Source organism: Populus alba, chromosome 11 (assembly GCF_005239225.2).
Source record: "Populus alba chromosome 11, ASM523922v2, whole genome shotgun sequence".
Taxonomy (NCBI): domain Eukaryota; kingdom Viridiplantae; phylum Streptophyta; class Magnoliopsida; order Malpighiales; family Salicaceae; genus Populus; species Populus alba.
Genome location: NC_133294.1, coordinates 7,282,404 through 7,354,492, shown reverse-complemented (window position 1 = coordinate 7,354,492; position 72,089 = coordinate 7,282,404). Strand labels below are relative to the sequence as shown.

Here is a 72,089-nt window from a genome sequence, read left to right as displayed (position 1 = left end):
TGAGCCCATGGATGCCAGGCACGTGCATGTGGCACCACACTTAATAATTTATTTTTGCTTCGTGGTGAAGCCTTCTCAAATCCCAATCAGATCTCTTTCCAAGAAAAGCAGCTGCACATCGGAAAATATAAAAGAAACCAATTACAATACTTTAAACAAGGGCCCAGTTTGAAAACTTTTCAATTATTCTAACTACAATTATTTTCTTAAATAATATTTGAATACATGAGGGCAGTTTGGTAACAAAAAGGGTGTATATCTATCTATCTATTTATCTATCTTGAGCAAATAGAGGAGCATCCAATACACAAATTCTAGATTTTTCATCTCTTGTTCTCATCTATAGCCGCCATCAATGGAAGCAACAGAAGCACTCGAGCTCTTTGATTCATACTGGTTTGGGATGGAAACATTCAAGAAACAACCGATTTTACCTAAATCATCAAGTTTAGAAGCAAACCTAGATCATGAAAATCAAGAAAAGGCTCTTAAACCAGAGATTTCAAGACTCCCAGCGACCATTACAAGGTCTATGAGTGAAGATTTATGCTCCAATACAACCTTCAGTTTTGGCTTTTCTTTCTATTCAGATTCAGTCCTCCACGCACCAAAGCTCCACACCATCTTTTCAGGCGAAGGCTTCACAGAAGAAGAGTATTCAACACCAACGGAGAAGGTACATGTCCTGGAATCACATAAAAAGAAAGTTACGAGGAGAAGAGGAAAGAAAGTTAAAAGCAAGAGCCTGTCAGAATTGGAATATGAAGAGCTAAAAGGGTTTACGGATTTGGGGTTTGTCTTCTCAGAAGAAGATAAAGATTCAAAGTTGGCTTCAATAATCCAGGATTGCAAAAGACTTGGTAAGCAACATGAGGATGAAACCGTTCTTGATGAGCCTACAGTTTCTAGGCCTTATTTATCTGAAGCATGGGAAGTTCAGGAACAGAGAATGAAAGAGGAGCCATTGATGAAATTGGGCAATTCCTGCTTTGAGGCAATGAGAATTGACATGAAAGATAATCTTTAGATGGTGGGCTCATACAGTTGCTTCTGCTGCTATATATAATGCAAATTTTCAGATAAAACGGTTCATAATATATATATATATATATATATATATATATATATATATATATATATTATCATTTTTGTATTTTGTAATGTGCTGCGTTATGTTTTTTATTATTATAATATAGGATAATTATAATTATAATTATCTTTATTTGTAAATAAGATGAACTTGAAACCGACTAATTTTATCTAATATTATCCTAGGTTTATTATGAGAAAGATCTCAGAGATCATATCCATGAATGGTGGTTAGGAAAACAAGATGAAATTATGTGATAAAATACCAAATTTTACATTTCTTGCTCACCCAGAAATCACGTATTGAAATTTCTAAACTTAAAAGAAGTTACCACCAAGGATCTTACGCAGTTCATGTGAGTTAGACAAAATTTTGTTTGTAAGGCAAACGTAACAATTGAAAACTAATATATATATATATTATATTATATATTATATATTATATATATATATATATAAAGGAATAATATGAGTAAAGTTAACTTCGGATTTTAGTGTAAAAGTTTTTATTATCTATTTTTATATTATTCATCGTAACTTTTAACTCGGATATTAGATCAAGCTAATATTTTTACAAGTTCTAGACATATTATTTTACATTGGATTAAAATTTAAGTTCAATTAGAGTTTAGAAAGTGATTATTTTAAAGGTTCAAAATTATTAGATGAATCTTGTTAAATCTGTTTGTTTAGACCTTCATCTATTATTTAGAATATATTTAGAACTATTGAAGAAATTATGCTAAGATCCCAATAGGGTTAGAAGATAGGCATTCATATTTTTCCAACAATATATGATAGGCTACTAATTCCAAAACAGAAAAGAGAGATCAACGTGTTTAAAGTCAACAACTTAAATCTACTAGGAATATGTGAAAATTAGAGAAACATTGTCCCATTATATTTTATGAATTCTAATCAATACAAAAATTCCTTAATGCTTTTGGACATGGGTGGCACCTATTGGCTTACATATTTTACAAGGATTTCATGTCAAACAATAAAATATTTATAGCAGTAATTATTATCCATAGTTTGCAAAATTTTCATATCCATTATGAAATGGATGTTGTTAGCAAAGGAGGCTTAGGGTTTTTTGTTTTTGTTTTTTTTTTTCTTATTTTGCAGGATTTTCTTATTCAAAAAAGAGATTATGAGAGGCTATTCAAGAAGATATTTCAACCACTCTTATTTCTATTTTGTAGGGCATACTTTCGACTAAATAAGGGGAAAAAACTTTAGCATTCAAGACAACATCTTTCAAGTAAGGAAAGAGGACTAATGGACAAAAACAAAAGGACATTGTTTCTTTTACATTTTTTAGATTGGTTCCAAGGGATCCAATGTAAGGAGATACGGTTTTGGGGTTGTTTTGATACTTGTATTAACTAAATATTTTTTAAAGTTTATTTATTGTTTTTTAATTAATATTTTAGGATAATAATATTTTAGTTTTTAGGAATTTTTATTTATGTTGAGTTTGTTTTGGCCCAAAAAATCAATGTTCAAGCTAGTTTTCAGGCATTAACTTGTGCTTAGTTGAGTTTTAGTTAAGGCCATTGGTTTTTAGGTCCTCATATATGAGACCGTTAGGGTTATTATCTTAGGACTATATTATATTTTGTTTTGGTGCAAGTTTGGGCAACCTTTAGACATCAATGAAATTCGGTTTGTTTAAGCAAATTTCTTTCTTTTTTTTCTTTTTTTTTTCCTGTTGGGATAAAGAATAAATCCAACTTATTAAAGTATAACTAACCTTATAACATCATTCGCAGTCACTCAATACCTCTAGGTTTTAGTTACAGGTTAACTCTGAATCAAGGTTCAACTAAACCTAAATTATTGAGCTTTTTTAGATAAGTTATCATCTTAATTATATAGGTGAGTAACCATATGATCACGAAGTTTAATATTAAATATTTCATGTGATTTATAGCTAGTAGTGATTGTAATTACTAATTATGAATAGAAATGTTATATTTTAATCACATATATTTTTCTTCTCATGAATGCAATAGTTTGGGTCATTCATAAATCACATTGCATGAGATTGTTAGGTGTGAAGTGAATGAAGCTCGTACAAACCAGAGGCATGTTTTTAGTCATCAAATTAGATTATTAATTTGTAGCATTGGCAATCTTCCCTAAATTTATAAAAACTTAAGAGATAAAAATGTTTTTATATGTGATAAATTTCTATTAAGGACTAGTTGTTAAACATTTAATTGTACTAATTTAAATCTTATATGATGATTCATTCTGTATTCATAATATTTTTGTATTCAAACTGATATACTTTGGCATTTATTTCGACATAAGTTTTATGCAAATCCTAAATGATGCAATTACACTTATCCAAATTGCCAATATATGACAAAGTCTATGACCATTAAGATTTGTGGTACTTAAAGTAGGATCCTCCAACTAAACTTTATCCTTATTTCTAAAGTATCGTATGTATATATATATCTCATTTTTTATCACCAAACTAATTAATCTTAATAAAGTAGAAAGATTAAAAAACAAAATAAATTTTGAATACGCCTTCCTACTCTTTAACAAAATCCCAACACTATTTACAAAAGAACATATTCTTTTCCTTTTTTAATGAGAATTCTTTACCAAAAATAACCATGTTTTTTCTTTCAATAAATTTAATCTCTTTGTTTTCCGTTTCATTTTATATTGATCAATTTAGTCGCTCATGATATATGGCCAAATACACTTGAAATGACCACTATATATCCACTCGATCGGTTGTAATATGTGGCAATTTAATTGTACAAGAAAAAAGACACCGAAACTTAAATTAGGCTTTGCTTAAAGCTTGCCTTGGCTATAAGTAACTATCATCCTTATATAAATTTCTATAAAAACTAAACCAATCAATTATCATGATTACTAACAAGTCAAAATGTAAAATTTGTATTCCTCGTGTCAAATTGTCATTGTTTGCTTATATAAGTCAAATGTGTATCTCAATTAATTAGCTCTTGATACTTAGTTATAAATAGTCATAAAATCACACATAAAAACAAATTAGGAGAATTATAAAGTATTATGATCTTTAGAACCTAAACAATGTTAAGCCCAAATACTTTGAAAACAAATAAAACTCATCCATTAATCAAGATATATGTTTTCCTCAACCAAATATACTATCAAATTTAATAATTTTGCTGACCGAAATTTTTGTCAGTATTTATACTAGCAATCCGTTGATACGTATTTTATCGACAAACTTACAGACAAAAATAATCTATCAGAAAAACTCTTATTGGTAATTTATGGACTGTTGGTGAGTTTGTTGATAATAAATATACCGAAGGATTTACAGATAGACAAAGCGCGCTAAAAAAATTTTACTCGTTTTATTTTGTCGGTATATCTATTAGCAAATATAACATATCACCGATATAATATTATCTGTAATTTTATCGATGCGTTAATAGTAATAGTGACATTTGCAGTAATTCTTTTCAAACTCTCTGTAATATAACAACAATCTAGTTATGTCGATAACCCCATCAATAATAGTGGTATTTTTAGTAATTTTTTTTAACTCTCTTGAATATATCGACGGAGTTGTGATGTTGGTAACCTCATCAAGTAATATTTTTAAAAATATTTTTGTAAAACAAATATATTGAATGGAAGTAGAAAAATAATTAAAATAAAATAAATTAGTATAAAAATCAAATATTTATTACAAATTTCAACATTTGTACATTCAAATACAATAAATATAAAATAGAGGCGGCGCTAGAGGAGGAGGAGGCTGGTCATCGTCGGGACCGTGTGGCCGATTAAAGGATGCACATGAATCACTCATTTGTGATCTTATCTCTATTACCAATCGACAGAATTCTTCATAATTAGCAGTGAGTCATTCATATCTATTATTAAGATGGGTCGTCCAATTTTATACCCGTTGGTCTAACATCGTCGCAAACTTCGGAGTTTGAATGCTCGGAATTGATTATGAGCATCCAATGGTCGAAGCACTATGAGTTGTTTATAAATTCTTGGTTGTAGTATTAGAGAGTTTTTGTACAACCAATTTCTATCAGGTTGACCGGACAATTCTGCTTTCAACCATAAATTCAGATTGATATACGGATGGGTCGAAGGATCGTCGCTATATATCTGCTTCAACCGACTGTTATATATATCTTGGATAAAAAATTCATCAAATTCAAGGAAAAAATAACTTATTATCTATCTCGATATAATAATTTATAAAATTAATATCTCTCAACAAATCATCAAGTTGTTTTCAAAGGATTAATAGAAGCAACTGCATATTAATATCAAATAATAATTTTTAATGTCACCAAAGGAGACATAAGGAAGGGCAAGCTAATTAGGATTACCTTCATTATTTTCAAAGGAATTGTTCAAGACAGGGCCAGAGTTCACTTCTTCTAGGAGATGCCTACATCGTCTCCATGGATTTAAGTTGTTTTTTTTATTCATCCTTTTATATATATATATATATATATATATATATATATATATATATTATTTGGAATTATCCATTTAAATATGATTGTGATTTTTAGCTCAGCTATGACTATATATATATATATATAGTCATAGCTGAGCTAAAAATCACAACTTTAAATGGATAATTCCAATATATATATATATATATTGGAATTATCCATTTAAATGTGGTTTGTGATTTTTAGCTCAGCTATGACTATAATTTTTGAAGTATTTGGTAATGTTTTAAAAACTAATTCAGTAGCCTCTTCTATATATTTTCAAGAATTACAATTTATAATTTTTAAAAACAATAATTTTTGTTTCTACTTTTTAAAAATATTTTTAAAAAATTTAAACTTTTTTAATTTTTATAAAAATTTAAATTAATATATTTTTAATATTTTTCAATTTTTTTAATTTACTGATATAAAAATAATTTTAAAAATAAAAAATATTATTAATATATATTTTAACTCAAAAAATTATTTAAAAAACAATTATAATTCCACTGACAAATAATCTCTAAAAACATCTAAAAGCAACAACCACCGCGGCTAAAAACCCATTTCTGTAGCTACAGAGCACTGACTGGCAGCTTCCATGCACGTTGTTTAAGACCGTTGGGTGAAACTTTTTTTTTTTTTTTTTTCCCATCTCACCAGTGCCCTCGCACATGCCTATACCGCCCCCTGGCTTTTTGAGTTGCTGCTTTTATACCAATGTACCAAATCACCCCTCCCCTCGTATAATTAAATTAAATTAACGTCGACTCTCCACTGCTCATTCTAAATTACAAAACGATAACGTCGTTGTCACATTATCTAAACAGTGTGAAAAACACTATCTAATTCCACAGTGTTTTTCCTTATTTTCCCCTTATATTATGTATTATATATATTGCTTATTATTTATAATGTAAAGCGAGTGAATACTACGCAGCTGTATTCATCTCTCATATTTTACTGTGTATATATTATTTATTTATTTTTTATATAAATTTTAAAAATATATATATGATGTAAACATTATATACAGCCGAATTAATCACCTTCTCTTATCTACCATGGATGACAATATTTACTCTCTTTTTTAGGTTTGCTATAAATATATAAATATTAGAGGAAAAACGATTATAATCTTATAAATTTTACTATAGACAGCTTTGTTTATTTTTTAAAATATTTTTTTGTTTTTATGTTTTAAAATTAATCTTAGTTTTATTTTTATTTAGATAACAAGTATTTTTATATTAGTTATAAGTATTTTTTATATTTCAGTTTATGAAAAGCAATTGTGTTTTTTCATAAATTTTATTTATCTATTTTAAAAAAACATAATATTTATTTTATTTATCTAATTTTAAAAAAATTAATCTTAATATCTTTTATAAATTTTTTTTATTGAGAAAAAAACATATCTAACCCGTGATAAAACATAGATAAAAATATCTAGTTTCTTTAATTAAAAGGAGTGTTTGTTATTGAGTTTTGATTTGTTTTTTTATTAGAATTTTATTTTTTTAATTAATTTTTTCTTAATATTTTAGATTTTTAAAAAATATAAAAATATATTTTTAAATAAAATATTAAAAAAAAAACCAAATAGAATCTTTAAATCCGACCAAACCATAAAAATAAATAAATAAATAGCAAAGCTCTTATCTTCTCTTCGCTTTAATAAATAAATGAATTCCCTTTGTTTTATGTTGTGAAAGTGGGTTTGGTCTTTGCTCTTTGGTTTTGTTTCTCATGACCATGGACTGTTCTCGGCTTATACAGAGCTTAGAATCTCTATGGTTCTTCACCAATGTGGTCTCATCAAGAACTCCACATGCTGGAAACGGGACCAAAGAAGAATCAACACAACCCACGAGCTCAATTCTCCAAACTAGCCTACAAAATCACGATGAGCACTCACCAAAACATGAGTTTTTGATCCCAAAATGCGCCAAATGTGGTGACTTTGCAGATGCTGGAAACGGGATCAAAGAAGAATCAACACAACCCACAAGCTCAATTCTCCAAACAAGCCTACAAAATCACGATGAGCACCCACCGAAACATGAGTTTTTGACCCCAAAATGCGCCAAATGTGGTGACTTTGCAGCTGAAATTGAAGAGCATGATGGGGATATTAAGCCAATTGTCACCACTGAAGAGGTGGAAATCCGGAAGCCAACAAAGAGAGAAGAGAAGAGAAAGAGAAGGCCAAGGAGGAAGAGAAGCAAGAGAAAGATACTGGGGGAGCTTGACTTGGGCTTTGACAGGAGTCGCCATTGTTACAGATTTGATAATGGGTTTGGGGTGTTTGATGACAGGGAAACATGGCGGTATGGGATGTTCGGAAGACAGCTACAACATCAGGTGAAGATGCCGCCGTTAAATGATGGTATGGCCATGAAAGAGCATCTCAAGTCTTGGGCTTATGCTGTTGCCTGCACTGTCAGGTGAAAGAATTGCCTCGAGGTGGGGTCTTTGATCCAGCTAACTCGTCGTAGCAATGTCTCTAATTTTATCGGCTTCTTTTTCAATGTACATTTTAATGGGGAAGTTGCTAGAGAAGTGTGGTGGTCATGGGAAGTCCGTCGTCTGTGTATGATCCGTTTGGCTCTTGCAGGCTTCGAGTTGTTGATGTTCAAAATCTTCTCTTTCCTTGCCCTTTTTATTTTCTTGGTTTTGAAAATGGTAATGGCGGAAAGAGCTTTAGAAGATTAATGGTCGTGGAATCATGATTTTTGCCTCTTAAATCTGTGAATTTGGATTGATGGATGACAAGACATAGTTCAAGCATTTGAGCAACCATAGAATTCAAACACGCTGAAGTAATAAAAGGTCTTCTTAGTTATTAATCCAAAGGTATTAATTCGTGAGGTTTTTTTTTTTTTTTTAATCCAACAAAATATAAATGTGATTTATAAACAAATTTAAGGATAGACTTTACTTGCACAAAGATAGATATTAGATTCTAGACTTTAGGATTCTTTCTTTTTTGCTTTAAACCTAATATATACAAAACGTTTTTTTTTTTTTTTTTTTTTTGTGTGTGTTTAAAGAAAAAAATTACTTTGACATGTTAGAATTATATGCAATGGTGGAGGCATATTAAAGGCTACGATGAGCTGTAGCTCTGATCAATATTTTATCAATATTTTTTTTGTTAGTTTTATATAAAATAAATTTATGATTCTTGATTGAATTATTAAAAAATTCTGAAAATCTACATGAAGCCTTCTAATATGATATTTTAGCTTGGCTTAAAATTTCAGAATTTTTGAAAAAATTTAGAAATTTGATGAAAAATCACAATTTGACCAGGTTTACATTATTGGACGCAATTTTTAATCTGACCATCAGATTGAACTAAACTCTTACAAAGGATCTTAAAATATTAAATATAATCTAGTTAAAATTTTAGGATAAACGGAGCTTGGTAGTGCTAACAAAAAAATACTGTCAAATAAAAATAAGGCGACTCATTAAGGGTAAAATGGTTATTTTGCCATTAAAAAATAAAACAAATCAGTTCTTCCTTCCTTTATACGTTGTCAACTTGACAGAAGCAGAATAGAAAAAGAAAGAAAAGAAAAGGTGAGAGAGAAGGGAAAAAACATAAAAAAAAATCCAAGAAAAAAAAATAAAGAAATAACCTTGCAAAGTTACAAAGTCCAACTTACAAAACACTAATTTAAAAAAGAATCAAGTGAAGGAAGAAGAAATTGAGAGAGGGAAAAAAAAATTAATTACTTTATTTTTCAATGGACATGAGATTGTTATTTTATCCCGATTGAAGGAGTTTTTTTTTTAAATAAAAACTTAGAAAACTATCATAACCCTCTTATAGTTTAGTTGTTTTATATATATTTTTATTAAAAATATATATAGTTTACATCCTAAAAAATTAACAAAATAGCTCAAAATATTTATAAAATTATTATTATATTTTAAATAATGCCTACAAGCCTTCATTTTGCTAAAATAACAAAATTATCATTAAATTACTTATTAGGAAAAAAAACTATCAAAAACTTTCTTCATTTTAAAATAAATTTCTAGCCACTGGTATTTATTTTATTGATCAATCTTCCAACATCACTGCCATCCTTGCTACCATAACCACTATGGGCTACTAAATTTATGTTTGAAAGTATGGTTATAATTATTTTTTAAGTATTTTTTATTTAAAAATATATCAAAATAATATTTTTTTTATTATATTTTAAAATTTATTTTTTCACATTAACATGTTAAACAATACAAAAAAATAAAAAAATAATTTTAAATAAAAAAAATAAAATTTTCACAAACCTCTATTTTAGCTGCATTTTCTAAACAAGATTTAATTCCACACACACGACAATGTGTTCTTCTTAGAACGAGGATTTGACCCGAAGAAACCGCAATTTCGATTATTTCAACGATTATGGACTAATGAAGATGAAATTCAACTAATTCAAGGGTTTTTAGATTACACCACCAGCAAGAGTCACTGCTAATCATCACAATAACGACACCGCTTTATGTCAGATCAAATTATTTAAAGGAAAAAGGATTAAAAAATCATCGATTCAACTTTAAAAAAAAAAATACAGGGGAGAAAAGTTAATGAGAATAGGAATTATTTAATTTAGGAAAAGAGAAAATTGAAGAAAAAGGAGTCTCCTTTTACGCGCGCTCTCTCCACTAGAGTCTAGAATGCAGATCTATAGCAAATATTCTTTCACTTCGTACACGTGTTTTTCTTTTATCTTGTTTTTTCAACATTAATTATTAATTATTGATTGTTAATGTTTAGAGAGGAGGTTTGGAATAACACTACATTAATTTTTGATCCAACTCCAGTATATCCGGTTCAAGATGAACTGGGTGGAAGACAAAATTATAAATAGGATCTTTTAAAATATTTAAAAAATATTTTTATTTTTATTTTTTATGTACGTCTATAATAGTGATTTTGAACATTGTTTATTTTGTACTTGAAACTCTTTGTTAAGGGGAGACAATTTTTATTTCATAAAATATAATTAATAAATATATTTTATTTATTTATATATAGAGTTTTTTTTTTTGTTAAATAAGGACCTTACAACATTGCTCAAGTGGCTCTCGATCTAAGTTGTGTTCATCACGAGAAAAGAGAAATATTTTGTCTCAAGATAAAATTTTTCATCTAGGTAGATTTGTTTTTTCATTAAAATTTAAAAATTACTTCAACTCCTGATGTAAATTATAATTTTTAAAAAATAAAGAAAAAATATAAAAGCAATTAATCTACATGAGGGTTAGGATAATATTTTTTCATAAAAAATAATTAATCAATGCACTACTAACAATTATACTTATTAAATCCAGCTTATCTAACTTGCCAATTTAATTTGAAAAATTCATGATTCAAAATAAAATTTAATAAACTTAATTAATATAGCTGGATTTTTAATAATTTAATTAACCTAATCAAACCTCTCTAAACTCGATTGGCTCACAGTAAAAAAATTATTTTGTAATTTTTAATAAAAAAAAGTAACGGTGACTCGCATTTTGAATTATATTTTCTAATAATCTTTTTTTTTTTTTAGCTAATTAATATGAGAAGGACAAGAAGACAAGTTGATGCATGCATGCCTAGGGCTAAGAAATTTCGTGTGAATCTTCGTGAAGTTTCAAGTGTTGTTTTCAATTGTCCCGTGACATGCTTGTCGAACCATCTCCGAAACTTCCTGCTATGACCAAAATTCTCATCTACACAGATCTCTTTTCATTCTAATCAGAATCAAGAAAAACACTTAGAGTTGAATGTTTTTATGTTTTAAAAATAATTTTTTTTATTTTTTTTATTTTAAATTAATATTTTTATAGTATTTTTCGATCATTTTGATGTCGCTAATGTCAAAATAATTTTTTAAAAATATATTTTTAATGTTCTTTCAAATAAATAACACTTTGATAAATAATTACAGCCACACCATATTTAAAATTTTTTTATTTGTCAAAGCAAATGGAATCTATATGTTATTAAAGAACTATTTAGAAGTTTTAACCAATTTTTTTGTTAAAATTTGATTTTTTTTATTTTAAATTAATTTTTTAAATTATTTTAATATACTAATATTAAAAATAAATTTTAAAAAATAATAAATAATAAATTTTTAATAAAAATATTTTAAAAAAAAACAACTATTATAGTAAATATCAATCACTCTCTAACTTTAACTTAGATGGAGTTACCGTTACTCGTTAAGATAGGATTATGCACGGCCTCTCTAATTCAACTGTGATCTTTCTTGGATATGGAAACATGATTCGAAAAGTCAAAAGAGATAACACCTTTTTTTTCGGTTAAATCAAATCACAAGGTACCACATTCAAAAGGAAGCATTTAGGCTTTGTTTTTTTTTTTTTTTTTTTTCAAGTCTAGCCAAATTTAGGTCACATGCAAAAGTTTCACTTAATGACAAAAAAAAAAAATAATGGGAAATTAAATTAACAAAAAAAAAAAGAGTAAAAAAAGCGAGGTAATCCATTGTTTCTTTTACAGTGCATCCATTCACACTTCTACGTCGTGTATACTAATAAATCATCAATGATTTACTTAGTATTAAAAAAATGTTGTGATAATTTTTATAATCAATTTAATGAGTTGACATGAATTAACTAGAGTCCATTAAATATATTACTAACCTTCATATTTAAAAAAATATAATATTTTTTTAAAATCAAATTATATTTTTACTTGTCATCTAGATTATTTTTTAATATATCAAATTAACCAGGTTATGTCGAAACATCTTTTATTTATTTAATTTGAAGTTTGGTTTAAATAAGAAATCAGGTAAGAAGGTTTTAAAGAGTTCCCTCAAGTTTCATATTCTTTTTTTTTTTTAATGTTAAAAAACATTATCTTTTAATTTTTTTAAAAGATAAAACAAACAATCTATAACATTATCTTAAAAGATTTTAGTTTAGTGAAGTTTTCACCGGATAACTTTAGTATATTATAAATTTATATATATTATTTAAAATAAATATGCTCATATAAATATTACTTAACATCTCGAGTCTATATCTACGAACATGGACAACAAAACTAGTCTCAAATAAATACTAAAGTCTATATATTAATTCTCAATTACATCTTAAATTTGACAAGTATCAGGGTTTATTCCCCTTTAATTATATATATATTATATATTTTTTAATGTTTCAATAAACCCCTATTAAATAGGATGGCTTGTTCTTCTGTTTAATTATTTTCTTTTTACATATTACCATGCCTCTGTTAATCGTGGGCTGTAATTTCTACATTTTGTTAATTCTTGTAAGGCTATATATTAGCCAAAGTTCTTATTCAATAAATTAAGTCATTCTCACTAGTTTTGTTGTGTTTCTTTCTATTACAGTTTTTTTGATTCATAACATTCTGGTATCAGAGCCTACACTGGGCTTGAAGAAAACAAAGCAGCAATCTTTGTAATTTGCAGCAGCAAAGAGATGACGAGTAAAGGGAATTTCATTCAGCCAACCATTCCTCGCTTCAATGGTCACTACGATCATTGGAGCATGTTGATGGAAAATTTCTTGAGATCTAAGAAGTACTAGAGTCTAGTTAAGACTGGTTATGTTAAACTAGAAGATGATGCATCATTGACAGAATGCCCAACAAAGAAATTTGAAGAAGAAAAGCTGAAAAGATTTGAAGGTGAAAAATTATATGTATCAAGCTATATATCGAACCATTCTGGAAACTATCCTTTAGAAAGACATTTATAAGAAAATTTAGGACTCTATGAGAAGGAAGCATGAGGGCAATGAAAGGGTGAAACAATCAATCCTTCAAGCTCTTCGCAAAGAGTTTGAAACTCTTGAGATGAAATCTGGAGAAGATGTCTCTGACTACTTCTCAAGAGTGATGTCTGTTGCCAATAAAATGAGGATCTATGATGAATAGATGAGAGATGTTACAATAGTAAAGAAGATACTTCGATCCCTGAACGATAAATTCAATTACATTGTTTGCTCTATTGAGGAATTGAAGGATATTGATCTTTTATCAATTGATGAACTACAAAGTTCTTTGGTTGTTAATGAGCAAAAGTTTCATAGATATAATAGAGAAGAGCAAGCACTGAAAGTGATTTTTAAAGACAGAGCAAAAGGTGGAGGTCGTGGTCGTGGCCGTGGATTCTTTCGAGGAAGAGGCAGAGGCAGAAGACGTTAATCTTTCAATAAAGCTCTTGTTGAGTGCTACAAGTGTTCATAAACTAGGAACTTCAATATGAATGTTTGAGTTGGGATAAATAGGCAAATTATACCAAGCTTGGAGAAGAAGATGAGATGTTGTTAATGTCATATGTAGAGATGAATGAAGCAAAAAGAGAAGACGTGTGGTTCTTGGATTCAAGATGCAGTAATCATATGTATGGAGATAAAAATTCTTTCTGTGAACTAAATGAGAATTTCAGATAGATGGTGAAGCTAGGGAATAACTCAAGGATGACAGTAATGGGGAAGGGTAATGTAAGACTAAAAGTGAATGGATTAACTCATATGGTGACTGAAGTGTTTTTTGTTCCTGATTTAAAGAATAATTTGTTGAGCATCGGGTAGTTGCAGGAAAAAAGCTTAAAATTCTTATTAAGCATGATTTATGTAAAATTTATCATCTTATGAAAGGTTTATTCATTCAAACTACGATGTTTGCCAACAACATGTTTATCCTGTTGGCTGCGTCACAACTGCATAAACCAACTTGTTTTTACACAGCTACACAAGACTTGTCACACCTCTGGTACTGCAGACATAGGCACTTGAGCCACAAAGACTTGGGAACTCTTCAGTTTAAGAAAATGGTGTATGGACTACCATAATTAAAAGCTTCAATAACTATATGTACTGATGGCATGATTGAAAATAACACCGAGATCCAATCCCAAAGAGAAGTACTTGGAGAGCATCACAAAAGCTTCAACTAATCCATGCTGATATATGTGGTCCTATCTCGCTTACGTCAAATAGCAAGAAAAGGTATCTAATCTGCTTCATTGATGATTTTAGTAAAAAGTCATGGGTGTATTTTTTTGTTGAAAAATCTAAAGTATTAGTTACTTTCAAGTACTTAAAAAAATCTGTTAAGAAAAAGATGGATGCTTATATTAAATGCTTATGTATTGATCGTGGAGGTGAATTTACCTCACAAGATTTCAATGATTTTTGCAAAGAAAATGGAATCAAATGACAGTTGACATCAGCCTATACTCCACAACAGAAAGGAGTTGTGGAAAGAAAGAATCAGACCATTATGAACTTGGTACGAAGCATGCTCTAAAAAAAAAGATACCACAAACATTTTGGCTAGAAGCAATGAATTGAACAGTATATATTCTGAACCAAAGTCCCACTTTGGCAATAAAAAATATAACTCTAAAGGAGGCTTGGAGTGGGATAAAACCTTCGGTTGAACATTTTTGAGTGTTTGGTTGCCTTGAACATGTCCATGAACCTGATGCCAAGAGAACCAAGTTGGAGGATAAAAGTATTGCTTGTGTGTTGTTGGGGGTCAGTGAGGAGTCTAAAGCATATAGGCTTTATAATCCAATAGCTAAGAAAATCATTACCAGCAGAGATGTAGTTTTTAAAGAAAACAAATCTTAGGATTGGGACAAGGAACATGTGGTGGCTGTATTGGAGTGGGGAGACAATGAAGAAGAAGCTACTATAAGTGATGAAATTGAAAGTGAAGATGATGATATTGCAGAAAAGATTGAGAATGTTTCTCCAGATACAGTGGATGAAGGAATTGCAGAAGAGGTTGAGAATGTTTCTCCAGATACAGTGGATGAAGGAAGGCTTCGAAGGCAACATGTTTGGATGACTAATTATGATACTAGAGAAGGACTGTTTGAAGAAGAAAATGAAGCTAATATGACTTTGTTTACTTCTAATTATCATTTTTATTTTGAAGAGGCTGTGAAAAGTTCAAAATAAAGAGATGTGATGGATTCTGAGATAAAAACCATCGAAAATAATAAAACATAGGTGCTAACAAATTTACCTGCAGGTGCAAAGACGATAGGAGTAAAATGGGTTTACAAAACAAAGCTTAATGAGCATGGTGAAATTGATAAATACAAGGCTCGTCTTGTAGCTAAAGGGTACGTGCAACAACATGAGATTGATTACATATAATTTTTTGCTCTTATAACAAGGTTGGACACAATTCAGTTGATTGCTGCATTTGCATTTACAAAGGGCTGGATAGTTTATCAGCTTGACATAAAATCAGCTTTTCTACATGGAGAACTAAGCGAGGAGGTGTACGTTGAGCAACCAAGAAGCTATGGGCTGCACGAAAATCCACACAAAGTCTACAAGCTGAAGAAAGCTTTATACAGACTTAAACAAGCTCCATGAGCTTGGTTCAATCGTATAAAAGCTTATTTTTTTACCGAAGGGTTTGAGAAGTTTCATAATGAGCATACATTGTTTGTTAAAACAAGCAAAGAATGTAAAATTCTAATTGTTAGCTTGTGTGTTGATGATCTAATTTTTACTGGAAATGATTATGCAATGTTTAATGAGTTCAAGAGGTTAATGGTACGTGAGTTTCATATGACAGATTTGGAAAAAATAAGGTACTTTATTGGAATTGAAGTTTTGCAAATGACTGATGGAATCTACATTAGTCAAAAGAAATATTCTTTGGGTTAAAAAGGTTTGGGATGGAGGAGAGTAATTTTGTTAAAAACCCGATAGTTCCTAATGTTCAATTTTTCAAAGATAAAGATGGTGTGAAGGTTGATACAACATTCTTTAAGCAAGTGGTAGGGATTCTCATGTATCTCACAGCAATGAAACTCTTCTTGATGTTTATGGTTAGTTTAGTCAATAAATATGCAAGACAACTAACAGAACTTCATCTGCAAGCTGCAAAATGAGTGTTGAGGTAGTTGAAAGGCGCAACAAATCTTAAGATATTCTACAAAAAGAGAGGGAGTGATGAACTAATTATATTTACTGACAGTGATTATGCCGGTGATTTGGAGGATAGAAAAAACACTTCAGGATATGTTTTCATGTTGAGTTCTGGTGCAATGTCATGGTGCTCTAAAAACAACATGTTGTCACACTCTTAACGACTAAAGTTGAGTTTGTAGCCGCTGCATCCTGTGCATGCCAAGTTGTATGAATGAGAAGAATTTTGGAGAAACTTGGTCATACACACTGTAAAAGTACTATAATTTTTTTTTTTTTTTGATAATAGTTCTACAATTAAATTGTCAAAGAATTCAGTGATGTATAGACGAAGCAAGCACATAGATGTGTGGTTTTATTTTCTGCGTGATCTTACTAAGGAGGGAACTGTACACATTGTAAAAGTACTACAATTTTTTGTGATAATAGTTCTACAATTAAATTGTCAAAGAATTCAGTAATGCATGGACGTAGCAAACACATAGATGTATGGTTTCATTTTCTGCGTGATCTTACTAAGGAGGGAACTGTGGAGCTGATTTATTGTGGAATACAAGATCAAGCTTTAAATGTGATGACTAAGCCATTAAAGCTTGAATCTTTCCTAAAGATGAGAGAACTACTTGGTGTTCGAGAAGTTTCTGCTGTAAACTAATTGATATTTGCATTAGTTTAAGGAAGGGAATGACAAGTACCGGGGTTTATTCCCCTGCTGATTATGTTTGTTTTTTCTATTTCAAATAAACTCCTATTAAATAGGATGACTTGTTCTTTTGTTTAACTATTTTCTTTTTGCTCGTTACCATGTCTCTATTAATCGTGGGCTGTAATTTCTACATTTTGTTATTTCTTGTAAGGCTATATACTAGCCAAAAATCTTATTCAATACATTAAGTCATTCTCCCAGTTTTATTGTGTTTCTCTCTATCATAATTTTTGATTCATAACAAAATCTATAAATTTTATTAGTTATATTTTGAATGTTTCCAACATCTTGTAAATAATAGGTCCTTCATTTCTTTTTTAATATTTTTAAGTTTAATATATGTATTTCATACAATAAAAAGAATTTGATTTGAAAACTTTTGACAAAGAAATTAATCAACATTAATATTTTCAGTCCAGTATACATATTTTATATATTAAAATGATGTCATTTTGATACAAATTTAAAGAAAACATTGGTCTAACTTTAATAATAAAAGAAGAAAAAGATAGATTGAGAAGTTTTTTAAAAACATTTGAGATCAAAATGATAAAATTTACAAAACATTTAAAATGAACTAGTTTGTATTCTCGCGTTATACCGTGGGAGGATTCAAATTTGTTTTAAACATAAAAAAGATTCAAGGCCTTAGAAATTTATTTGGTATTGTTATTAAACTTCAAAATACAAATTTTTTGAGCTTTTTTTTTTTCATAAAGATAAATTTTCCTTCTAATGCATCTCTTGTTTATCTCCAACACAATATTTTTTTTTTAAAAAAAAACATTGTATAATTGTTAAATGAAGTTTACATAAAATATCAAAATAATATGCCTATGTTTTATGTAATTGAAAGCTAAAAATATCATAAATATAATAAAATCATTTTTAAAATCTATTTAAACATTTAAGTAAAAAAAAACTTCTATACAAAATTCATAAACAATTTATTATTAGTATTATTATTTTCAAATAAGATATATAATAATTTAAAAAAATTATTAAAATTTAGAATATAAAAAAACAAAAAAGAAGAAAAAGAAGAAAAACTCAGTAATCAAGCCACGCTCACCCCCAACCCAGCATAGCAGGCTGGACGCATGACCCTATCTTTTATTATTATTAAGGGGGTGGACAACATTTTTTTTTCCCTTTATTTAAAAAAAAAAAAAAAACAAAATGTGTCAGATAACTTGTAGTTTATAACATTTTAAAAAACAAATGTGCATCTCAATACTTTGTGATTTTTAGGTTTTCACACGTGTTAATTGACTTATCTATGATATAAATTTGTTATAAAACAATTAAAAAATATTAAAAAATGTTTCATTGTTTATATAAACAATAAAGCATAAAAAAAATTGCAATTCTTTTTGAAAATGTATATAAACAACAAAGCAGTATAAATAACCTTAATTCTTTTAGAATGTTTATGCAATATATACATTAGATACTAAATTTAGTTTACCTCTTAAATAATGTCCTAGTATCTATCATCTTTTTTATTTTATTTTATTATTATTAATATAAGTGTTCGGACCAGTTTACATGCATCTTAATTAATTTCACAGATCTTAAAATTAACAACTATATAAATCTTCAATAATTTAAACTAATTACCTCTTCAACTTAAGAAAAGAAGTTATCCCTGTTGAATTGTGATCTTCTAACAAGTACTAGTCTTGTCAATCGTGTAAGGACTTTGCATTAATCTTGAACGTAAGAGAAGAAGTTGTCCATGTTGGTATATGATTTTTTAATTGAATAATAAAAAATATATTGATTACATCTAATAAAATATAAATATAAATATAAATATAAATAAATTAATAAAAAAAAATATTAATACTAATTAAATACTAAAAATAGAAAGATAATATTTCTCATAAAAATAAAAGATAAACGTATATATAAATATTTAATCTACATTATTTATTTTTATTTATATTTTCTTAGGAGTAAAATATTAAAATAGAAAGACAATCTTTTTAATAAAATTAAAAGGTAGATGTATATACAAATATTTATCCCCGCTTGTCTTTTTATTTTACATATTTTTATATTTATTTTTTCTTAGAGGTTAATTTTGGTTGCTAAGAACAAATAATTTTATTTTTATAAATACTTCATGCAAATACAATTTATTTATATAAAATATAAAAGGAGAAAAATTAAAGACAAATCACAATACTATTTAAAAACATTTAACTAAAAAATTCAAAATAAAATAAAATAAGAGAGGGTATGAATTAAAATATAAATAAAAAATAATGTAAAGTAAAATAAATAAATAAATAAATGAGAAACATTGTATTAAATAAAATTTAATAGAAGACTAATAAAAAGAGATGAGACGCTATTGAGGCTTATTTATGGATCCAAATAGTTCTAGAAGGCTGGGTCCGAGGCTGTGTTTGTTTTTTTTAAATAATATAATCTGTTTTTTTTTTTTTTAAATAAATGATAAGTCATTTATGCTTATCTATGAATCCAAATAGTTCTATAAGTTTGGGTTTGTGGCTGTATTTATTTATTTTTTTTTAAAAAATAAACGAAAATCAAGTCATTTACAGTTTTCTCTGCATTATTTTCTGGTCACCTATATTAAAGATAAATTAATTTGGATAATAATTGATATAATAATAATAATAATAATAATAATAATAATAATAATAAACCACAGTTTGACCAAAAGGTATATAAGCACGCAATTAAGCGAAAACAAGCCGCAAGTCCGAATCCCTTATAGGGCCAGACTGGGTCTCACAATAAGCCCACATTTCTGGCCCTTAAGTCTGACTTCGAGGACAGATCGAAAACCCGGTTCATTGTTGGTAAATTATTCGGTAAACATCTTCTGACCCGGATTCAGTTGTAACCAGGCGGAGCTAAAGCAAAGCAGCACCGCACAGCGCAGCACATAAATGACCCTTAGCGGCAAAAAAGAAAGGAGAAGAGGTAAGAGAGGGAGAGAGAGATAGAGAGAGAGATTCATGACAGAGCCAAGAAGATTGAGAGGTCACAAAGCCACTGCCACGTGCTGCATCGCCTCACGTGACCGTTCTGGTGTCGTCGCCACCGCCGGGGAGGATGGTTGCATCTGCTTGTTTGATATGAGATGCAAAGACGCGCAGCATATAGCTGAAGTTGCACAGGAACCTATTTCTTCCTTGTCTTTCAAGCCTGGTAAACTCCCAATGCTATGTAGAGTTATCTTTGGTGAAAAATAAAGTTGAAAATTGAATGATGGTGGTATGATGATGAGTCAGGGAATGAAGATATCATGTATGTTTCCTGTGGAAATGCAGTAAAGTGTTTTGATTTGCATAATATGGTAAGCAGCTTCATTGTTAATTCTTTTCCTCTTTATGTTGATGATGAGTTTTGGAGATTAATATTTTGTTTTTTTTTTTTTTTTTTTGGTATTTGAAGGCTAGTCCGTGGACGCCATTGAAGAGTTATACCTATAACAAGGAGGAAATAAATCAGGTGAACTATTATTGTAAAGTTAATCATCATATGATTTAATGCGTCATTTTGTTTCATGGAATGATGATGAAGCTAGTCCTTTTGTTCTGTGCTGAAGTTAACATTTTATGCGAAAATTATCAACCTTTATCGAGTTACCTCGAAAGCATCATTGTTGATATCTCTATAGTTTGGACCCATGATCATCTGTTTTTTTATGTGGGAAAGAAATAGAGACTTCTGCTAACATTAGTAACCTAGAACATTTAAAAACAAAAGTCAGTGTACCTTAAATGATGAGGTTAATGTTAATTATTCCATGTACTATTTACCCATTCTCCAAAACAAATAGTTGTAGAAACCAGAATGGATAATCTCAAGCTACTGCAAAATAGTTGATATTTGAACTGAAGCTCATGCTTCATTATGCAATGTTAATTGTTTTGCTAGAGAATCTTCAAGTTCCTTAAAAGACTGAGAATTTAGTGTTGTGCTTTTAATATCCTGCTAGATATATTAGATCTTTTTGCAATTGATGGCTGTGAAGCTGTTTAACAATGAGCTTGTATCTAATCAATGCAGATTTCATGCAACTCCAAGGCAAATTTTCTTGCTTCTACAGATGATGGTGGTGATGTTAAGGTCTTGTATGTTTCTTAATTTCTGTTCATGGAACATGCATTTGTGACTGTTCTGTCTTACTTCTTGGAGATTAAGTCAGATCTTGGCATGTTCATAAACATATATCCTGTCTCCTAGGGCATGTAATTAATATTGTAGTTGTTGTTGGAGAAGAATCTTCATAGTCTTGACTAGAGAGCAAGTACAAATGCAGAGTCCAGGAACACATTCTTTTTTACCTATTATGTCTGGATAAGCCTCCATGGTGGTTTATAATGAAATAATAATGGCCAAACTTTATGGAGAGGAAAGCTTCACATTAGTTGGTTCACGCCATCTTGCCAACTGATGTGCCTTACTGCTACAATTGAGTGTCTTTTTCTGAGCAAGGAGTGGAATATTTGTCTAGTTCCATTTATTATGGTTATGCCAAAATGTCTTGTTTGATTTTCTCCCTTCAATGAGAATTTGTAGATGAATCAATAAATGCATTGAAGAACTGAAGAGAGATATGGTACTTGCCTTGGTTGATAGTGGATGCTTTCTTTTCTCTTTTTAGAGATAATCTTGTGACAGGTAGCTCACAGAAAAAAAGAGCAAGATGGTTTCTGTTTCTGGGCATCCTTTGACTAGTTATTGAACTGAAGATTATATGATTTCAAATTTTTGTTATTATTTCTAAAATTATTTTTATTCTAGTTGTCGTGGCCTATATTATTGAGTGCCATGCATCTTTTTAGAATTTTAGATAGTCAACCCTCTTGCATTTACTTAAATTAAATTAGCTGAACTATCTATTTGCAGTGCTTCAAGAATCTGCCCCCATCTCTCTCCTTGCCTCCACCCACACTCATTTAAGATTTTTTTTCCCTGTTGCTCTGCAGTTTTGAAGGTTTAAATGCTAATAATGATATATTTCTGGCAGATTATTGACATTCGCCAGCATTGCCTTTATAAAACTCTGAGATCTGGCCATTCAAGTGTATCCTTCCTTGTTATTTGGAATTTACCTTTTCATTAGCTTCGAGTGTCTTTTCAAGTGTGAAATATACATGGTTGTCAACAAAGTTTAGCTGTGTGCATTTGTTTGACATGAATTTACTTTTGAATATTTAATCTTTTCTGTTAATTGATATCTGAGTAATTTTCCCATTAGTTTGTGGCAAGTCGTCTCTCTTGTAATGGTTGCAGGCTTGTCAACAGTCAAGGCTGAAGGTGTCCAAGCTTTTTCCAAATTTCCATTTAAGTCTTAAACTTTTTCTCATCCCTTGACTGTATTATAGATTTGCAGCAGTGTACAATTCATTCCATGGAGATCTTGGGAAGGTATTGTTTCTTTTTTTTTGAAACCTCTCTTTCTCTCTCTCTGACACTCACCCACAGCACATGCACTTTTGTGAATGTTGATGACTGCATGGATGATGGGATCTGATATTAGGTGCTTTAGCAAGTAGAAAATTTGATGTACATTCATATGTTGGTAATCTAACAGTTACTTCCATACTTTGTCCTTCCATCTGAAGCCTCTAGAAACATGTAAAGGGGCTGCTTATCTGCTGAGTTGGTTTGTGATATTATTGAGTGAAGTACCAGTCAGTGAATGGATGCTGATAGGCATAGGAGAGTGGTGTTCCTGAAGGGAAATATTCATTAAATTTTCTGAAGGTTTTTGGAGTTGGTATTCATTATTGTCTAGACAGTTGGAAGTGTAATTAGCTATAATGTGAAAGAAAGTACCATTAGCTATCACTTTTATTTGGCATTTGACTGCCTTATGAATTTTGGGAAGAATGATGTAATTCTAGCTTTTATATTGAGCTTCTATGTTTCAACTTTCAAACTATATTTATCATTAACACGAATTTTGACAGTCATTACTGGAGGTCTTGACTCAAAGCTTGTCATGTGGGACTTCTCCAAAGGGCGCCCGGTCAAAATTGTGGATTTTGGTATGTATATCTCTTATCTCGTATGTCTTAACAGGTTTTACTGGTATTAAATTTGTTATCTTCCATTGATGGGCTGTAGGAAAGTTAACTTTTAGATCATAAGCCCTCCAATTTATTCGTGTGTTATCCTAACAACATACCATAAACTGATTCACCATCTCCAGCGTTCGACATTAGAAAGTATAGTCTAAATATGGTCCTTAAGCTTGTATTATTCTGCTGACCTGTAAGATTTACCAGTAGAACCTTTTCTTGAATACAGGTTTGCCTGACATAAAGAACGGTAGCAATGGGGCACAATGTTTGAATCCTGCATTTGTTCATGCAATAGCAGTTCCAGATGTTGATATGTTGGATAAGTCTGATAAAATATGTGTTGTGGCTAGGGGTGATGGCATTGTTGATGTAATAAATATTGAATCAGAGCTTGCAGTTATTAGATCAAAAACTTCCGCAAAAGTACGGAAAGGATCTTCATCAACATCTAAAGATGGTGTTCCAGCTGCAGGTACAGGAACTCTTGATGAAAATGCAAGAAAAAGGTTACATTTGGATTACTCTGTGGGCGGCCATGCTGCTGCTGTATCCTGTGTCACATTTTCACTGTTTGGGGAGAAGGGGAAGTTGATAATATCAGGTGGGAATGACAAGTCTGTGAAAGTCTGGGATTGCTCCAAATATGATGATGCAGTGCAGACTGGTGGCAACAGTGATGTTCTTCGTCTTAACATTAATTTGAGCAAAAAGGTCAGTTTTCATTGTCTTTTTGCACAATATCTTGGTTTTCAGCTTCTTGTTCTTTTGTATCACTCGTGTTGGAATCTTTTCATCTCATACTTTCCATTTTGGCAGGTCAATTGGCTCTGTACCACTCCGACTGACTCAGAAAACCTTGTTGTTTGTGACACAACAAAAGTAGTAAAGGTCTATTCTGTTGCTTAGTTTACAGCTACAACATCAAAGACTCCTGGAGAGCATGCCTTAATTCTGTTGCAGGAGAAGATTGTTTCCTGTTTGTCTCAGTGTCGCGTCAATTGCTTGGTTATCCAAGGGCTGCCTTTTACAGTTTCATCATTTTGACCGAGGTAAAGTGCATGATACACCAGCCATCCCTTTCAAGGCACACCGGCAAACCCCATGATTTTTAGAGTTTTAAGCTTGTATAAGTTGAGATTGACTGCTCCATTCTGGTCACAGGTTGATGAACAGCTGTACAAAATGGAATTATTATGGTTCATAGGAATTTCTTCGCTGTTATATTTCCCAGAATGATTATCAAACTGAACGGATATCGTTGGCTAAATTTCTGCAACAAGTCTCTTTACAGTTTTGCTGGTTTCTTTGAGTCGGAGCAAAACTTGCATGATGTGAATTGGCTTGTGATTTATCAAATTAGAAAGAGTATGTATCAAGGGGAATTTATGAATTTAATATTCATGACCAAACTTTACTTCCCCCATCCCCAGAAAATACAAACATGGCTGAATAAGCAATGCTTCTGTTGTTATCGTCCAATTTTAATTTTCATCGAATAAATTCAGTCAGGCACCAAAAAGAACAAGTCACTCGATTCTTTCATGAAATGCCTTTCTTTTTAAAACCATTTTTTTGATGTCTTTTTTATGGTTCGTTGAATGGCTCTATTTGCATCTGGTGTTGCAATTTCCCATGTAGATTTAACAGGAAAATGGACTCTTTAGTCACTTGCATCTTCATCAAAAGCAAGGATCTAAGATCTACGAAAATGGATACCCATCATCTGTTCTTGGGGATAACACTGATGTGAAGTTGCAAAGAATAAATGGTCAATCTGCTACCATTACTGGACCAACCAGATATATGGTCTCAGCGACATAAAAAGAGATGTGCTTTATTTTTCATTTTTTTCTTTTCCTTGAGAGACTTGCCCTGATACATCGATATGATGATTATCAGAACCAAGCCGATGGGAGACGCCGGAACACTGTTCGGATGCAGCCAGTTTTCGGTCTACATGGCGGCCCAGCCCCGGATCTTGTGTTTATATTCAAGAGAGGGGACTTGCATTGAAAGTAAGTTTGTTAAAGATGTGCTCTGCCTAACAGACACCTTCCTTAAACTTCCCGCAAAAATTTCAAAACTTTTCTCTTTCACCCCAAAAATTAGACGTTGCTTCTCATCTCTCTCTCTCTGTAAACACATGCCACCAACTCCTCAACCGCCATGCCCCACCAACCTCAACCCTCTCTTCTGCATTAAAAAATGTCAGCACCACCCTCTGAGAGACAACCAAGACACCCTAGCTTTGGTTAGGGTCTTTGATATAAAAACCAGGCCAAAACAAAAGATTGAGAAGAAGAGGGAAGCACTCTTGAAAGAACTGAGGAATTGGGGGTGTAAAGAGCCGGTGAAGTGGTAATCAGCAAAATGATGGAATCAGGGGCTCCTTTATGCCATACCTGTGGTGAACAGGTGGGACATGATGCAAATGGAGACCTGTTTGTGGCTTGCCATGAGTGTAACTATCACATTTGTAAGTCTTGTTTCGAGTATGAGATCAAGGAGGGGCGGAAAGTTTGCTTGCGATGTGGTTCACCATATGATGGTACTGCCCTATCTTGAAGTTCCCTTTTGCAGATTTTTGGTCTGGTAAATCGATGTGTGTCAGAAATATTTTCTCTCATATTATCTGGTGTAATTAAGTTTTTCAACGTTTGAAAATTTTCATCACGCATGGTTCAAATGGTTGAAAACCCTTTTATTACTATGTTACTAACTTTTTTATTTAATTTTATATGCTTATTTACGCTTGCAATCTCCAGAGAACTTGCTGGACGATGTAGAAAAGAAGGGGTCTGGCAATCAATCCACAATGGCATCTCACCTCAACAATTCTCAGGTATGACTATACTTTTTAAAATGTTAATGATTTAATGATGCATAAGAGGGCTCGTGATATTTAGATCTAAATAAATTCAAGAAGAACTAGCAATTTTTTTCTGGAACAATGAGTTCCTAAGCTTGCCTACATGTAATGTTTTCAAATGCTGGGATTCTGACATCATTCTTCCATTAACCTTGGTTTGTACAGGATGTAGGAATTCATGCTAGACATATCAGTAGCGTTTCCACAGTGGATAGTGGTTAGTCAACTTGATTTTTCTGAAGATCATATTTATTTTAATTCTCTTCTTAAATATTTTTTTTTATATAATCTTCTCTCTATGTTTTTGTGAAGAAATGAATGATGAATATGGGAATCCAATTTGGAAGAATCGGGTGGAGAGTTGGAAGGATAAAAAGAACAAGAAGAAAAAGTCTAATACTAAGCCTGAAACGGAACCAGCTCAAGTTCCGCCGGAACAGCAGATGGAAGAGAAACCGTAAGTACAACAGTAAGGCTTATATGATTTTGAAACACTGCATAAGAAGAAGAATAAGATTGAAGAGTTTAAACTGAAAAGAATAAAAGAATAGCCTTTCCAAATTAATCATGTTGTAAGGTCTTGTAAGTCACTCGAAGCTTTTATAAACTGTTGGAGGTTGACTGTTTGATCCAACAGCTATTCCTTAAAGTTCTTCCTTGATGGTTCCTTTTCAATTTGCAGGTCTGCTGAGGCTTCGGAGCCGCTTTCAATTGTTTATCCAATTCCACGCAACAAACTCACACCATACAGAGCTGTGATCATTATGCGACTGATCATTCTGGGCCTTTTCTTCCACTACAGAATAACAAATCCCGTTGATAGTGCCTTCGGCCTGTGGCTTACTTCTGTCATATGTGAGATCTGGTTTGCGTTTTCTTGGGTGTTGGATCAATTTCCCAAGTGGAAACCTGTCAACAGAGAGACATTTATCGAAAGGCTATCTGCAAGGTACGGTGCCTGGGACTCAAAAGATTTTCATGTTAGTGAAGCCATTAAAACTGAAGTTTATGATTCGATGCAGACTCACAATGATCTGGATATTCACTATGCTGCATTATAATCACTATCATCTGCATGATTCACCATTCCCTTTTCTAGTCGAAGATTTAACACTGAACCTGGCTTACAAACATTAGCTGTATGAAGCATACAACCTTCCCTTCTGTCTAAGTCCTTACAACAAATAAAACTGTTAGGTTTTACCTTTATGCTTACTGTTTTTTCATTTCCTCATTTCAAGGTTAGTAGGATGAGTTTGCTGTGTCTTTTAATAACAACAAATAAATGGTATGACTTACTCAATTCCATGCCAGGTATGAAAGAGAGGGTGAGCCTTCTCAGCTTGCTGCTGTGGATTTTTTCGTGAGTACTGTTGATCCACTGAAAGAGCCTCCATTGATCACTGCCAATACAGTCCTTTCCATCCTTGCTGTGGACTATCCCGTGGATAAAGTTTCCTGCTATGTGTCTGATGATGGTGCTGCTATGCTTACATTTGAATCTCTTGTAGAAACAGCTGAGTTTGCAAGGAAGTGGGTTCCATTCTGCAAAAAATTCTCAATTGAACCAAGAGCACCAGAGTTTTACTTCTCACAGAAAATTGATTACTTGAAAGATAAGGTTCAGCCTTCTTTCGTGAAAGAACGCAGAGCGATGAAAGTAAGTTCTAGGCTCTTATTACACCACTCTTAAATACTGGTCCTTTCTGATAAATCCATTATGTATTTGGTTTTGCTTAAAAGTCATTTATCATTTCCTTTTATTTTCTTTCAGAGGGACTATGAAGAGTACAAAGTCCGAGTTAATGCCTTGGTAGCAAAGGCACAGAAAACACCTGACGAGGGATGGACTATGCAAGACGGAACACCTTGGCCAGGAAATAACACACGTGATCACCCTGGCATGATTCAGGTTGAAATTTTCGTTGGTTCTTGTAGATTGCAAGATTTATGCTAGTAATTGGTAGAAATTCCATTCCTCGGTGGTGCAACAAAGCTATTTAACTTTTAAAAGATAACGAGATAAACACGAAATCTTTAACATCCCCAGCTTCTCTGGAAACATCCATCCACAGAGATAGAGGATCTGCCCTAATTTTTCAAAGTTCATCTCGAGATACAGCTAAGATATGAGAACTCTGTGGCGTAAAGCTTCAATTAACATAGAAAATTCCTGAAGCATTTAGTAATCTAAGAGGATAGTGGTTTGTTTGGAATTTATGAAATAATTGAAGTATATTTTAGAATTACCCTTAAAATTTCAGAATGTTCAAGAACATTAAGGTCTTGGGTTTTCAATAAAAAGCCTTTGGCATCATTTTTGAATTTCTTTTTTGAACTAGATATTGATCTTTCATGTGATCCTGAGACTCTGGTCTGTTCGACACATCTATAGAATTTTTCCATAAAAAACGCTCTATATTGTCTGAAGATTCAATAACCATATGAGGCCATTTTCTTGACAGGTATTCCTTGGAAACACCGGAGCTCGTGACATAGAGGGAAATGAACTACCTCGACTGGTATATGTTTCCAGGGAGAAGAGACCTGGCTACCAACACCACAAGAAAGCTGGTGCTGAAAATGCTCTGGTGTGTATAAATAATTTAAGAATGGTAAGGCTTGGCATTATCATAAGAACTTCATGTTGGACTAATAATTTCATGAATGGCTTTATACAGGTGAGAGTGTCTGCAGTTCTCACAAATGCTCCATACATCCTCAATCTTGATTGTGATCACTATGTAAACAATAGCAAGGCTGTTCGAGAGGCAATGTGCATCCTGATGGATCCACAAGTAGGTCGAGATGTATGCTATGTGCAGTTCCCTCAGAGGTTTGATGGCATAGATAGGAGTGATCGCTATGCCAATCGTAACATAGTTTTCTTTGATGTAAGACTAAATCTAACTTAATCTTCTCATAATCTTAATTCTGGTGTCGAGCATACAGTGGTAGGGAGATCTAGATTATAATGCTCAAGAGGAAAATAAAGCTAGAGTAACAGAAACATTTTATTTCATTTCATTTTAATTTTTTATTAAGAAAGTTTTTAAATAGCTTGGTTAATTGATGGGAAGTTGGTCTTTTCAGGCCATGCAAATATGTAAGTTCCGAAAAATTTCTACTTTCTAAATGACAGAATTAATGATGTTCAAACTCATCTGAATTTAATCTAAAATGAAGTTCAGCTAGATGTATGGCTCTTCAAATCCTCTTGATCATTGTTCTTTTGCACTCCCAATTCCTATCAACAAACAGATATGTATTACATATTTTTCTCAGTGTAGAAAAGTGAAAAATGAGGCAATAATTTACTGACTGTAGAAATAATATAACATTGCCATAATATCTTCGCTTCTGTAGTTTATGGATAAATAAGAGCTTTTTTTGAATTTTGACAATTCTTTCCATTCTATTTTCAGGTTAACATGAAAGGATTGGATGGCATTCAAGGACCAATGTATGTGGGAACTGGTTGTGTTTTCAATAGGCAAGCACTTTACGGATATGGGCCTCCTTCTATGCCCCGCTTACGCAAGGGCAAGGAGTCTTCATCCTGCTTCTCATGTTGCTGCCCCACAAAGAAGAAGCCTGCTCAGGATCCAGCTGAGGTTTACAGAGATGCAAAACGAGAGGATCTCAATGCTGCCATATTCAATCTTACAGAGATTGATAGTAAGTTTAAATTTTGTAAGATAGTTGGGTTAGATGATTGGCTAACAGAATTTGGAATCGCCAAGTTATGTTGGGGTTTTTTCACTTGCAGATTATGATGAGTATGAGAGATCAATGCTGATCTCCCAGTTGAGCTTTGAGAAAACTTTTGGCTTATCTTCTGTCTTCATTGAGTCTACACTAATGGAGAATGGAGGAGTACCTGAGTCTGCCAATTCATCAACACTCATCAAGGAAGCTATTCATGTCATCGGCTGTGGCTTTGAAGAGAAGACTGAATGGGGAAAAGAGGTTAAGCTTCCATCCCTTGCTCCAAACCGATAGTTCAGAGCTTTTTTTCAACAAGAAAAGAAAATTTCTTTCAACAGAATTTATATTCTCTTCATCGAATACCTAGTATGGTTAATCAGATTCCACTATCATCATTTCTGAATTATCTTTTGTTACTTCACTAGCAAGCCAGAGCCAATGTGGGCTTTCATGACATTTTCTACTCTAGTTTGTCATTTCAACCATACATTCTCGGTTGCATAGTTGGAACTTTCTTTGACCTTTTCTATTTCATTAGCATCTGAGTATGAATTATGCTCTGTTGAGATAAAAATTGATCAGTTTGAACCTATTTGACATATTTAGATTGTCAATATTAAACCTTTTTATGTGTCCTCTCAGATTGGTTGGATTTATGGGTCGGTCACTGAGGATATCTTAAGTGGATTCAAGATGCACTGCCGAGGATGGAGATCAATATACTGCATGCCCGTAAGGCCAGCATTCAAAGGATCTGCACCCATCAATCTGTCTGATAGATTGCACCAGGTTCTCCGATGGGCTCTTGGATCTGTGGAAATTTTCTTTAGTAGACATTGTCCCTTCTGGTACGGGTATGGAGGAGGCCGTCTTAAATGGCTCCAAAGGCTTGCATATATAAACACCATTGTTTATCCATTTACATCCCTCCCTCTCATTGCTTACTGCACAATTCCTGCAGTTTGTCTGCTGACTGGAAAATTCATCATACCAACGGTAACTTCTATTGTCTTCCTTTTCACATCCTAACATGAAAAATGATTGCAACGTCATGGCTTTTACTTATCAATTATTATGAGGAAAAATTTAACAGCTTTTGCTTGGTAGACAGTGCTTCTCAAGCAATTGAACTCTGTATTACTAGGCTAGTCAACATTTTTCTATTTAATATTAGAAATCAGAATTTTCCAAATTCATCATTTCCGGTTTTGGTTCCGGTTATCATGTCGATAAAGGGATTGACTTTGTATCATACCTTGTCATTGATCCAGCTCTCAAACCTGGCAAGCATGCTGTTTCTTGGCCTCTTTATCTCTATCATTGTAACTGCAGTGCTTGAGCTAAGATGGAGCGGTGTCAGCATTGAAGATTTGTGGCGTAATGAACAGTTCTGGGTGATCGGAGGTGTTTCAGCCCATCTCTTTGCCGTCTTCCAGGGATTCTTGAAAATGTTGGCTGGCATTGATACGAACTTTACTGTCACAGCAAAAGCAGCCGATGATACAGAATTCGGGGAGCTCTATATGGTCAAGTGGACAACACTTCTGATTCCTCCAACAACACTTCTCATTATCAACATTGTTGGTGTTGTTGCGGGATTCTCTGATGCACTCAACAAAGGATATGAAGCATGGGGACCTCTCTTTGGCAAGGTGTTCTTTGCCTTCTGGGTGATTCTTCATCTCTATCCATTCCTTAAAGGTCTGATGGGTCGCCAAAACCGAACACCAACCATTGTTGTTCTGTGGTCAGTGCTGTTGGCCTCTGTCTTCTCTCTTGTCTGGGTCAAGATTAATCCATTCGTTAACAAAGTTGACAGCACCTTGGCTGGTGAAACCTGCATTTCTATAGATTGCTGAGCTACCACCAGCAAGTTTCCCAGTATTCTGGGGCTAAACCTTCGGAATCCAGATTCTACTTTCTCATAAGAAAGTAATTATAGCAGTTAGTAGTTGAGTTACATGAACTGCGAGATGATTCTCTATGAAGTTTTGAACAGCTTGTGTTGCTCTCTTTGCCGAGTTTAAGGTCTAAGCATTTCTGTGAGCAATATTATGTAAAGATACATAGGTGACGATTGACTTTTCTTGTATTGAGAAAAGCAGAAAAGATGAATAGACATAATATTGTTCATTTCTCATGCTTGATGTGCCATCACCTCTGCATTGATTTCATACCTCGTTGTATCTGACAAGGACCAAGTAACCATTCTTGAAAGTGTCGTGCAGCCAACACCTAGGTCCACAAGTCAAGACTCATCCACAGGACCATTTATCCTGAAATCTTGTCGTTTGATGACGTGGTCCTGTTGTCGACATTACAATGATGCTCTTTGGGTCGACAAGTCTATTAAAATTTGCGAGAAATTATTTTTTTTATCGAGGATCGGTAAGAAATGAGGTATGTCACATGTCTACAATGTCTACAATGCTTTCTAAATAAAAAATATTTTAAAAAGTAATATCTGCTATAATATAAACATTATCTCTGAATTAAAACACTGTTAAACCACGAATTGAATTATTTTTTGGTCCAACCTTTTCTAGAGTACCAACTGTTTTAGCATTGCTTTAGGCTTCACATGAGTTGAGGATTATGTTCTGCTTGCAATGAAAAGATATTCTTCTGATACCCTTTTTCTTTTCCTTTGCGGCAATAAAATGCTGGGAAACTTAGGAGCCAGGAAACCAAAATCCCAAAGAACTTCCTTTTGCTCACCTTCTAGTATAATGAGGGTGGAAAAGCAGATGCTTGCTATCAAAGCACAATATTTATGTGATGTATATGATGATGAAAGCTTTGGAACTAATCATGTAGTTAGCTGCAAAAATTTCAAAATCCAGTTCTTGTTTGCTGTAATAACATCACATTTTTATATACGATTTTCTTGCAAGCAAGATATTTGTGTTGGAGTTTTGACAATGGAATGCACCAATTCAACTTAGCATAATTTTTTTTTAGATTAATATAAGTGTTTAGGTAATTTTATGTGCATCTCGACAAATTATACGAGCTTTAAAGCTAATAATCATATAAGCTTTCAGTAGCTTTAAAGTTTGTAAAACTCGAATAGGTAATCTTTAAAAAGAAAACTTAGAGTATGATAAGTTGAGCTATAGCTCTCATAACTAACTAAGCATAATTTTAGATATAGAAAGAGATGTTTTTCAATTAGAAAGAGAAATTATATGAATTTTATTTATGTGAAATCAATATTATTATTGTAAAAGCCTCTACCTTCAATTCTGCAATGCATTTATTGCAATAATGACATTGCAGAATTTCTTCAAACAATATAATCTACAAAGCTTCTGTCAAGAAAAAACTTGCAATGTTTAGGAAATAAGTTTTATGTATAAATCAAGATTTTCCAGGAATAGAAAGCAATATGGATTGGCCCAAAAGAAGTAAACACAAAAGTAGAGAAGGAAGCAAGAGCTGGAAACCATAAGTCCAGCCTAAAGCAGAGCTATTGAATTTAGGGACTACTTTTTTTAAAATTGGTCATGTTTAACCGGCCCGCATTACGCTTGTGATTGAAGCTAAAAAATAAAAAAAAATTAAACATAAAAAGAAATGTCTGCACTAACTTTTTAGTATTATTATTGAACTAAACATAGTAGATCAAACCTTGAAATAACTCAATATTACGTTTTGTTTAATTAAGATTTTAAATTAAATCGAGTAAAAGTTATTTTGATATGATAAACTTGATAAGTTCAAAAATAATTCGGATGACCGGTAATAATATAATTTAATTTTAAAAAAATCAAAATAACATTTAAAAAGAAATTAAAACCGCGATGGGCTTTGAAGCTTAACCCGTTAAACATGTAACTTTGATCATGGACTCTATTAGGTTTAATATGTATATTACTTAATTATGTAATAAAAAAAATAGGTACTGGTATAATTGAACACCAATTCAATATCGGGATATTTGTTTGAGAACTCAAGAGCTTCATAAAAAACAAACTGAAATAAAACATGAAGTTTAATTCTTAATCAACCAAATTAATCCGCAATCTATGCCATAAACTTTACTGAGTTTAATAATTTTATTGTTTCAAAAATATTTTTATTTAATTATACAACAACAAAAACATATGCTCACAATATCGAGCGCCAACAAAATACTGGGATGATTGTTTGAGATCGTGATAAACTTATAAAAGACAAAAAAAAAAAACAAATTATAAAACCTAATTCAAAATCAACCATATGTTAAAAGATAGAACTGAAAAAATAATAATAAAAAATAAATAAAAACTCAATATTAAATAATAAAATTTAAAAATAACTAAAAGAAAAGGCATGGAGCGCAGGCCTAGGTGGCCTAATGTATCTGAACCTTTAAATAAAAGTCAGGCACCCGAACCTAGACAGATCAACATGCTCTGGTCTTTGTTTATTTTTATCTTTTATTAAGGGGTGATGATATCTTTCTTTCCATCTTCAAAAATAATGAAAAAAGAAAAGCATAGACAACACATCTTGTGCTTGTTTAGAATCCAGTCACCATAAAGGTGGTTCTTATTTTTTTTTTTGCCTAAAAATCTATTTTTTAACTCATTTTCTCTTAATAAAACATAATAAACATTATTAAAAATTATTTTTTAAAAAAATAATTATTCAACCTAGAAAACTTTAAAAATGGACCCCAAAACAAAATCAATTCAAGAAAAAAAAAAAAAACCTTGCTCAACCCTGATACATTTTTTTAGCAAAATAAAAGCTTATAAACACCTCAATGGGATCCCCTCGTTGAATGAAGTTTATTGATACCAAGATCACCCCTTGTTTGTTTTAGATTGTGGTGATTCAATAACTTTTTTTGTTGTTTTTAAAAGAATTTTCTCTTTTCTTTTAGCCTCAATAATTTGTTGAAATATTAAGAAAATAAGTTTTTGAACCAAAATTAAAATTATAAAAACTAAAAAAAACTATAGAGGAATAAAAAGGAGAGTAGGTGGATGAAGTAATCATGAAAATTCTTATTGTTTTATACTTTGATTTTTTTTTTTTGTTGAATGTTTTACCTTCTCAAAAACATTTTAAGAAGTTCATTAATTTAGGCATTATAATTGAAAAAAAAAAGTTTAAGAATGAATAAAAAAAACCTTTATGGATTGCTATGAATTGTTTTAATGATTTACATGGCCTATATTTTGTAATTATAATTTTAATAACCCTCTCATTATATTATTTTTTTTAATTTCTATCATGCTTTAAGTGTGATAAACTGGTTGACCCATGTTTTTTCAATAATTAAATTAAATAGAAATTATTTATCCATATTCGTACCTTGATCTAAATAATTATGAGTTCCATTTTCTTGACTAAATTGACCATTAATAGCCTTGGAAAATCAAATTTTTATTTTTAGGATGATTAATTGATTTTATGTATAAAAGATTTAATATTTTGTTAATAAGGGTATTAAAGTTTTTTTTTAATATAGTAAAAAACATTATTCTTAAAATCAAGAAAAATAAGTTATTAGTTTAAGGACTTTTTAATCCTTTATATATATATAAAGACAATTTGATCATTTTAGAAAGGCTAATTAATTCATATAAAGACAATTTGATCATTTTAGAAAGGCTAATTAATTCTAAATTCAAAATATTTTTGGTTAGTGTTGTCAAAGCGCTAACGCATTTGAGTTGTTCATGTTCTTTGAGCAGGTCATGTGACGCTTTTTGATGGTCAAAAATAATATTCTGCAGTGTTATTAGAAGCGTTATTGTGTTCTCTTTCTTTCAGTATAGTGTGTGTCAATGGTAATTTGTTAGTTTGTCTTTGGTGAGTTTTTTTTTTTTTTTTTTCTCTCATCTTTTAAAAATTATAGGTAGATCATTTTTGTTGTTGATATTTCAACTTCAATCCTTATTATTTTGATATCTAATTATTTTTTCTTAGTCCTTTTATAAGAGTTTTATTGAATAAAATCGGGTAAATAACTTGTGATGTGAGATCAAATATCTTGATTTACATTTGTTTTTTTTTTTTTAATTTTGTTTTTAGTTTCTGTTAATATTTTTTTTTATTTTTTACACGTTTAGCAAATGTGAATGCCTAAAAAAAAAAAAAAAAAAAAAAAAAGAAACTTGAGTTTACAGGAAGGAAATCAACAACGTTCCCGTTTCCTTTTTTATTAAAGGCTCAAATCTAATATTAGTATTTAATCTTAATTTATTACCACGGCCATGTTCTTGCTTTTGTTTTTCCTACTGTATTAACGATATGGATTTAAAGGTTGATGGGATTATGATGGTGATTATATTTTAAATAATTTTTTATTTGGAAAATATATTAAAATATTTTTTTATTTTTTTAATTATTTTTATTATCAACATATAAAACTATTTAAAAATATAAAAAAAAATTTTGAAAAAAATAATATTTTTTTAATACAAAAGTAAATGTGCTCTTGTTCTCCCTCCGTGAAGATTTGTATGATTATATATAGATTCTGGAAATAATATATGAAAATAACTGTTTCACAGCCATAATCACAGCCTAAGAGCCCATGAAAAAGCATGCTAAGATCAGACAGATGAATTTTGATTGCATTTCTGCAAATAAGTGACAAATCCAGGGCGATCAAAGAAGGTAAAATCCCAACTGTCCCTCACTTCCCAAGCTCTCACGTTTCACTTACAAACAACTGTCTGTACACGCTTTCTTACATAGCTCACTCTCTCCGAGGCTCGTTTCCCCCTGTCTCTCTCTCTCTCCACAATGTCTCTCTCTCTCTATCTCACCTCACCATCACCAAAGCCACCCCTCTTCCTTCCTCTCCTCCTCCTCCTCCTCCTCCTCCTCACCACCGCAGCTGAAGCTGCCACTGTCACCGCCAATGCCACTCTACCACCCTCTCCCTCCCCCACGGCCTCCCCGACTCCACCCACCACCAAAACACCCTCTCCTTCCATTCACTCCACTTTGGACCCCAAACAACTTAGAGCCCTCCAATCTTTAGACATCCCAACAGCTAAAGACCCTTGCTCCCAACCCTCTCCTCACAACGCCACCATTTGTGACTCTTCATCCCCATTCCGCCACCTAGTCTCACTTCACCTCTCCAACTGCTCCTCTGACCTCTCTCTCTCTTACACTGCCCTCAAATCCCTCTCTACTCTACAATCTCTCTCTTTCACCAATTGTCCTGTTACTCCTATTAGATTCCCTCTAGATCTTGCTCTCTCTCTCCGTTCTTTCACTTGCATTCACTCTCTTAAACACCTCACTGGTGTTGGGCTCTCTCACTTTGTCAATCTCACTGATCTCACTGTAAGTAATGTGCCAGTAAATACTAGTGGTCTTTATGTCGTTCTTGGTAATATGCATAAGCTTAGGTCTGTTACTATCTCCAATGCTAATGTCACTGGCTACATACCAAAACATCTGCTTTTCAATCTTACCCACATTGATTTTTCAGGTAATGGGCTTAAAGGAAGGATACCCAGTTCCATTACACTTCTTGAAAATCTTGAAAGTCTCAATCTTTCCTCTAATGCACTTACTGGGGGAATCCCCAGTAATTTTGGTGACTTGATTTCACTAAAGAATGTATCTTTAGGGTCCAATTCCTTATCTGGGGCGATCCCGGATTCAATATCAGCAATACCTGATTTAGCTCATGTTGATCTGAGTTCAAATCAGTTGAATGGGACAATACCGAAGTTTTTTGCAGAAATGAAGAATTTGAGGTACTTGAATCTTGGGAACAATGAGTTTCATGGTGTTTTGCCTTTCAATCTTACTTTTATGAAGAGATTGGTTGTGTTCAAGGTTGGTGGAAATAGCAATTTGTGTTACAATCATACGATTTTGTCATCAAAATTGAAGCTTGGAATTGCTCCTTGTGATAAGCATGGATTGCCATTGTCACCACCTCCTGCAAAGGATGATTCATCAGGAGATGATAGTGGGAGTGATTCATCAGATTATGATGATGAAAGTGATGATTCCAGCAGCAAGAAAGAGGGTCACCATGGACCTAACAAGGTTGTTCTTGGTGTAGCAATTGGGCTATCATCCATAGTTTTCCTAATAGTATTCCTTATTCTTCTCAAAAGGTGTGGTTAATTAGAAGGTAATGTTGTTTGTTTAGAATTTAGAGTAGAGAAATGCTGATTACTAGAAATCATTTCGATTGTTTAATTGGTTATACGCTTGAGCATGAAGAAGAGTAGCTGTAAAGGCGAAAAAAATGAAAAGGAGAGGGTGAAATCATTATTTGGGTGGGTTATTCTTCGCTGCTTTGATCATTGGATGGAGAAAAGAGCAGTGATTTCTATTTTTTATTTACTCTGAATCTAGCCTTGTGGATGAATTATTTCCATTCTGTAGAGGGGAAAAAGTGGTCGATTCTAATGTTGTATCATGAACCCAAGAATTATTTTTTTTTTCCCACTTTCGTTAATTCGACGCATGTTTGATCCTGCCAGTTTCCATTTAATTTTGAAATTTTGGCCTTTCTGTTCATCCTCAATGATTTGGATTGTTTATTGCATTGATAGAGCCCCACACAGGAGGTTCTCTTAGCTGTATGATAATAATAAAGCCAAAGTTGTAACCCGCAAGTTATTCACTCTCTTTTGGTGTTAAAAGCGATTAGGAAAAATGTTCCCACCGAATCACAAGTCACAAGAGACTGGAAACGAATGCGACTAGAAGAATGTTGATTTCTTAAGGTCAAATGGAAAACAAAGGCTATTGATTTCACAGACATAGCCCCGTGCTATAGCCGTCCACATTACAACTTGAAGAAGATTGCAAATGGTTGGCATGGAGTTCTTGCTGCTGCTACGTTGGCCTTCGTTTGTTTCTCGTTTCATCTCAATCTGCAGCCTTGAAATGTCTATTTCCTTTGCGGCTGACAGATTGTTTAATATCATCGCATGCATTCTTTGATGCCAACGTTGTTTCCGTAGAATTTCTATCAACTGGATGATGTTCTTCCGTTCTGCAGTCACTAATCTGTTAATTTCCATAGTTATGAGATTACGTAAAGGAGTGAAAATCACATCGTTTTTCTGTTGTATCAGTTATTATTAAGAAAAAAACTAACCAAAAGTTTTGTTCACCAAGTTTTCTGCTAATGTTCCACAGCGGTTTTTTTTTTTTTTTTTTTTCAAGTTTGTTCCTTTGATCTTGGATTTATTTGAGATTAGGCTTACTGGTATATTTTAATTGTCTAAATTAGAGGATCACGTGGTGTTGAGAAAAAAGTTATTGCTTAGTTGATACTTGTTTTGTCGAGGTTAAATGAGCTTTTATTGATTTAAAACAATGAAAGCTTTGGGTTCTGAATTTGAACATTAAAAAAAATATCCAGCTCTCTTTTCTTGTTAGTATCAAGGATTGAACTGCACTCTGTAGGGGAAAAGTTCAAGTCTTACTTTTTTGTCACTTGTTTTTTTTTTTTGTTTTTGTTTTGTTTTTTTTTTTTTAATTTGATTCTTTTACATTTTTTTTATTTGAGATTTAACTTAATAATTTGTTTTGGTTATCTAGATATAAAAATCTTGCAATATCAAGGAAAAATTATGGCTCTCCATTAAATCTTGGTTTGAAAAAATAAAATAAAATTATGTTGATATAGAATAATTAAGGCTCAAGAGATTAAATTTGATAAAAAAAAAAAAATAGACTTCTAGGGAGACAGACAGGAACAACTTGGTTGGTGCATGCAATTCATAAACCAATATGTGAGGGAAGGCGTCACGCTCTGGTGATGTGTGGGGCTTCTTTAGATGCTAGAACACCATCGCTATCTTTGGTGGTGTTGGAAATGACTCAATGAAGGCTTTTAAGGGAGGTGGTGTGTGTCGATGAACATGTAATGGTAAGACTTTGATGGCTTTTTTTTTTTTTTCTTTCCTTGTTTCTCTTGTCTCCTTGGATTTCACACTGCTCTATCCAAAATTGTAGGGTGTCATATCATTTTATTTTTATGTCAACTTAATTTTTATTTTTTATTGCTATTTATTTTTGTTTTAGATCTTTTTTTTAATTGATTTTGTTTTTTCAATTTCATCATTCAACTTTGAGTTTATTGAGAATTGAAATTTATTTCTTCTTAATTTTTTTTTTCCATTTTTCCTTCTACAAGTAATCTTGATCTCATGTCTTGGGTCAAATTCTGTCAAATTTTTATGTCTTTTTTTTAAATTATTTTTTTCAATTTTATCCTTTAATATTAGGTTGGTTTGGAATTGAGCTTTGTAATTTATTTTTACTTTCATTTCTATAGGATTATTCTAGTCTTATGACCTATTCGCAAGTTTAATTAGTTAACTCGGGTTGATTTATTTATTTTTAGTTTTTTTTTTGTTTTAAATTGATTTTTTTTTTAGTTTCTTATTCAATATTGGGTTGATTTGTGAATTGATTTTTTTCAATGTTATCTTTCAACTTTGAGTTGATCGAGAATTGAGCTTTATATTTTTTTTAATTTTTTTTCTATGAGGTTATATTGTTCTTATGTCACAGGTCGTGTGTGTAGTGTTTTAACCTAGGTTGAGTCGGGTTGTTTTTTTTTTTTTTTAAATAAATGTTTTTCTTCTAGTTTTTCCTCCAATATTTTGTTAATTGGTCTCCTTTTTTAATTATTAAATGAATTAAAATGTATTTTGGATATTATTATTTATTAAATTTCATTTAGTTTTTACTTTGCTATTAAGTAAGTTTATAGAGATTTTTTCAGAATATTGACAATATATATTTTTATAATATGTCATTTAGTATGTCATTATCTTAATATTTTAAATATATATCATCCATTTATACATCATGTTTTGAGTTTATGATAGAATGTTTTGCTATAAAACATGTTCGCAACATCTTTATAGTTTTTTATTTTATGTATAAAAGAATAATCTGACTCTTAGTGTAACACGGGCCAATAATTTCTAAATCCTTTTAGAAATTATGATCCAAACTAAATCCTTTTCCTAAACAGTTAGAGTCTTGCTACCTTTTTTTTTTTTGATCTAATCCCTTCACTCATTTATTTAAGGTGGTCACTTCTTCAATAGCATATGTGTCAGATATTGGTTTCAAATATAATTTTTTATGAAGAATAAAGGGAAAAAAAAAAAAAGCATAAATGAAAAAAAACAATATAACATTAGATCTTATTTATTATTTAATGAAAGAAAATAAACAATAAAGGTTTAAAACAGAAAAAAATTAATAAATATGACTTTTTATATGCCAACTTGTTTTATGAAGTGAGTGTGTTAGTTATTGTTTTATGACTAAAAAGACAGACAATGAAGACAAAAGAAACATGTTATTTTGTACTTAATGTTTTGAAATATATAAATTCACTCTAAAATTTTCATAAAAAAATTATCTTATGTTTTTGTTTTTTTATCTTTTTTATCAAACATGTTTTTTGTCATTTCTAACTTAAGACACTTACCAAACATTATCTTAAGACTACTTACATCACCTTGAAAAAACATATGAGTGTATTAACCTTAATCTAACCCAAAATGACTCAAACAATTGTCCAATATACTTTGGTGGCAAAGGCAATATGAAAGTTTATGAAATCACATGCAACTTTAACAATCATAAGACTGCATATGACTAATTGCTTTAATGATCTCTTTATTCTTTTGCCTACTCCATTAGTCTCTCAACTTCACCATTTAAAGTCTCTTACTCTTATTGTTCTTGACTTTTCATTTTACACTTTTCCTTTCCCCCTACTAATTTAATCAAATAATAGTCATTGTCCTTGTAAATGTAAGGTCATTAAAAACCTATTTACACTCCTTTTTGACTTTGGATATGCTACTTATACTATCCAACAAAAGAATTCTAAATATGCATTAAAGGACCTTGAAGATTTCTTAAAAATAGGGTTCCAAGCCAAGACTCTTACTTGTCCAATTATAGGGAATGTGAATCCAATAAAGGAACCTATGGCTTCAATTCCTCAGACCTACAAAAGAGATTAATTTATTTCCTTAATTTTCACCTCCATGGATTTTCCAAGATTAACCCAAACCGAGTCTTCATTCTATGCTTCATCTCCACTAATGTTAGACTTCTGACTCTAACCGAAACAATGTTTTTGCAAAACTATCTACCTATAAATAAATAAAAAGGCACCAATTCCCATATTATCAATATATGAATAAAAAAGATGGAAGTATAATTGAGAATTTGAAATATTTTTTTATACCTATTACTTACCAAAAGCTTACATTTACACAATGAAAAAAAAAAAATCAAATTTATCGGTGATAGTACAAGAAAAAAAATAACTTTTTAAAAAAATTTAGTTGTTCTAGACCTTGCTTAAATGGCTAGAAACTCTTACTCATTTAGGCTAAGCTCAAACAAGTAGGATTATGGTCCATGAACAAAACCTTCATGCTATTTTCTTTATTTGTTAACCTATACCCATGCATAAACAATTCTCCCCAACCATGCAAAAGAAGAAATTAAATGCACATGGCTACCATGGTAGGAGAGAGGAGAGAGAAAATAGGAAAGAAAGAACAAGTCACTATGTTATACTAGAGTTTTGATTTTGATATTACCAGTACCATAAAAAATATCTTGACGAGACAAACCTGTTAACACCTTATAATACATTTTTTAGAGGTCGAAGTGGGTCATATGCTATGTTCAAAAAAGAGGAGCTACCCACTCATTGGCTATTTAGGTTGACCTAAATTGCTAGCATTCGAACCATTTGAGCCCTAGAATGATTATAAATTTACATTATAAAGTATATCTTCATTTATTAAAGATACAAAGTAAGAAATGAATACGATGCTAAAATTTAAGCCCTAAAATGATTAGGATTTAACTTGATAAAGCATATGCTTCCTCATGGACAAATATCTGCTTTGAACCTTAAATAGACCAATAGATACAAACATGACTTAGAAAAACAATCAATCAACAATATCGCTACCATAGGTTGGGTGCACTATAGGTTATGCGTTTCTCCTTGCAAAACTAGTTTTTTTACCCAGACTCTCGCAAACCATTAAGTTTTCTAGTGACCATGATACTAGATGATAACTCTTTCAAAACCATAATTTTATGATTAATCCCAAATCCTTTTAATTAAGGAGGGAAAACCTGATATTTGATGTTGTGCATGCCATGACACTAGCCATGAAAAACCCAAGTTATATTTGAAGTTACTTTTATTGATTAAAACACACCTAGACCTTTCATCAACTTTATTGACATATGAGACCAATGATGTAAAAATATCTAAGACCAATCTTTAAGAACAGGACCTTTCTCAATTACTTTTTCTATGAACTAACAAGTGAAGCCCTATACGGAAAAGAAAAAGACACCCTCTCTCTACATTATAATGTTATTTTTCTTTATTTTGTTTCATTTAATCATATAGACCTTTACCAATTAAAAAACTAGAAAAAATGGGTAGATAAGAATGGAACAAGAAAAAAAACAACATAATAGGTAAGAAAAAGTAAGTAAAAATAATTAAAAGCAAGCGATATTATAGATGCAACCTCCACCACCACAACTACCACCTACGATGATATGATATGCTTTTTAAGAGCTTTTTTATTGAAATCATCAAATCGAGCAAGATAACAAAGTCACAAAGTCTCTTTTTGTACTTATATATATATATATATATATATGTATATATATATATATATATGCATGTGAATCACAATTGGTTTTTTTAATTAGGTTTTATGATTTTGAACCAAAAATAGAATTTATCTACTCATATCTGATTTGGATATAACTTTTGCTTTTTCGATCAATCAGTTAATTAATAGATATGTAATTATAAAGATTACATTGTGGATTTTGGATATGAATTACTTAAATTTATTTACTCACTCAAATAATATTAATTATTAATTAATTTTTGACAAATTAATATGTGATTGACTTGAATTTATTTTGAACAATTTTTAAAGATAGATTATATTATTTGAGTTATGGAATGACTTTTTAAATTTTTTAATCATATCATCCCTATATATCATAACATAATGTTTCACTAGAATGTTTATAAGGAGAAAGAATTTAGAAAATTCAGCGAACTTGATAAAAAAAGAAAAGGATTTGAAATCCTCTACTTTGAGAAAACCTTGAAACAACTTAAGGTTTGTGTGAAGTTATCTTCTTCTTCTTCTTTTTCTATATTTTTTCATTCAATATTTTGACAAGTGTCTTTTGGATTCATTATCAATCCTTTGTTTCAGTAAAATATATTTTAAATTACCTTAGGATCCTTTGTTATCTTTACATGAATATGTTGATAGATTACCATGAGTTAAAATAAATATATCCTTGCATATCATATTTGATACTAATAAATTAACTAAAACAAACTTCTTGAACTGATACAAGAATTGTTCTCAAACAAGAAAGAATGTTATATGTTATTAAAAATCCATTTCTTTGTGTCTTTGATGAGGATGTTGATAACAAAGTTAGGAGTGATTATTAACATCAAGTCACTTGAATTTTATACATAGTATAGGAATATGGATGCCTATATAATAATTATACATCTTAAAGAGTTGTTTAATGTGGCTAGTAGGACCAAGAGATTTAAGATCTCTAAGAAATTATTACGCTGCAAGATGATAAAGGGTTCTTTAATGAACACTTACATGTTAAGGATGATTGACTATTTTAAAAATCAGCCTAATTAGGCTTTGTCATGAACCATGAGTTAAGTGTTGACTTGGTCTTACTATCTAAACATGAAATCCTACTATGGTTATAAAAAAGACAAGAGTATTTATTATCATTATAGCAAGGAAAATTAGTATAGAAGGAGCTGCAAAGATTATCTTGCAACAATGAAAGCTAATAAGCTCATTGAAACGTTTACTTCATGTGTGTTTATCATTGAATAAAGATAAAATAGACTTATAAGTTGGTAATGAAGTAAGGGTTCTTGTATTAACTTTGCCAAATGGGTTGTAGAACTTGATAATTGTTAATTTATTTTAGCACTTTTTGTAAACAACATATCTATTTTTGAATGGATTTAAACTTATTATTAAAAAAAAAATATTGTTCCTTTTATAAAAACGAATCTAGTATTCATACAAATGGTTTGTATACTGAAGAAATGCCCAGGTTCAATATAAATAGCAAGAAGAACATATTAGATAATCAATATTCATATTTTTTTTATGGCATTATAACTATATCATATTAATAAAAACAAGAATCACTAAGTTACATAAATAAGGATTTTTGATTATTTTATTATGAATCATATAAAAACTTGCAAAGGTTGTTTATTGGAATAAAATGACCAAAACATTCTTTACTGAAAGAGTAAAAGATTTAATAAATTGTTAGGTCTAATACATATAAATATATATAGACCAATAATGATTTGTGTCATAGATGGATACACATGTTTTATCATTGATGACCATAATGGATATGGTCATGTGTAGTTAATGAAAGTCTAAATCATTTGAAAGAATCAAAGGGTTAAAAAATGAAGCTGAAATACAAATTGAAAAGAGTATTAAGATACTTGGATTGGATCAAGGTGGTGAATACTTTAGCTAATATTTTCAAAATTATCTAAAAAAGAATGAGATTCCCTCATAATAAACACCTTTTAGAACACTATAACATAATAGAGTTTCTGAAAGGATAAATTATACCTTCTTAGATATGGTACAGTTCATGATGAGCTATACAGGACCTCTATATTCCTTCTAGGGTTATGCCTTACAAACTAATACTTGCCTTTTAAAAAGGATTCCATCAAAATCTATTGATAAAACTCCATATGAGATATAAAGTAATAGAAGACCAGTCTTATCATACTTAAAGATTTGAAATTTAACACTTATATTAAGCATATTGTGTTTGAAAAATTAGGAGTTAAGTTAGATAACATAAGTTTGTGGGATATCTAAAAGAAATTATTGGATATTATTTATATCATCCCGTTGAGCAAAAATGTTTGTCTCAAAACATGCTACATTTCTAAAGAAAGAGTTTGTTCTTAAAAGGAGTGAAGGAAAATAGAAGTTTAAAAACCATAAACTGACATCTAAATAGAACTTAAGCCTAAGACTATAACATTAGGTGTTCATTTTAAAGCTTAGTAAACATAAAAACTCTATAGATTTGGTAAGACACGTCATGTACCAATGAGATATGGACTTCTCATGAAAGTTCAAAATAATGAGTTTCTCATACTTGATGAGCCTATCAATTATATAGAACCAATATTTGGTATTGATTATAAGAAATAGATTGAGGTCATGAAATCTAAAATGGACTTCATGTACACTAACAAGTTGATCCACCTAAAGGAATAAAACTCTATGGATGTAAGTAGGCCTTTCTAAAAAAAAAAGACTAATATGAATAGTAATATACAAATGTACAAAGCTAAACTAGTTACTAAAAGTTACAAATAAAGACAAATAGTTTAACTTTGATAAAACTTTTTTGTTGGTAACTATGTTAAAATTTGTAAGGATTTTGCTTGTTATAGTTGCATTCTGTAATTATAAGATTTGAAAAATGGATGTCAAAACTATATTTCTAAATAGGAATATTCAAGAAGATGTGTATTTGACATAACTTAAAAGTTTTAAATCTAAGGAATTTACTAATAAAGTATGCAAGCTATAAAAATCTATTTATGGACTTAAGCAAGCTTCAAAGAGTTGGAATATCCAATTTCATGAAATAAAAAAAAAAACTTGATTTCATTAAGAATATGGATGAGCCTTGTGTTTATAAAAAGGTTAGTGAGAGTAGATTCGTTTTTCTAATATTATATATAGACAACAAATTATTAATAAGAAACGATATTTCTTTACTCTAGTTAGCGAAGACCTAGTTATCCAAGAATTTCTCCATGAAATGTAAGAGAGAAGCAACCTATATGTTAGGAATATAGATCTATAGAGATAGATCTAAAAGGTTGCTTAGATTATCTTAATCCATATACATATATAAGGTGTTAAAATAATTTAACATGGAAGAATTCAAAAGAGGATACTTACCGATTTCATATAAGATATGTCTTTCTAAGAATATGTACCTTAAAACAAAAAAAATAAGAGATAAGAAAAAAATTGATTCTATATACTTTGGGTATAAAATTCATAATGTATGTGATGTTATGTACAAGAACATATGCAATTTATATTTTGAGCATAACAAGTAGATATTAATCTGATCTAGGTGAAGGTCACTAAAAGATAGTTAAAAATATTCTCAAGTACTTGAGAAGAACTAAGAACGTTTTTCTAGTCTATAGAGGAGATGAACTAATAGTCCATGATTTTTGGATGCTAGTTTTCAATAAAATATTGAAAATAAAAAATTTAGTATGGTTATATTTTACTTTAAATAATGGTGATGTAAGTTGAAAGAGTTTCAAATAAAAGATTAAATTAAGTTCTGAAACTAAAACTGAGTACACCTCTGTGTTTGAGAGGATAAAAAATGTTGTTTAGATCAAGAAGTTCATTATTAAACAAAGTGTTATTCTAGCATTGTTGGTCTAGTAACCATGTGATAACAATAAAGTCATTATACAAGCAAAGGAACCAATTTATCATCAATGATATAAAAATATACTTAGACAGTTTCATTTGATTAGAGAATCATAGAAATAAAAGATGTAGAGATAGAGTGAGTACCTAATAAAACAAGATCTTGTAGGTCCCTTGCTAAGCCACTGCCCTAGTAAAAAACATTATTGTCAAGTAGAGAAATATCATATTTGATGCATGAGTAATTGGCTTTAGTGCAAGTAAGAGATTGTTAATATATATGCCTTGTAGCTATTTGATTGGTTGCATGTGACATTGACTCTTTCATATAAAACATATTTAACTATTAATAAAGACTTATTTATCTTTAATATTTATCAAATATTTGATTAATTAAACTAGAGTAAAGATTTAAAGTCTTAGAAAAAAAATGTTTTACAAAGAAAAATTATAAATTATTATAATTATTGGATTCATATTATATTAAATCATTGTTCTTAAATGTTTGTTAATGCTCTATTACGACTTGATATTAATTATAGTTCTTGAGATTAACACATATTATATTCTTTTTTTATGAAAAGAAGCAATTGTTTTTTAAAAATTGAGATATAAGGGATACCAACATTTAATATGTAGGTGCTTATTAGATGACATGAACACTAAACTAACCCGTATAAGAATTTCATATGAAGAGATATCAGTTGTTTCTATGAAAAGGCTCACCTGATAGTTATGCGGTTTCATCCTTGGATTTAAGATCACTAAGTTATATTATATAGAAAAATATTATGTTTTAATCCTACTACATGTTGTCTTAATCATATGTAAAAAATGAGCAAAAATTGAGATATATGAACTATATGAAAGGTATTTAAGTAATCAATAGAAGATTTATCATCCTGGTTGAATTAAGGGACTATTTTATATGTTTTCAAATAATATCTTTGATTGTATATCCTTGTGCAATATGAATAAAATTTTAAAAGAATTTCAAATCTTATCTAAATAATCAATGACTATAATGTTGAGAACAAACATGATTTAATAGAGTAAACACAATTCATGCTATAATGTCAAAATCAAAATATTTGTCGATGAATGAATAATAATTATACAAAGAAACTAATTACTAAAATGTTAAGTTAAATACTTGTGAATTTCTTAATATTTAGGGGAGCATGAAAGATTGCAAGACATTGTACTTGATCTTCAAATATAAATCGATGAATTGATAATAAATTAATTTATTTAATCCCATTTTATTTATAATTATGATTTATGTTTGGGCCAACTTACTAGGGAATCTAATGGGTGACAAAATATAAAAAATCATTAGTCAGATTTTAAACTGGAATAACTAATCAAGTGTAACTTGATTATAAATAAAGTTTTAAAAATTAGGGACTATAATGTAATTAATATAAGAATTACAATTCTAAATCTACAAAAATTAAGTATGGACTTGAATGAATAAATTTCTAAAATTATGTTGAAATAATTTGTGATATTATTCAAAAGATCAATTGATATTTTTTATTTATAAATTTTTAGATTTTATTATAAATAGAATGTTAATAAATAGTACAATATGATTTTGAAAGTAATTATTAGCACTTAAATGGCATAACAATCTTTTTTCTTCCATTGATTCATGTGGATTTCCGTTATAAACTATGATACTTGAATGACTAATAGTTTACAACAACTCAATCTTGAAGTAAGTATTCAAAGTAAAATATATATAATATATATATATAATATATATATATATATATGATTTTTAAGTAATCATCCTATAAACTTTAAACAATAAAACTCCAAGAAAAATTTTAAACTTACCACTTTTATTGTGTATATATTTTTCAAGAAAGCCGGCATAACTATCATATGAAACATCACTAAAATAGCACAAGCTCGAAGAACATTGATCATTATAATTAAATTCGTTAGTTTGAGTGTCATAAACTTTAGGCTACTAAAAATTTAAATAATTATTAATTTTAGGGTCTTAAGAGATTAATTAAAATAAATAAACTGAAATAAACATTCTAAATTAAAAAAAAAAAAATCTCATTGAAGAGTTTACTTGTCCCGGACCATTTGCCATACACACGTATCATCGAATTCCACGAAACAACAATGAGAGAATTAATAACATCAATGTAAGAACCAAAACCCAACTTTAACATAAACCCATGAGCCCATTCACCTTCCTTCACGCTTCCTAAATCTCCAAAACACTTCAGCATTCAAGAAGCAAACTGGGTGAGAGTTAACTTCAACACCCAAATCCAACATCTGCCTAAACGAACACTCACTCTCTTGGAAATCACCGATCTTTGCATACCCATTTTGTAAAGACTCAAGCTCTGCACACAGTTGCAATATAGAAGAACAGGTCCTTAACTCGATTTCACTTTTTGGAGACATGTAAAGCGGTTCTATTACCTTGTCAAGATTGCACATTTCACAAAATGCATAGATTTATTTAATTTTGTTCCAGTCAGTGATTTTGTTATATTTGGCTTGGTTTGATGAGGGTGGGATGGGTACTGTTGCATGAGAAAAGTGTAAATTTGATGATAAAAAGATGCACTTTGGATGTGGCTTGCTGAAAAAGAACACATCTTTAAACAGAAAAGAGTGTTTTCCTCTGCTGTTTTTGCTATTTGGAGAGAGAACTTTGGTGTAGCCATTTTGGCCATTAAAATCAACATTGGAAGTGGATGAAGGCGGGAAAGTTCTAACTAGAAATAACTGGGGCAAAAAAATTGAAGTTTTTAACACAAAAAAGAAAAGGCACAGCTTTTTCTTTGATGTCAACTGGGGTATCTAAAATGGCATGTGAATCCCACGCGCTAAAGTGGGAGGTGGCCTAGCTAGTTTTAGCCACCATAGAAATCAACTGCTCTACTCCAACAGGTGGTGGTCTTATATAAGAGAACCTGTGGATCTAATCCACTTGCATTCTCAGAATCTCAAAGTCTTCCTGGGAAGGATGGCTTCAGCTCTTGTTTTCTATCCTCAAAACACTTTCTTCAACAAACCCTCTTGTGTTTCTTTCAGCAAGCAGCTCAAGTTGTGTTGCCCCTTTTACTCTCTTATAGGTATCATCTCCTTGGCACTCACTTTCCATTAATTTATATTCGCAAGTTTGACTTTTTGTTTTGAATGAATGGGCACATCATCATTCAAGTTGTTGTGTGACAAAACTACATCTGGATAGATCTGCTGCATGTTAGATTGCTTTTTTCAGTCTTTCCTTTTTTTCTCTTCTGTTTCTTTCTTACATACATCTTTGTGCTTTGATGGGTGTCCACCATGTCATGAATTGAAAATGTTGGGACTCCCTCAACATGAGGCAATATGTGATTTGAGTTTTTGAGATTTATGGTAAAGGCTGCAAATGTCTCTCTCTTTCATTTCTTGTGTCCTGGAAAATACTAGTATGCGATTGGGTTTTGTATGGACTTGGATGAATTCATTTCGTGTTGGTGTGCTTGCATTAAGCCTGAGTTTCACTCGTGAAATTTGATGGCCCATGAAAGTGTCTGGCATTAGAATGTCTGGTGGTAATTACAGTACTCATCGCTGAATGCGATCTAGACAAGAATATTGCATTTCCCAACCCTTGAGATTTCGGTATTCCTATGCTGGTGTCAGTGGTTTTTCTCGTTTTGCTTCGACTGGTGGAGAATCCTCTAGTCCCCTTGGTGATGAAACTCCCAACAGTACAAACTGCTTTAATATTTTAAACTGATTGCAATTCAGAAACAGATCATTGCGAGACGTTTAGCATGTTTGCTTTTACATATTTATTTGCTTCTTGTTTTCCCTAGACTTCATTCCTCATAATTTCATTGGCTTGTCATGAATGTTAGCTGTCAACGCTTTGTGTGTTAGTATTGGGCCAATTAATTTTTTGAACTTAAAACTGAGAGCTCATCTTTTGATGCAGCTTGTTAAATTTGCCTGAGATTGCAGATGGTTCCTTAGCTTTTGCATCATCACATAATGGTGTGCTTCAATTTAGTGTTTCGAGCATAAAGTCTGATGGAAGTAGCAAAGGCAGACCTCCCCGGAAAAGTTCTGCACCAGGAAGAACAGAAAAGGAGGATGAGGATTCAAAGTCCCAATCTTCCGACAGAAAACAAATGTCATCTAACCAGGCGGAGATAATGGCCTTGTTCAGACGGATACAGTCTTCAATCTCAAAGGGAGAGTCTACAGCCACCAAGAAGAAAAAAGCTAGCAGGTCAGATGAGAATTCCCCAACCAATTCCATTTTGGAAGTTCTTCGCCATTCAACGAAGGACACAAAAGGTAATCTAGATGGATATGCTTCTTTCAATTCCAGAACAGTGTTTGTTAGTAGATATAACCATTTAACGTGCACTTTCAAGGAGAAATGATCTTTCAAGTTCCAAGTGTTTTTCTTCACGAGAATACTATCATCTAAAAAGAAAACCAGTACCCTTAACACGTTTCTCTGTTGTGTTTATGTTTGAAACCCTTGTAGACAGCACACAGTTCCACAAGAAAATTTCATGATTCTTTCCTTAATCTCTTATTCCCCTGAATGATTAGCATCATTATCAAACTTGCTCGCAGCACTCCTACCACTATGCGTGTGCTTTGTTTACTCACTTAAATGTAATTTTGACAGGCCCAGGTACAGTCAGGGAAGGGAATAAGGTCCTGACACAAAAACAAAGTGCGTCCAAGGACCAGAAGACGCAACCAGAACATGCCTTGGAAGATGTTAAGCTAACCAGACCACCGTCTAATTTCACAAAGAAGTCCCCAATACCATCTCCATCAACCTCAAGAGAGAACACTACTGAGCTGAACAGTGAAGCATCAGAGGGCAAAGCCAGCAACCACAAGTTAGAGCTGCCTAGAGTAGAGAAAATGAAACTGACTGAACTGAAGGAACTAGCAAAGTCCAGGGGAATCAAAGGTTACTCAAAGTTGAAGAAGGGTGAGCTTCTGGAGTTGCTGAGGTCCTGAAAAATGGAAAGTTCTTGGGCCAGAAGACGAGCAAACTAGCTGCTGGAAACCAACGAACACGGCAGCATAAAACTTAAATTCTAAGAACTGATTGTTTTCTAAATGCAGTTCCTATGTTATTTTAGCCACAGATTTTTTAATTTTGTCTTACGTTTTCTTTATAAACATATCTAGAGCTCATTTGTTACTGTGTATTTGTTTTTGATGTTGTATTTTAATTTTTTTTAAAAATATTATAAAAATAATATTTTTTATATAAGAATGTAAAGAAAAAAAAATTGAAAAAAACGTTTTTTAATTATAAAAACAAATAGGCTTTTAATTGAATTCAGAAAAATCTGGATAACATTTTGCTTGCTTCCTTTGTGAAAAGCGTGCTTCCAAGATCCCACTATACCTTTCGGAATAATAAGCTGACTTTCCAGATTTGTCAAAACTTTGAAACACTGTAAAATCTGGAATTTCATATCAATTTAATAATGAAAATTTAAAAATTTGAAAATTCTAGTTGCTAATATTATGATTGTTAAGATTTATATAATTATTAATTTTAAAATTTATAAGATTAGTTGAGATATATATAAATTGATTTAAATATTCATATTAATTATAAAAAAAATTAAAAACAGAAATTCATATCAATTTAAAAACTGCTGTAATCATGTGAAAAGAGGTGAATATTTTTTTTATCAGACAGCTCACATGGTGTTCTGAACTTGCTCATTTACATTAAAATTATTTACATATCTCTTAACTTAATATAAAAGTTCATCTAAAATGTTTTTACACATTATATTTGGAATTGGAAAAGAGAAGTGGACTCCTAAAAAAATTGGAAATCATAGCATTCACCTTTTTACCCAATCTTCCCCATCTAACATAATTTTATGATTAAATTCATCGATTCAAATTAATATTCATGACTCATGTTTTACTCGTATATATGGATTTGTTAATTCTATTTTTTTTTCTTGTATTCGAGAAAACCTCATCCCTCTCGGAAAGCACATTTTTGTGGGTAATCAGTGAACGAGTAAAATCCCGGTTGTTCCAGGCTCTTATAAGAGATGTATATCCTAACTCGAACTCGAGATCTGCTGTGCATATTTTAAATTTTTTACCACCACGCTACTTTCCTTGAAGACATTTGTTAATTCCATTCTTACACCTAGCTCAGCTCAGTACTTTGATCTACTTCATAGATTTGTTTAGCCCTTTTATTCACTAGCTCATCACTTAGTAAATGCTTTAATTAATCTTTTAGATTCATTTAATTTATTTTCGTACTTGAAACCACTACTCTATATCCATTATATTCATCACTTTATTTAGGTATTTATAGCTCATACATTATGTCACCTATACATATGTGTTGTTCTTTTTCATTTCTTGAAATTTACATTAATCATATTCATTTACTTATTTTTATAAATTATTTCGTGGTTCATTTTCATTATACTTTTGTTATTTCATTCCAATAGTTATAGTTCGCATTCTACGTTATTTGTAATCACTAATTCTTTTTAAGTACATGTAATTCTATTATGGTAAATTTCATTTTCACATATTAAACTTTATCATTGCAATCAATTTAATATTTCCTCCACACAAAAAACATACTTATTTTCATATCATTTTTTCTTATCTCATGAGTTTGTATTTTCACTGTCATTACTCTACCTCAAATACATAATTTATATAATATCAATCTATTACTCCAAAGGCATAATTTATATCATTTTTTTTCTTGTAAGTATAATTCACATGATATCATTTTTCTATTTCAACACATAATTTTTTTTCTATTATTATTTTCCTGCCTTAAAGATGTAATTAACATGATATTATTTTTTCATCCTGAAAATATAATTTTTTTTCAACCATCATTTTCCCGCCTCTAAAACATAATTTACATGATATCATTTCTCCATTCCAAAGGCATAATATTTTATAAGCTTAATCCGAAGATATAGCATTTGTATAATCCTATTTTGAAAACATACATTTGTATAACATCATCTTTTCATGCATTATCTTGAATTTATGTACAAACAAATAACAAAACATTTCTTAAATCACATGTTATATAGTTGTAAGCGCATGCAGCACTTGCAAATATTATGCATTTTTGTAATACATTTCATTTATAAATATTACAAATTTTCATAATACATATCATTTACAATTATTACACATTTTCATATTGTAATTTTTTTTTTTTTGCAAATATTACATGTTTTTGTAATATATATCATTTACGAATATAACTCCCACCATTAGTCTGTCATTGCGGCTGGCTAATTTACACCTCACGTATGTATATTCACAAGATACTTCATCTAAACACCCATGGAGTGTGCTCCTAGCAAGTCAGATCCAACAATCAATATTTTCATTTGCAAATATTACAAATTTTTATCATACATATCATTTGCTAGACTCACGTATCATTTCTGAATTTAACCCAAATACTCAAATATATAATTTTTGATTTGTTCTTATGTGGTCTCAGATTTAAACTTTATAATTGTTAATATAATAACCACTGAAAGTTTACATGATCGTTAATTTCAAGGTATGTGGGGTTAATTTCAAAGTCTGTGGGATTAGTTGAGGTGTACACAAGCTGACCCAAACACCCATGTTAATTAAAAAAAAAAAAAAAAGGATTTTCATATATATAAAACTTTCACAGGCTGTCTGTAACTGCCCATTAATCCATAGAGTAGAGTTGTTCCAGCAGCCCTTGTTTCTAGTGTATACACACAAGTATAAAACTATCATAACAATAACAATCCTTGTACGCTCTAAAAACCCATACAAAAACATATAACAAGCCATAACAAGCCCATATTACTTCTAAGAATCCATACAGTACAGGATTTGATAACCAGTTGAGTGTGAGGAGGAGACAGATTATTCCCCAGTGGAGAAGAGGAAGGTCTTGGATTTAATTCCTAATCTCACATAAAAAACACAAAGCATAATATAAAAATGGGCGAAATCCCAGATTAATGGATTGAGGCCCATAAATTGATTTCAACTACGACGATTTCCCAATCCAGAAGATAAGATTTCAATATCATTATCAATGAAATTCTTCCAAGTTAAGACCAAAAACCATAAACATACATTTGCATACCCAATTCAACTCGATTGCATTCCAAATCCAGCTGGTAAAGCCATCATTTTCCAATGACCTATAAGACCTACAAGGCATCTACAATTGCTCAGTTCACAATTATTATAGACAAACAAACCACATTGATTTTGATTGGGAATACTGGATGCTTGATATCCATCTGCATAATCGAACAGAATTATATTGATAAAAACACAAGCTGCGACACAAGGACACAAGAACACAAAAACATAGAGCTTCAGATTCTCTACCACTTCAAGAAATTCTAGATGAAAATTATAACTCCAGGTACATAAAAACTAGCCAAAGGTTAACGACTTCCCACGCTTCAAACTTAAAAAAGTCAGGAAAAGATCTAAGATCCAATATTTTGGGATTTGTTAAGGATGACTCCTTCATATTTGACCTGGAACCATTTCATTGCGTCATCCTTTGTAACTCTCTGATGAATGCCAACACGTGACTTGCACCTGCGGCGACGACCAACACGGTACCCAGGACGTTCCAAAACAACATAGAAGTCCATGCCATAAATACCAGTGGAAGGGTCATACCTGAGAAGGGATGATAAAACATTATGTTGAGCATATACAATACAGTACCAGGTCAAGTTATTGAGAAAAGACACCCTGTCCGGCTAATGTGACCACCTAGTAGAATCACAAGGTTTATACCACTGCTAGATAAAAGGAGCCAGGCATAACTGTGTTGCAGGACAGGTAGTTAGGTATCACCAAACTATCCTTCATGGATGCCTCCATGGACAGGAAAAAAATAAATCCAAAACAAACTAGCACTAACAATATGGCATAGCTTGAGCCTTGAGTGCTGCTGCAACTTAAATGAATGTTATCTTCAAGATCAACATTCCATCTACAACATCGTCTATCTTCATTCCAACATCAAAATATTCCAAATGATGACCCAAGCATCAGGATAAGCACAATTTTTTCTTCAGTGTATATAAACAATAAGACCTCTCGAAAATCCATTTACATCTAGAATTGCCAAATCATATTTAAATACGAGTTACAAAAAAAAAAATCAGAAACATAACCTAGAACTATGTACACATTTTGAAAAAAGTTTATCCACAAACAAAGCTAACATTACATAAACCCCACTTCCGCAAAATAGTGGCACCATCTAAACCGCAGGTATTCTAGCCTAAACCTTCAAAATTGGCATAATGTTCAAGCCTCATATTCAACTGGGTCACAAGTAATACTGATATAATTCAACATAAGGGAGAGATAAAAGACATCCATTATGCAAATCTTTACAGCAAGTAACCATAAGTATAAGGGGAAAAGACTCACTTGATTCCAAGATCAATGTGTTCCTGGATGCCGAAACCAAAGCACCCAGTGTCACTGAAGTTCCTCCTCAAAAGCTCATACTCCTTCACCTTCAAACCACTCTCAAGCAACTGCATAGCCTTGTCTCCCCTCACAGTCACATAGCAAGCAATCTTCTCATTACGCCTAATCCCAAAAGATCTCACAGTATACCTAGCTGCTCATTAAAAAACAGTAAAAAACAAATCAACAACTATGACAAAAGCACTTTAAAGGGAAAAAAAAAAAAGAGTTATAGAATGACACGCACCTTTCGAGAACACCGGGGTTTGGCCACTGAGTTGTTCGAGCACCTTGGCGGCACGAGTGAGCCTGTCTCCGCTTTCACCGACGGAGATGTTGAGGACCAGCTTCTGGACCTTGATTTCTCTCATTGGGTTTGATAGCTTCTTCTCTGAAGCCTGCTTTTTTTTATTTTTTTTAGAAAAAAGATAAAGTTAGATAGATTCATTAACAACATCTGTAGAAAGAGATTTGATAGAGTAGAGAATTATAATAACAATACCATCGTGATGGTGTGTGAGCTTGGCTGGTTCGATGGAGGCAGAGGAGGAGGAAAGGCTGTGGAACTTGTTTCTACAAGAAGATTAAATATAAGTGACGGGCACCCACTAGGGTTTTGTGCTATGATCTGCTTGCCTGCCTGGTTTGGGGTGCTCACTCAAGTGACCATATTACCCTTCCAAGAAGGGGACAAAATAGAAAAAAAGTAGTTCCGTTGCCGGGACTTGAACCCGGGTCTCTCGGGTGAGAGCCGAGTATCCTAACCAACTAGACTACAACGGATTGGTTGACATCCTTCGAACAATATATCATATAGTCTAGTAGACACAATAACTTAAATTAAAAGTGGTGGCGTTTGTGCAAATTTCCTACATGAAAAATTAGATGGTGAAAGTGCAGTGAATTATACTTTTATGAATATAGTCATCCATGTAAATATTTACAAAAAATCATTTTACTATTTTTTTGTTAGAAAATATTTGGGAGTGATAACAATTGTTTTTTTAAAATCATTTTTGCTTAGAAATACTTTAAAATTATATATTTTTTTAATTTCTTACAAATTATTCTTTACGTCAATATATCAAAATAGTTCAAAAACTTTTAAAAATAATTTTAAATTAAAAAATAAATTTTCATAAAAAACCTTTTTTGAAATATGTTTGTAATGATGATTAGAGGAGAAAATATTTGTTTATACAAATTAAAAAATTGACATTTTCTAAGAGAGAAAAGAGACAACATGTATTATATGTGGTGTGTGAACATACAAGCATCTTTAGCAACATAAAACCCTAAAAATATCTTTTTATTTATTTATTTATTATCAATGTAATAAATTTATTTTTTATTATAAGTTTATTATAAAATGCTATTTCTTTTTTTGTTAGAGATACTAAGTAGAACTTTTTATGATGAACTTTAATATGAATAAAATAAAAGCAATGTTTTATAGTTACATTATGATAAATACAAAACTCTTATAAATTTTGGTTTAATTATTTATAATAGCTATGATATTGGGTTTTTTTTAAAAAAATCTTTTTCAATGAAAAAACATTTAATATTTTTTGATAAATGAACATAGTTTTCAATTTTTTTATTAAAAATAGAAAAAAAAAATGGAAAATCATTTTCATTACCAAACAAATTCTTGGTGTTTCATATAAGTAATTCAAATGATGGAATAAAGATAAATGGAGTGGGGAGAGGAGAATGAGCCAATATTCAATATTCAAGCACTCCACAAGTTTATGATGATAAGATGGTGTTTAACTTGATGATAAAAGTGAAAAGATAAAGAGTGAGAGATGGAATTAGTGTATGTTTTTAAACTCAACTCATTTTTTCACAAATATCAAGGGGACATTGTTCCTTGCAATATCAATGCCAAGAAAAAATAAATTAAGTGTATGTTTGAGAGAGTGGTGGTTTTTATGGTTTATTCTGGACACAATTTGATAATGTTTAGCAATGAAATCAAACTGATATTTAACTTGCGGACCCCACCTTAAAATTAAGGTATGGCTGCAGGTAATGAAAAACATATTTTGCTAGCTTTTCATGTGAAAAGTTGGTCAAGAGAAAGTATCCAAACAATGAAATTATAGGTGCTTAATACCATTGCAAATATTGGACAAAACTATCCTCCCTATAAAAAATGCAACATTGTAATTCGTTTCTCTAGAGCTTGTTTTTTTTTCTTCACTATAGCCTCTAGATCTCCAAGTCATCACTCTCTTTAGATATATGTTTCCTTCTTTGCATATCTATAAACCCAACTACTATTTGTAGCAAATGCTTGCTCATCCAATTGTGATCATCGTCCCACACCTACCCTGAGTTTCAATACAAATCTGGTAATCCTATTTTGATTTATTCATTTCTTGTCTGGTTTTTTCATTTATCAAGTTTTTTTCTTTACTTCTGTTTGGTTTTTTAACAGGTTGGCTATGTGACCACAATATGTTTCTCATGCTTCCTCGTTAGATGCATTATGGTGAGTTTATATTTATGGTTCTATAAATTCTCTTTTCTGCTCTTGACTTTTAAGGGGGATGATGCTTTATATTGGATAGAAGTTTTAAAATGGTCAACTAAGTGCTTGCATGAGAATTAAAGTCTATATTTTTGTTTAACTATCATAAATGACAATGTTTCTTTAAATTGGTTAGTTGTATATTATTAAATGAGAAATGAAGTCTTTATTACTTTATGTTTTTTGTAAAGTGGTTACCCTTGAAAGTTACATTCGTTTTGCTAAGACCTGAAACTCTATTTGTTCTACAATGTCTAGATCTGAAGTTCCTCTAATTTTAGCTCGTACTATTTTTTTTCTTATGCTCCAGATATGCTTCAATGTATTTGATAAAGTTACAGGCTGATGTGTTGGATTATCATATTCTAAACTTCATATATTACTTGGTAAGTTTGTAATGTTTTTATACAGACAAGCTGATGAAAGTTTGTGGCGTGTTTTGTTTATCAAAATATTTTTAAAGGTTGTTTCATGATGGTTTTCTCACTAGTAGGTAAACATAAAGTCAAAGGTTCAAACACACACATCACAAAAATCAAGAAAGTTCCTTTTTATCAATCTTCTCATTGAATTACCTTCAGTTGTTTGTAATTTTTTTTTTTATGATATGAAATATCTGGATCTATAGATGTTGGAGAGTTTGAAAATGATAAGAGTTTGGTGTTCCTAAATGGACCTTGTTTGAAAGATCAACTCTGTTGGAATTTATATCAAATATTATTTTGAGGTGGCTTAACATTGTATTAAGTGATATTTTGTTGTGAAAAAATAATTTGTGAACTTAGAATTCCATTTGCTTTTGAAATTTGAATAAAATCATGGATGATAAATGTGCATCTCTGAATTTCCAAAAGTAGTTTTTTGAAGTTCTCGAAGAATTGCTTACCTTTTGCCATTGATTCTAAGATTTCATTTCCTTATTGCATCCTTTATAATATTCAATCATTCCTGTTTGAAATTGACCTCTACACAATGGCTCTTTCTTTCATTAGTTTTTGGTTTTTAAATACTTTGCCATTAACATGGTTTTCATGCTTTATTTATGTGGATATAAGTAATAAACTGTACATTTTAAATCTCTCATGTTTTTTTCCTTCCCCTGTTTTGTATTTGGATTGTTAAAGTTTGGTACCCAAATAATGTATATTTCATGGCCATGGACTTGTTAAATTAGAATTGGAGTTCATATCATCTATAGTTCTTTTGTTCTACAGATGATAGAACCAAAAAAAAGAAAGCAATATGGCTTTAATTAATATGAGAAAAAAAAAACCTTTAATTATCACAAAACAATATGGCTTCATACATATAAGAATATAAAGGAAGCTTTTCACTAGTTAGGTATTACCTATTGTGTAAAGGATTGGGAGTAGTATAGATTATAACTTAGGTTGACATGTCTGGTTGAAGTGAAAGTGGTTTTGTGTATTAATTTAATTGGCTTAGCTATATTTTTTACAATAAAATTATTGTTTATTTTTTCATATAGCCATGCAGCTTTTACTTAGAATTGGAATGAAAATATTTCATTATGTAGAATGATTTTGTTAGAATGTCATTGTATGGTATAGGGCTGTTCACGGTTCGGTTCGGTTCGGTTTAGACTAAAAAAACCAACCGAACCGGATTATAGTATTGTTGCAAAAAATGAACCGAACTGGACCGAAAACCGATTCAACCAAACTTGTCCGGTTCGGTTAAATCCGGTTTTTTAAGGAAAAAATCGAGAAACCTAATCCCATGGATTTTTTTGGTTTTTTTTTTTAAATTGGCTTATGGTGGGCAGGAATTCACTTCAAAGAAAGACAACCATGGTATATAGCAATTGTTTATGCATGATCAGCAATGTTCTTTCCCCGGCCAATCTGGTCTACACATTGTGAACTCCAAGCTGGGGTTCTTGCAATCCAAACTAGACCCCAAGTAGCTTCTCGGCCTAGTCGAATCGCTTTCCTGCAGTATTAATTAAGAGAAGTGCATGCCACCTCTTGTAAGTAACCAGTCAAGCAAATCCATGTAATTAAACTCTTATCCCCATATGTTGGATTTCTGGAAATTTTGAAAAATCTTTAAGGAATTCTAGACTTTGGGATGATACCTCCATTAGTTGTCCAAATCTTTGTTGTGACTGGAACGTTCCTTGTCTGTGCCCATTCATCTCCCTTTCCAGAAGAGATAGATGCAGAGAAGATGTTAGGTTTGGTGTGGGCGGCGGCTGCAAAAGAGATAAAGCTAGAGAAGAGATATATGCGGAGATGAAGGTAAGAGGCAGAGAAAATGAAAAATTTAGGTTTGGTGTGGGCGGCGGCTGCAGAAGTAAATTGTAATGTTAGGTTTAGGTTTACACTTTATTGTACTAGTTAGTATTTATACTAGGTCAGTAGGTCGTTTCTTCTGGCTTTAGTTTTACGGTAGCCGGTTCGGTTCACCGGTTTTGGTGGTGAAACCGAAACCGAATCGAACCGGAAAGAGTTTTGATTTTGGTAATCGGTTTAATCGGTTTTTTATCTCGGTTCGGTTTTCTCGGTTAATTTTTCATCGGTTTTTCGGTTATTCGGTTTTTTTGAACACCCCTAGTATGGTACATCTTAAAAGGTTATGTTTTTATTGTTATTGATTCGCAAATTGCATTTTATTGATTACAATAATTAGGAATTTAAATATGTGGTTATGTGTTGTGTAATTGGTTCTTCATGATGCTGGAGCTTAATCGTCAGAACTTAATAAGAAAAAGTTAGCTGAGAAAGCTTAGCTATTATTATTATTATTCTTATTATGGTTCTATCATTATTTCTTTTTAGCTATGGAGTTTTGAGGATTCTGACTTCAAGTTAATCTATCTACCATTTTAATCATTATCATTAGTATATATTTATTGCATAAATGCTCATGTGCCCTTTTTGTGGTTAATGAATTATGCTAGAAAAAAATGATCAATAGAAGGTGATGAAAGCTCGGATAAAACATCTTATTAGATTAAAGAGATGTTGCATATATTTTGTAATATTTTTATTGTTGTTATTGATAGAGGAATGGGGTCAAGCACTTATTTCGATAAGGCCAGATAGAAATTTATTATGGTTGTCTTCAAAGAGAACACTAGTCATGCTTTTAATAAGACTCAACTTAAAAACAAATGGGATGGTGCAAAAAAGGACTGGAGGATTTGGAAAAAAATAATTTATGAAATAGGAGTAGGATGAAATAGTGAATGTGGAACTATTAATGCTAGTGACGAGTGGTGGAAGAAAAAACTTAGGTTAGTTATTGATATCTTTTTTGTCTAGATTTGTCTTTGTGTTGTCTTGTTTCTTAAACTATTTAGCATGTTTTATATGATTTATGCATTTGATGTTTTATATTTCTTTTACATAGAAAATCAAATGGTTTAAAGAGTTTAGACATGTTAGGATTGAACCATCACTTTACAGTAATTTTGATAGAATGTTTAGTAATGTTGTGGCAGCTGGACATTATGCTTGGACTCCATCTTGTAGAACTTTATTTGATGATGATGTTATGAATCAAAACACTTAAGATGTTAATGTTAATGAGAAAGAAATCTGGAGGAAGAAAGTGGTGATTCAGAAGAGGATGTCATTCCCAATTAGATAGATGATTTTTGTAATTTATTTGCTGAAGTTAAAATGGGAAATAACAAAACCACAAATAGTAGTGGAAAAAGAAAAGCAAGAGAACAATGCGGTGGGTAAAGTAAAAAGAAAAGCAAAAAACCTTATGGATTTGGAGCTCAATTATTTCGACCATGAATGATAGTAAGGATAAGATAGGGTGTAGTATTAGTAAGGTGATGACAGAGATCCATTCCATACCCGAAATTACTTTCGGTGATTATTTATATTGTTTTGCTACTAATTACTTTTCTAAGAGGAATAAAAAAGAGATATGAGCATCAATTGAAGATATTGATAGGAAGTATCAATGGCTTCAAAAAATGTATCAGAGAAGTCAAAAGCACTAAATCAAGGTTAGTATTGCTTTAATGATGCTTTCAGTTTTTGTTATGTCCTAAATAATTATGTCGTGGTTAATTCAAATATTTTATTATCAATTGCTTTAACAACTAAATGTTATAGGAGTTTTTTTGTGGTGCCTAATGATGTACACGTTTGGGATAATAGGATAAGGACTCCTAAAGTTGATGGATTGAAGCATGAAGAGTAGTGCTTATTTTAGTATAGAACCAACTTTTTTAATTATGTTTGTGGATTGCTAATCTAATATGTTTTAAATTTATGGAATATTGGTAAACTTGATGTGTTCTATATTGTTATGTTGAGGGAGAATTATTATGAATGTTCTTAATTAAGTTTGTGGATTGCTAATCTAACATGTTTTAAATTTACAGCCATATTAGTAAACTTGTTATGTTGTTTGCTATTATGTTGATGTTGAATTATTATAAATATTATTATCCTAAGGTTGACTATTGTTCTTATCTAAGTGCTAAAGAAAATTTTCAATTCCTAACTAGATCTATAATTGCAATGTTATTGATAACAATAACAATATGGATCCAATTATATCTTAAATTCCTAGTATCAGCCTTATAAAACTTGAAGGTGAAATCACACATCACCAATAAAATTAAAAATTTTATGTATGTTTACGTTGTTCCAAATCATAATAAGATAAAAATTAATAATAATAATAATAATACAAAAAAAAAAAACAATGAGGCACTAGGAGAAAGAACTAAAAACCAAAACATGAAATCATAACAAGTAAATTAAATTGATTTTTTTTTCTATAACATCAATAATTAATAGAGTTGCGGTTCGCAAAATAACAATTCTATACTTTTCATCATGTCCAGCTTTAGACAAAATAATATGATTAATGCTTGACTTTTGTGACATAAGTCATGTGAAATAAAACTATCCCAACAATTTGTTCTTGACAGTAATTATATATAAGGCTGCAAGTTGAAAAGAAATTAGAGTACATACAACTGAAAAACAAACCAAAGTTTAGTAATTATTTACTTAAGATCTCATCAAAGCATTAAAAGAAATTGATCGTACCTATATGAAATAGGAACAGTGACAATGGAGTAATGGATATAATGCATGAAAAGTTGACAAAAATTATATAAAAGAGAATATATATAAGGTATATTCGTAATTAGGGCTAATATATAGTATGGGCATTCTGTCAATTTGTAAAAAACATTCATAGTACATTGATGCAACCTATAATTTATATGTTATTTGTTTGGTTATAATAATTTACTGAAACTTGTGAAAGTATTTTTGTAATTTATTTATCTTATAATACTTGCAGATTCCTATATAATGCATGTTGTAACTTCAATATAAGAAATAACTTTCATGACGTTTCAATACACTACAACAAGAAAACTTTAAATTTTAGGAGCTCCTACAAAATAAATTGTAATTGTAAGTTAATTTTATTTCAATCAATTTTTCCATAACTTTTAATGTACAACAAAAGCTTATTTGTTTTAAAATTCAATGCTAATGAAGTTCAATAGTATTTCAATACAAGCCTAGTTGTATATTTTTATCAATCTTGAATGAATTATATGCAATTCTTTACTAGAGTTTGTCCTCAAACTATGCTTTTATGATGATTTTTTGCGTACATGCATTTCAATGATATGCAACATCGAATGAAGTTTTCATTTGACACAAATATTTAAGTAAAAAATAGTTGATTGAATTTTTGTTTCACATGAAAAATCATGCATATATATAATCTAGTGCGTATTTTTCTTTGTCATCCCTTGCTTACCATTTCCAAACCCATAAAAAACATGAAGTTCATTTTTTTTTTCTTTTTCCATATATGTTCTAAATAAAATTGATGTTATTAATCTATAACATGATATTTTTTTTTTTCATATCTTTCAAAGTAATAAATGGTTTTGTCAATTGATATATAAAAAAGTGATGGATTTTTTTATGATATGAATTGTAATGAACACAAATGTTTGTAATTGAATTTGTGTATGTAGTTATTACAGATAAATGGGTTCATGCTATATTTGGTGTTAACTATGATGAAAATTATGATATTATGATGAATCATGTAATTGATCATATTAATTATAATGGTACCAGTGGTAGTGGTGGAGCTGCTGGTGATGATGATGATAATGATAATGGTGATGATAATGGAGGAGTTAATGTTGGTGACAATGATGGGGATGTGATGTAACCATATTATTTGATAGTTTCACCCACATTTAACTAGCGTTTTGCATATTTTTATATATAAAATGCCTTGATATTTTTTGTTTTATGTTTTGAAGGCACTTTTGGATGAAAGAGGCAAAAAGTAGTAAATTGAAGGTAATTGGCAGATTTGATGTTCAATCGATGTTTTGTGCAGAGCGTGAGCTCTAAAGGTCAAAATGAAGTGATTCCAGTGGCATTAAAAAGCTAACATCCATACCTTTCTGGACATCTAAGGCAAGACAATAAAATAAGGAAGAGCATGGAAATCGCAGCTTTCAAAGTCAAATCTCGCAATTTGCTAGTGTTGACCTTCAGTCATTCCGACTTGAATATCTAGAGCTACAAAAGTCCAATTGATGCAAACTCAATTATTTTGGATTCCTGACTCAAAGGCCTATAAAGCTCCAAATTTAAGCCAAAAATGATGTCATATAAGGGAGATATGATTTTTCAAATATGACAACTAAATTTTGCCAGCAAACAGGTTTCATGAATAAACGAGTCCAAATTACGTTCCGAAGCATCTAAACCAACATCCAAGTTTTTATTTCAGCAATTTAGCTCCTCTGAGTCAAAGCTTGAAGATTTCATGCAAAGCTATTTCTCTTTTTTTAGGAAAATAGTTATTGAACTACTTAAATATAAATTGTCTACTTAAAGGAGGACTGTTTTGTAAAATAGAGATTAGGGTTTCCTAGCATATACAAAGAATGAGGGAAGAGAAGGGGGTAGCCACCCAAGAGGAGAAAAACGCCCCCCTACTCTAAGAAATCCTAAATCATGCATTCTTCCATCTTTTTGATTAGTTGTTCAACAAACATGCAAGGCTAAACTCATTTTCTTAGTTGCAAGGACACGGAAACCTTCAGATTTCAAGAACTGTGAGATTTATTCTTCCATTTATTTTCAGTTTGTATTATGGATGAATGTGTTTGTTTTCCTATGCATATTTCCTATGATTGTTTATCTTAATTTTCTAGAGGGGACTCTAAGTTATTATTCTGAACAATCTATTGCTAAGTTTGATATCAAAACCGGAGTTGTGGTATATAAACTTGTGAAGCAACTAAGCTTAATAATTATAGCGGAACTACGTTATTAAACTTAGGGAGAACATTCGATCAAAGCAACATAAGCAGATAACTTGGTTGTTAAGATTAATGAATTTATCTAGATCTTAAGGCTGCCATTGGATTAAATCATTAGCGCGGACACTGTGATTATTTGTTGGTTAGGGTTAGTTATACGGCGGATCTGTTAATTAACCAATGTTAAGAAAAGATAAAAATTCAGAATATAAACTGGAGTTTCATTTCAAGGATCAGTTCTGATTTCTATAGGTGGATGTGTGATTGTGACCAAGGTTTGTTCTCTTGATAATTTTCTGATTTTATTAAATTTTATTTGATAGTTTTCTGTTTTCTTTTGCTTTAGCCTAGATAACGTCCACCCCCCCTAAATTGCATATCATCTAGCATAAAAATCTGACTTGAACCTTCCTCGTGGGATTGACCCCTTGCTTGCTCTATACTATCTTGTGTGTTGTGTTTGAAGCTAAGGTAAATAATTTGTGTGACCGTGACATCGCAACAGAATGATTCTTGTGGAACTAATGATGATGATGATAGTGATGAATATAGTGATGAAAATAAAGATGAAAATTGTATGGATGATGAGGATGAATTGTTTTGGCTACGAGAGTTTGATTTTAAAAAACTAATGTTATGCACCACTAGTGCTATACAGATATATTATGCTACTTATGTGCATAAAGAACCTTGTATGGTTTCATATAACACAAGGATGAGATGGTTGAATGAAATCATATAAAGACACCAGAAACAGTGTGTTAACATGTTTAGGATGGATGCAATAACGTTACAAAACCTTTGTTATGACTTTGAAACATGGTATGAGTTGAAACCATCGAAAAGAATGTGTTATTGAGAAGATGACAATTTTTTTGTACATCATTGCATTAGATGCAACAAATAGGCAAGTCTAAGAAAGATTTCAACATTCTGGTAAAACCGTGAGTTGATATTTTAATGAAGTGTTCGAGACAATTTATTTGCTTGCTGTAGATATAATTAAACCAAAGGACTTTGAAATTTTAAACACACCTCGAGAAATTGCGATAAATCCGAGATGTATACCTCATTTTAAGGTCAGACATATGGTGTTTATAGCAATTAATGACAAAAAAAAAAATTAGTTTTAGATTTTGCTAGTCATTATTTATGAAATGTTGGTTATTGTTTTGTTTTGTAAAATTATAATGGTGCGATAGATGATACACATGTTCATGCTTCTGTTTCTCAAGAAAATCAAATACCATTTATCAATAGAAAAGGTGTACCAACACAGTACGTAATGGTCGCATGCAGTTTTGATATGCAATTCATGTTTGTTGGGGTATGATAGGAAGGTAGCACTCATGATACTCGTATTTTTCTGGAGGCTTGATGCAACTATATTATTCGATAGTTTCACCCACATTTAACTAGTGTTTTGCCTATGTTTTATATATAAAATGCCTTGATATTCTTTGTTTTATGTTTTGAAGGCACTTTTGGATGAAAGATGCAAAAAGGAGTAAATTGAAGGTAATTGGCAGATTTGACGTTCAGTCGATGTTTTGTGCAGAACGTGAGCTCTAAAGGTCGAAATGAAGTGATTCCAGTGGCATTAAAAAGCTAACATCCATACCTTTCTGGAAATATAAGGCAAGACAATAAAATAAGGAAGAGCATGGAAATCACAGCTTTCAAAGTCAAATCTCGCAATCTGCCAATGTTGACCTTCGGTTAGTCCGACTTGAATATCTAGAGCTAAAAAATTCCAATTGATGCAAACTTAATTGTTTTGGATTCCTGACTCAAAGGTCTATAAACGCTCTAAAATTTAGCCAAAAAAGATGTCATATGAGGGAGATATGATTTTTCAAAGATGACAACTGAATTCTGCCAGCAAACAGGTTTCGTGAAGAAACGAGTGTAGATTACGTTCCGAAGCATCTAAACCGACATCCAAGTTTTTATTTCAGCAATGTAGCTCCTCTAAGTCAAATCTTGAAGATTTCATGCAATGTTATTTCTCCTTTTTTAGGAAAATAGTTATTGAACTACTTAAATGTAAATTGTCTACTTAAGGGAGGACTATTTTGTAAAATAGAGATTAGGGTTTCCTAGCGTATAAAAAGAATGAGAGAAGAGAAGGGGGGCAGCCACCCAAGAGGAGAAAAACGCCCCCCTACTCTAAGAAACCCTAAATCATGCATTCTTCCATCTTTTTGATTAGTTGTTCAATAAACATGCAAGGCTAAACTCATTTTCTTGGTTGCAAGGACACGGAAACCTTCGGATTTCAAGAACTGTGAGATCTATTCTACCTTTTCTTTTCAGTTTATATGATGAATATGTTTGTTCTCCTATGCTTATTTTTCCTATGATTGTTTATTTTAATTGCTAGAGCGGACTCTAAGTTATTATTATAGACAATTTATTGCTAAGTTTGATATCAAAACCGGAGTTGTGGTATATGAACTTGTGAAGCAACTGAGTTTAATAATTGTAGCGGATCTACGTTATTAATCTTAGGGAGAACATTCGATCAAAGCAACATAAGCAGACAACTTAGTTGTTAAGATAATGAATTTATCTAGATTTTAAGGCTGCCATTGGATTAAATCATTAGTGCGGACACTGTGATTATTTGTTGGTTAGGGTTAGTTATACGGCGGATCCGTTAATTAACCAACGTTAAGAAAAGATAAAAATTCAGAATATAAACTGGAATTTCGTTTCAAGGATCAGTTTTGATTTCTATAGGTGGATGTGTGATTGCGACCAAGGTTTGTTCTCTGGATAATTTTCTGATCTTATTAAATTTTGTTTGATAGTTTTTTTGTTTTATTTTTTCTTTAGCCTATATAACATCCAACCCCCCTAAATTGCATAACGTATAGCATAAAAATCTGAACTAAATCTTCCTCGTGGGATCGACCCCTTGCTTGCTCTATATTATCTTGTGTGTTGTGTTTGAAGCTAGGGTATTTAATTTGTGCGACCACGACATCGCAACAAATTTTGGCGCCGTTGCCGAGGAATGTAATTTTAGTTGATTCTTGTGTTTTTACTGTTATTTTTAGTTGCTGTGATTGTTATTTATATTTCTGGAAAAAAAAAAGAGAAACAGAATTTTTGCTTACGGCGGTACTGTTCACTTGCGGCAACGGTACTGTTCAAAACAGATTTTTTGGTGGAATTAGGTTTTGGCCTTTTTGTTTCTTGAAGGAAAACGACGTTCTAAACAGAACTAGTGGTATACCACTAGCCCCGCTCTATCAAGGCCAAATTCCGCTGTTTTCTAGGGTTTTTAGGCAGTTTTAGTTTTCTAACGTAAGATTTTCGTACAATTTGCATTGTTTTCGATCTCTTGCGTGGTTAGTTTCTTTTGAGTTTTCTTGATGCTTTATGCCAATAACCCGTTCTACTAATCAAAGTCAAGTGCAGTTAGATCTCGAAATAGAAAAAACTTTACGCAGGTTACGAAAGGAAACTCGCCTCAACACCATGGCTAATGCACGACAACAAACACTCAAGGAGCTTACTGCTCCTAACGTGGAAAATCAGCCATTGTGCATAAACATTGACAATAGTGTAAACTTTGAGCTCAAATCTGGTTTTATACATTTGCTACCAACATTTAATGGTCTTGCAGGAGAAGATCCTCATACGCATCTCAAGGAGTTCCATATGGTTTGTGTTGGCATGAAACCGAATGGAGTTGACGAAGAACAAGTTAAGTTGAAAGCTTTCCCTTTCTCTTTAAAAGGGGCAGCAAAAGCATGGCTTTTCTCCATTCTCCCAGGTTCAATTGGAACTTGGAATGGCATGAAAAAGATCTTCCTTGAGAAGTATTTCCCAGCATCTCGAGTTGCCAACATAAGAAAAGAAATATGTGGGATTCGACAATCTCATGGAGAGACACTTTCCGAGTATTGGAAAAGATTTGAGCAACTATGTATTCAGTGCCCTCATCATCAAATACCCGATCAGCTGCTCATTCAATATTTCTATGAAGGATTGATACCTACTGATCGTAGTATCATTGATGCTGCAAGTGGAGGGGCATTGGTAGATAAGACACCCGAGGTTGCACGCCAATTAATCTCAAACATGGCAGCCAACTCAAAACAGTTTGGCACTTGTGGAGACTTTGCAAACAAACGAGTAAATGAGGTAAGTATTTCTAACCTTGAGAATAAAGTTAATGATCTTACTTCTCTAGTGCGTTCTTTGGCTTGTGGCAATGTACAACAGGTGAAAGCTTGTAGCATATGCTCCTTACAAGGACATACTTCAGATATGTGCCCAACAATGCAAGAAGATTACATTAAACAAGCTAATGCAGTTGATGGAGCATTTAATGGACAGCCTCAGCGTAAGTATGATCCTTTTTCCCACACGTACAATTCTGGATGGAGAGATCATCCTAACCTACGGTATGGGAACCAACCTCAACAAGGCAATCAAGGCCGACAATTCCATCCCAATGGATTTCAATCCCAACAGAATTATCAAGCAAGACAACCCCCTCCATTCACAAACTCCAATGTTATGGGGTCTTCATCCAATGATGATCTTCGTGAGATGATGAAAACTTTGGCTTCTAACACTGTGACTTTGCAACAAAATGTCATGTCTTTTCAATAGGAAACAAGGTCAAGTATTCACAACTTGGAGAAGCAAATGGGGCAGGTAGCTTCAAGTGTGGGGAAATTGGAAGCATAAATGAATGGAAAATTGCCCTCCTAAGCATTGAATCCAAAAGAGAATGTTAGTGCGATCATGCTGCGAAGTGGGAAAGAACTTGAAGAGAAAAGGTTAAAACAAATTGAGATGGAGGAAGAAGAAGAGATAGAAACTGAATTGAGTACAAAGAAGGAACACCCTCCTTCTCCACAAACTGAAACAAAGACCAACACTCCAAAGGTAACTCCTCACTTAATGAATTCCAGTTTTAAAACAATTCCACCCTTTCCTATGAGTTCTTCTAGGTCAAAGAAAGAGGACAAAGAAAAAGAGATTTTAGAGGTCTTCAAGAAAGTAGAACTCAACATTCCTTGATGCTATCAAACAAATTCCTAAGTATGCCAAATTTTTGAAAGAGTTGTGTACTACCAAGAGAGCTTTCAAACTGAAAGGTCATGAAATGGTAAGTATGAGTGAAGTTGTATCTGCTGTTGTTCAAAAGAATATGCCTTTGAAGCAAAAGGACCCAGGTGCGTTTACTATCCCATGTGTTATTGGTAATGCTAGTTTTAAAAGGGCCTTGTGTGATTTAGGTGCATCCATTAGTGTTATGCCCAAACATGTTTATGAT

General features: G+C 31.4%; 6 protein-coding genes and 1 non-coding gene across 7 annotated transcripts; 5 read left to right on the top strand and 2 right to left on the bottom strand.

Annotated features, from left to right (window-relative positions):
- The first annotated feature begins 269 nt into the window (after positions 1–269).
- Positions 270–1,027, top strand: LOC118055037 (uncharacterized). Its single transcript, XM_035066824.2, has one exon. The coding sequence runs from the start codon at positions 356–358 to the stop codon at positions 1,025–1,027; it is 672 nt and encodes a 223-aa protein (XP_034922715.1). The 5' UTR covers positions 270–355.
- A 19,049-nt stretch (positions 1,028–20,076) lies between these two features.
- LOC118055036 (uncharacterized) lies at positions 20,077–24,630 on the top strand. The gene is made up of 9 exons (XM_035066823.2): positions 20,077–20,433; positions 20,517–20,581; positions 20,680–20,736; positions 21,298–21,357; positions 22,262–22,318; positions 22,620–22,662; positions 23,208–23,285; positions 23,548–24,032; positions 24,138–24,630. Exons 1-9 carry the CDS (start codon positions 20,241–20,243, stop codon positions 24,225–24,227), a joined length of 1,128 nt encoding a protein of 375 aa, XP_034922714.1. The 5' UTR covers positions 20,077–20,240; the 3' UTR covers positions 24,228–24,630.
- A 416-nt stretch (positions 24,631–25,046) lies between these two features.
- LOC118055035 (cellulose synthase A catalytic subunit 8 [UDP-forming]) lies at positions 25,047–32,038 on the top strand. The gene is made up of 13 exons (XM_035066822.2): positions 25,047–25,869; positions 26,087–26,163; positions 26,356–26,407; positions 26,503–26,647; positions 26,873–27,139; positions 27,505–27,850; positions 27,965–28,102; positions 28,656–28,781; positions 28,872–29,084; positions 29,616–29,868; positions 29,960–30,159; positions 30,541–30,894; positions 31,170–32,038. The coding sequence occupies exons 1-13, from the start codon at positions 25,692–25,694 to the stop codon at positions 31,755–31,757; spliced, it is 2,937 nt and encodes a 978-aa protein (XP_034922713.1). The 5' UTR covers positions 25,047–25,691; the 3' UTR covers positions 31,758–32,038.
- Positions 32,039–36,522: 4,484 nt separating this feature from the next.
- On the top strand, positions 36,523–38,391 carry LOC118055043 (receptor-like protein 51). Its single transcript, XM_035066828.2, has one exon. It carries the CDS (start codon positions 36,643–36,645, stop codon positions 37,990–37,992), a length of 1,350 nt encoding a protein of 449 aa, XP_034922719.1. The 5' UTR covers positions 36,523–36,642; the 3' UTR covers positions 37,993–38,391.
- Positions 38,392–50,055: 11,664 nt separating this feature from the next.
- Positions 50,056–52,633, top strand: LOC118055044 (uncharacterized). Its single transcript, XM_035066829.2, has 3 exons — positions 50,056–50,536; positions 51,414–51,752; positions 52,096–52,633. The coding sequence occupies exons 1-3, from the start codon at positions 50,428–50,430 to the stop codon at positions 52,437–52,439; spliced, it is 792 nt and encodes a 263-aa protein (XP_034922720.1). The 5' UTR covers positions 50,056–50,427; the 3' UTR covers positions 52,440–52,633.
- Positions 52,634–55,742: 3,109 nt separating this feature from the next.
- LOC118055040 (large ribosomal subunit protein uL5) lies at positions 55,743–57,603 on the bottom strand. The gene is made up of 4 exons (XM_035066826.2): positions 57,445–57,603; positions 57,190–57,340; positions 56,901–57,096; positions 55,743–56,135 (listed from the first exon to the last, which is right to left on the bottom strand). Exons 1-4 carry the CDS (start codon positions 57,445–57,447, stop codon positions 55,937–55,939), a joined length of 549 nt encoding a protein of 182 aa, XP_034922717.1. The 5' UTR covers positions 57,448–57,603; the 3' UTR covers positions 55,743–55,936.
- Positions 57,604–57,652: 49 nt separating this feature from the next.
- On the bottom strand, positions 57,653–57,725 carry TRNAE-CUC (transfer RNA glutamic acid (anticodon CUC)). The gene has a single exon. It is a non-coding gene; the product is annotated as a tRNA-Glu (tRNA).
- Between the last annotated feature and the right edge of the window lie 14,364 nt (positions 57,726–72,089).

What these genes read in the sequence shown, in the direction of transcription:
- LOC118055044 (XM_035066829.2), top strand. Translation starts at nt 50,428, where the DNA reads ATGGCTTCAGCTCTTGTTTTCTATCCTCAAAACACTTTCTTCAACAAA. An exon ending in CCCCTTTTACTCTCTTATAG is followed by an intron (nt 50,537 to 51,413) that starts GTATCATCTCCT and finishes CTGAGATTGCAG; the next exon opens with ATGGTTCCTTAGCTTTTGCA. An exon ending in TTCAACGAAGGACACAAAAG is followed by an intron (nt 51,753 to 52,095) that starts GTAATCTAGATG and finishes TAATTTTGACAG; the next exon opens with GCCCAGGTACAGTCAGGGAA.
- LOC118055040 (XM_035066826.2), bottom strand. An exon ending in AACCCCGGTGTTCTCGAAAG is followed by an intron (nt 57,097 to 57,189) that starts GTGCGTGTCATT and finishes TTTAATGAGCAG; the next exon opens with CTAGGTATACTGTGAGATCT. An exon ending in CACATTGATCTTGGAATCAA is followed by an intron (nt 56,136 to 56,900) that starts GTGAGTCTTTTC and finishes ATCCCTTCTCAG; the next exon opens with GTATGACCCTTCCACTGGTA.
- LOC118055037 (XM_035066824.2), top strand. Translation starts at nt 356, where the DNA reads ATGGAAGCAACAGAAGCACTCGAGCTCTTTGATTCATACTGGTTTGGG.
- LOC118055036 (XM_035066823.2), top strand. Translation starts at nt 20,241, where the DNA reads ATGACAGAGCCAAGAAGATTGAGAGGTCACAAAGCCACTGCCACGTGC. An exon ending in TTCCTTGTCTTTCAAGCCTG is followed by an intron (nt 20,434 to 20,516) that starts GTAAACTCCCAA and finishes ATGATGAGTCAG; the next exon opens with GGAATGAAGATATCATGTAT. An exon ending in ACATTAATTTGAGCAAAAAG is followed by an intron (nt 24,033 to 24,137) that starts GTCAGTTTTCAT and finishes CCATTTTGGCAG; the next exon opens with GTCAATTGGCTCTGTACCAC.
- LOC118055035 (XM_035066822.2), top strand. Translation starts at nt 25,692, where the DNA reads ATGATGGAATCAGGGGCTCCTTTATGCCATACCTGTGGTGAACAGGTG. An exon ending in CTGGTGCTGAAAATGCTCTG is followed by an intron (nt 28,782 to 28,871) that starts GTGTGTATAAAT and finishes GGCTTTATACAG; the next exon opens with GTGAGAGTGTCTGCAGTTCT. An exon ending in AGACTGAATGGGGAAAAGAG is followed by an intron (nt 30,160 to 30,540) that starts GTTAAGCTTCCA and finishes GTGTCCTCTCAG; the next exon opens with ATTGGTTGGATTTATGGGTC.
- LOC118055043 (XM_035066828.2), top strand. Translation starts at nt 36,643, where the DNA reads ATGTCTCTCTCTCTCTATCTCACCTCACCATCACCAAAGCCACCCCTC.